Source organism: Acomys russatus, chromosome 11 (assembly GCF_903995435.1).
Source record: "Acomys russatus chromosome 11, mAcoRus1.1, whole genome shotgun sequence".
NCBI classification, from domain to species: domain Eukaryota; kingdom Metazoa; phylum Chordata; class Mammalia; order Rodentia; family Muridae; genus Acomys; species Acomys russatus.
In genome coordinates, this window is record NC_067147.1 from 46,412,120 (window position 1) to 46,484,208 (window position 72,089).

The 72,089-nt window shown below is 45.3% G+C and overlaps 1 protein-coding gene and 1 pseudogene across 1 annotated transcript; both read right to left on the minus strand.

The window, feature by feature from the left end:
- Positions 1-16,340: 16,340 nt before the first annotated feature.
- Cdk1 (cyclin dependent kinase 1) lies at positions 16,341-31,354 on the minus strand. Its single transcript, XM_051153190.1, has 8 exons — positions 31,233-31,354; positions 27,938-28,000; positions 23,418-23,574; positions 22,324-22,447; positions 21,118-21,288; positions 19,049-19,212; positions 18,817-18,958; positions 16,341-16,703 (listed from the first exon to the last, which is right to left on the minus strand). Exons 2-8 carry the CDS (start codon positions 27,972-27,974, stop codon positions 16,605-16,607), a joined length of 894 nt encoding a protein of 297 aa, XP_051009147.1. The 5' UTR covers positions 27,975-28,000; positions 31,233-31,354; the 3' UTR covers positions 16,341-16,604.
- A 33,726-nt stretch (positions 31,355-65,080) lies between these two features.
- On the minus strand, positions 65,081-65,290 carry LOC127195049 (40S ribosomal protein S28-like; annotated as a pseudogene).
- Between the last annotated feature and the right edge of the window lie 6,799 nt (positions 65,291-72,089).

Sequence of the window (72,089 nt, forward strand, 5' to 3'; positions counted from 1 at the left end):
ACCTCTCTGACACCTCATAGAACCATCTGCCCAGGGGTGGCACCACCCACGGTGCCGCAGACATGGCCACAGGCAGTCTGACGGAAGCAGTCCCTCAGCTGAGCTTCCATCTGCCCAGGTGTATCAAGTCGACAACCAACATCAGTGATCCCCCTGAGGGCTGGCTTTCTCAAGTGGCTACTTGCCTTCTGCATAAATAGAAACATTAGTTTTTGGGTGTTGTAGGGGCTATTCGTTCTCCAGAATGGCTACAGAGACAAGAGTGTCCCTTCTGGATCTCCCACAGTCAGGGCACAGCTGCCTGTGTGTCATGCATGTGCGGAAGCCATGTTCACATACACAACAAGAGAAGCTGAGAGTTAGAACTAAATTGCTTCTCCGCCCTTAGATTTGAACCTGTGAAGGGAGATTTGGTTGACTGTGTTTGTTTGGAGTCGCTGAACGTTGAAGACTTACACTGGTAAATTTTGGGCGTCCGGGGCTCCTGAACCCTCCATATTTAATACCATCATTTGGAAAGTGAGCTAACTTCACAAGTACTTTCTCTCGCCCTGGAGATTACACATATTGGCCCAAATGGGCTTTTAGTTTCCATTTTAATTTACACAGTATAAATACTAGGTTGGACTCCTTTAGAGTAAGAGGTTTCTCTGTGCAGATGTTTCTTAAAAGCCGTTTTCAATTCATAACGTTGGTTTAAAAAAAATTTTTATTAGCCTGGCTGGCTGCCAGAATGGGGAAAAAAAAAATAGTGTTGCATTTCGCTCAGAACTGTAAAGCTTCCTGTCCCTGTTCGTTCCCCGCCCCCAAGCCAGCTACAAGACTGTCAGAACTAAAGGGGACATAGCGCCACCTTGTGGTCAAGAACCAGGTGCAGCGAGGACGAGTCTCGGCAGGACTGGATTGACCCAGTTGCTTCTTCCCACAGGATTTGATTTCCTTATTTGCCTGTTATTTACCGTTTGCCTCAATTCACTCTAGATCTCAGGTTGTTCGGCTCTATGGAACATACTGAACCTTGCCCCAGTCGGTGAAGATAGCCTTCTGCATTCTGCCAAGGACGGAGGGCCATAACTCATGATTTTGGGTTTTTATTGAATTCCTCATAAGAAACAGTGTTGTGTACATAACTCAGTAATTAGTCTAGGAAATTTTTCAAATCTTTCCCCTTAAAAAGGAGAAGGAAAACAGGAATGCCAAACGGGCCTTCTTCCACTTAGCGTAGGCTTGACGGAGTTAACCACTGGCTTGCTAACTTGATTTGCTTAGCATTTAAGGGGAAATGTGTATCTAATAATCGAGTATCTCCTCTCCGGAGGGATCAAACCCGCTTGCATCGTTCTTGACTTTAAAAGAAAAATTCAACGGACTAGGAGGCAGCAATGTGTGCTGTACAACAGAGAAGAGAAGTGGACCCCATTAGTAGGACAGGATGGCAGATGATACACTCTGGTTCTGAGTGTGTTCTGAGTGTGATGCACGTGTGCATCAAGGTGTAGCTGGCTACGCAAGTGCAATCACACCAGCAGTGGGCTCGTCTTTCAGACATGAGCCCAGAAAACAATATGCACATAATCTATACTTCTGACATATAATTGATCGTTATTTTCTCACTTGTTTTTTCCTTTACTGAGCATAAATTAAAACCTTAGATGGGGGAGGGGCTGGAGAGATGGCTCAGGGGTTCAGAGCACTTACTGCTCCTGAAGAGAAGCAGGGTTTCATACGGAGTGCCCACGTGGCAGCTCACAACCATCTGATGCCCTTTGGCCTCTTCGGGAACCAAGCATTCGCATACATGCGTGCAGGCAAAACTCTCGTACACATATGGAAATAAATCCATTTTAACTTCAAATATTAGGAAACTTCTCTGTAGCTTTTACAGGATCACATGTCTCCTTGTTTGTTTTGGCTTTTCAAGACGTAATTTTCCAGTGTCACCCTGGCTACCCCGAAACTCACTCTGTAAACCCAGTGGGCCTCAAACGTAGGGATCCACCTGTCTTACCTCCCAAGTGCTGGGATTAAAGGCATGCACCACTACGCCTGGCTGGCTGCTTGTTTTTAATTAAAAATAATAATAATAATAATAATAATAATAATAATAATAATAAAAAATCTCTATTTCACATGGAAAAGATAAGTGACAGCTAGATGTAGAAGAGTGTATGAACACGGGCAGCTTCAGGAAAGGCCTACACAACTGCCCCTTTAAAAAAAAAATCCCTCTTCTAGATTAAGAACAATATTCATTTATGTATGTGCTGTATATTGGGGGGGCAGGGGCTGTGAGGGGGGTGGAGATCAGAAGTCAAAAGCGATTTTCTTCTATTACTCCCCACCTGTGTTTTTCACTGGTGGTCGTGGTGGCTGGGTTTTTTTGGTTGGTTGGCTTGGGTTTTGATTTGAAGGCAGATTCTCACTGAACCTGGAATTCACCAAGCGGCCCTACTGGTGGCCAGTGAGCCCCAGGGCTCCTCCCATCCCCACTTCCCAGGGCTGGGACTAGAGGTGTGCGGCACCACGCCTGTCTTTTGTATTTAGGCGCTTGGGGTCCAAACTCAGATCCTCGTTCTTATGTGGCAAGCATTTTATCCACTAGCCCATCGCTCCAGCTTCCAGATGCCTTCAACCTGGCTATCCCACTTGGTGGTGGGGTTAGAGTGCAGGAGCTTCACATGGGTGCAGAGAGTCATATGTACACTGTCACTGAATACAACAGAGTTTGCAACAGCAAAAGGCAGAGGGCACCCCAAGGAGCCAACAGACTGATGGCTAAATAAACCAGAGAGTGTTAAAGAACACCATAAGGCCAAAATAAATAAATAAATAAATAAAAAGATGTGTGGGTTTATCTGAATACTTGCCAAGATATGTTGTCAAGAAGCAGGGTTTCAAATGTTGCGTTATAGTTAAAAGATGGCAATACGCTGAATACATACATCTGCCCATGCACACAGTCAACCATTAGAAAGGTGTTTAATGGTGGATCCGTAAATGTGTGGAGACAAAGGTATATATCTAAACACTCCAAGTACACCGTCCTCAGCTGTAACTCTCTCAGAAGGCTAGACCGACCCTGATGCTCCAAGGGACTACACTGGGCAGGAGCAGGGGGGAGGAAATCTGAGCTCTCTACTTACTGTGTCTATCCCCGCTCTAGAGTCAGTGAGACCTGGGAGAATGGAGCCAATTAATGAAGTTGACCGAAGTCTCATGCAATAGCCAACTTGACTCGGAGCTTCAGACGATTTATATTCTCAGGGTTAAGACATTCAGATGAATAAAGTTCTCATGAGTTCAGGCTGTGTATAATCACAAGAACAAGCTGCACGTGGCAAAAGCATCTTTTCCCCCATAGAGGCACATAAAGGATACCTAATAACAGAACATAATAATAGGTAATCTGAAGCAAATTCACTCATACCCGATACACCTGGGAGGAGCACAGCATACTCCAAGAACCCTGTTTTGAAAAAAAAATGAGGTCACAAGATTATTATCTTACTTTCTTGGAGTGTCCTCACAAGCACTAAGAATTCCCCTTACACACCTTCACTCCTAGGCCGCATCCCGGCAGTGTCCTTCTAAGCACACGCCTTCTTAAACACATGAAGTTTTGTTTCCAAATCTTAATAGATAAAAATTACATTCTGGTTAATGACATATTTGCATTAGATTTAAGATAAAAAAAAAAAATGATCAAGATCTTGGTCCCAGTGCTGAAAATGAATCCCTTGAGGCCCACCCGTGGGTGCTTGCTTTCACCTCCCCAGGGCCCAAGAGCATCCAGAACCATCTGTTGTAGGTTGTGATAATTCTTGTCATCATCTTAAAACAAGGAAAGCCTGAATGGCTGAGTGGATCTCAAGCAGGAGGCTGAAATTCCACAGCAGGGGGATCTGGCTATTCCCTTTATGAAGTTTTGCCTTAGTCCTGCCTGTGGTGGTTTGAATGAAAATTGCTCCCACAGGCCCATAGGAAGTGACACTGTTAGGAGGTGTGGCTTTGTTGGAGGAAGGGTGTCACTGTGGGGTTAGGCTTAGACGTCTCATATGCTCAAGCTATGCCTAGCGTGGTAGACAGTCTTTCCTTGATGCCTGAGGATTAAGATGTAGAACTCTCAGCTCCTTCTCCAGCACCCTGTCAGCCTACCATGACAGTAACAGTTTAAACCAGATACTGTAAGCCAGTCCCAATGAAATGTATAATATATGTGATGTATATTATATATAATATATAAATGTATAGTATAGTGTGTGTGTGTGTGTGTGTGTGTGTGTGTGTGTGTATAATATGTAAAATGAATTGCAGTGGTCAAAATGTATCTTCACAGCAACAGAAACCCTAACTACACCTACTCTCTGGAATGTTTCATCTTACATATTCCTCTGGCTTCAGGGTCTAGAAATTTCAGTGCCTTCAATTTTGGCTTTCCAGCTTCTTGGGGTATCAGGAAAACTCACACCATACTTCAAGCGGATATAAGATAGGATCTAAGAATAAACTTTTTTCATTCCAACCTCTACTCTAATTCTGTTTTATTTAACTTTGTATCTCTAGTGTCTACTCGGCACTACACACCAATTAGTTGCATGGATGGGTGGACAGACAAACAGGCGGGTAGAAGCACAGGTAAAGGGAGAGATGGGTGAGTGGAGACTAAATGTTTTACTTTCACTTTACATTGCTGTCATAAAAACCTCAAGAAAAGTCAATATGAGGAGGAAAGATTTCTTTGGCTTATATTCCCAATCCATCACTGAGGGAAGTCAGGGCAGAAACAAAAGCAGGAATTGAGGCAGAGATCATGGAAGAGCAATGCTTACCAAGACCACTGTCCAGGTGGCACCACCAGTGAGCTGAGCCCTCCCATATCAACCATCAACTAAGACAATTCCACACAGACACGTCCTAGCGGCCAATTGGGAGGCAATTCCTCAATTGGTGTTCTTTGGAGGTCATTCTAGTTCATGTCCAGTTGACAAAAACTAACCGGCACAGGAAAACTGGTGGATGGGTGAGCAGGTGGGTGGATGGTGTGGCATATTGGTGGATAGATAGATGAATGGATAGGTGGCAATTGGGTAAATAACCAATGAATAAGGGATGCCCCAATTTATTATAGTTTAAATAATAAAACAAAAACTGTTTTTGGAAGACCTGAGGGGGCCACTTAGTATGAATGCATAGTTCGATCTGAGTCTAAGGACACTGCATCCGTCACAGACCAGGGCTCCACACAATGGAAAGCTATAAACAGCAGCCAGAATCACATGAGGGTTCTGCAATTGAAGCTTCACAGGACACAGCTGTCTTCATCACTCAGGCTTAAGCTGCTCGGAAATGGAAACTCAGTCATGCCCTATCTATTACTTTATCCAAAAGATGCCAGGCTCCCTGCATGGGCACAGAGCATCTGTTGGCCTGTTTGAAGCGGGTCGCCAGGATCCTTTCTGCCAAGGAATTTCTGCAGTCATTCCAGATATTTGGGTGAGCCAGTTCAGCAGAATTATTCATTTGTAAAACCCACAGAGTTTCCCCTGATCAAGTGGGAAGGCCTGTACACACTGGGCTCCGAGAACACTGGGAGACACTCAGTCACAGGCCAGGAGCATTCATGGGTCTGGTTCCAAAAAAGCCACCTTCTGTGGCCCCTACAGAGGAACCTTGCAGGTTACCTGGGAACCTCTAAGGCTGTGGTTCTCAACCTTAATGCTGAGACCCTTTAATACAGTTCCTCATGTTGTGGCGATCCCCAACCATAACATTATTTTCGTTGTTACTTCATAACTGTAATGTTGCTACTGTTACCGAACATAAATATCTGATATGCAATACCCCCCCAAGGGGGCTGCAACCCACAAGTTGAGAAACTGCTGCTCCAGGGAAACAATGAACCCCTGTGCCAGGTGCCATGTAACTGTTAGGTTTGCCGTCTTAGGGAAAATGACAGCATAGCCAGCTGTCCCGAGGAAGACAGCAAACCAGTTCTTGATTTGGGTAAACTGGCGCTTGGAAAGTCATCTCCCCCTGAACCAAAAGGCACCCGAACTCCTCTCCCCCTCCAGCATGCAGCCAGCCCTCATCTCCAGTCTTCCTGTGGACAAGTATGCCTACCTGTTGTGTTCTTTCAACATAGGACTGAAGATGAGACACCTAGATAGGTCTAGCCATGATGCTGCGGCTGTTTTCTACTTTCTGACTGACTCCCTGATGTTATCTGTGTTTGGATTGTTTGTTTAAAAACAGAGCTCACTGTGTTGCTCGGGGCTGGCTGAAAATTCATGATCCTCTTGGCTTGCTAGTGATATAGGCCTGTACTACCTCACCCAGCATGCAGCTGCCTTCTGGATCGGAGGCTGGACCAATTGTGGAAGGCACAGGCATCACCAGTCTTGGTCCCTGAATGACCATCTGCACACAGTCACTAAACCATCTTTTTATGCCTACAGAAAAAAACAAACAAGAACAAGTGGAAAAAAATCGCTCCCCTTGTATGAGGCATTACCCACCACTTCTTCCAGCTATGCCAGGCACACTTGGCAGTTGTCTGCTGACCTGCCTCAAATGTTGCCATTGTAAAGCATGTACAACTCTTCCCAGCCATCAAGCCCAAATTGACCTCAGTGGCTTTGGAAAGCTGCCACAGAAAGCCTGTCACAGGGTTCTAGTCAGTATTGCTCAGTAAGGATGCAGGGCAGGGACTGTCCTCTGAACTCTCCATGACACTGTGGGCAATCGTCAGATATGTGTACTCTGTGGTGCCAATATTCTCTGTAAAATGTAAACATATCCCAGCAAAAGAAAGATTAAGTCTGTATGTAAAAGGAAACAGTGGATGGGAACGTGCAGCTTTTGTCATTTGGACTGTCTCTCACAGCCCTTACTGCGTGGTACTAGTTTAAGCCCCAGTTGCCCAGTTTTCCAGGGTGGAACCTTCTTAGTTGTGAAGTGACTGGTTTCAAGGAGCTATGAAAACCTCTTGGGTAGCTTACACCCAGGCAACACCTTTGCTGAGCTGTCTCCAGGTCCTGTCTGGGTTCCAAGTGTGGACTGCGTGTTATCTAACAATGCCGCTCTTAATGTCTGTTGCCAGAGTAACCTGAAGAAAGCAGTGGGGTGGAATAAGATGTTTTATTTATCTTGTTTCCTGCTAAAGCTAGCAGAATGCCCCCGAGGGATGTGCTGGGTCATCAACAATGATATTTAAGGATGAATGAATGACTGGATATATAAAAACATTTTTAACCCACTGAAAAACCACAATTAAGATGTAATTCTTAGCCAGGTGCGGTGACTTCCATCAGCAGTCCCAGCATTCATAGCGCTGAAGCAAAAAAGATCACAAATTCAAGCCTAGCCTGGGTTATAGAATGAAAATCTCAAGGGGGAAAAAAAAATCCACACTGTGATCCCCTTCCCCAAAGTCTCTATCACAGTATTACAGCTTCCCTCAAAGGTAGCCCCCCCCCCCCCCGCCCTTAGGAGAGTAAATGGGACTTTTGCAGGCTGTGGTACTATGTGCAAGTGCAAGAAACTGCTATTGCTAAGCAGTGCATTATCATTCAAGTACCCTGAAGAGCATCTGTCTCCACTCCTAAAACTAGGACAGAGAGCCAGGCTGGAGACTTCAGCCTATAACCTCCATGTCTGGATTATACTTTTAAGTTCTGACTTCAGCAAGAGATCCTGTCTCAAAAACTTCAAATACAAAGGCTGGCGAGCTGGCTCAGAAGTTAAGAGCACAGACTGCTCTTGCAGAAGTCCTGAGTTCAAGTCCCAGCATTCTCAACTGACTGTAATTCCAGCTCCAGGAAACCTATACCCCCTTCTGGCTTTCAGAACATTATGTTCACATGCCCATACAGAGATACCTACACAACTAAAAATAAATTGTTTTAGCCAGGCGGTGGTGGTGCATGCCTTTAATCCCAGCACTCGGGAGGCAGAGGCAAGTGGATCGCTGAGTTCGAGGCCAACCTGGCCTTCAAAGTGCGTCCAGGACAGCCAAGGCTACACAGAGAAACTCTGTCTCAAAAATAAATAAATAAATGCAATCTTTTTAAAAATCTAAATACAATTTAAAATATTTATATTTACATAGAAAAATAAAAATTGAAGGGCTGGAGAGATGGCTCAATAGTTAAGAGCACTGGCTGCTCTTTGAGAGGACCCAGGGTTCAATCCCCAGCACCCACATTGTGGCTCACAACTGTTCATCTCCTATTTCAGAGGATCTAACATCCTCACACAGACATTCATACAGGCTAAACACCTATATAAGTTATTTTAAAAACTTAATTGGTGAGGTTAACTTCCATCAATATGCACCATTGCCGCCTCCAATGAACTCAGAACTACAGGCACCTTGGCCACCTAGCAAACTATTGCTTTTCTAATGTACAGTTTAAAGTGTGTCATTTTGTATTTTACTGGGACAGTTACATTTGTTATATACTAGTCAATAAACCTGGTACAAATATCAATGACTGTGCTCTGTAGTAGAACTCAATTTTCTTTATTCTTTTCTCCACGTTTCTATTAATAAACACATAGAAGATTCTTTCTCATTTTCAAATAGTTAAACAGGCAAAGTTGTGTTTATATCCAAGTATAACCTAATTTTGGGCTGAAAAGACTTGTAAATCTTTAAAATTGCTGAAGAAGCAAGAGTAAACACAATTATGAGGTTTGTGTTTCAAACTCAAGTCATAAGAAATCTAATCTAAATCTAAATCTAATACCGCCTCTTAAAATTCTTGATCAAACATCTCTTAAACTATAGTTTTTTTAAAAAATTGTCTGGAGGCTGGAGAGATGGCTCCAGACAATTAAAAGTGCTTGCTGCTCTTACACTGGACCAGAATTCTACTCTCTGCACCATCAGTGGCTCACAACTACAGGTCACATCATGGATCTGGTGCCCTCTTTTGGCCTCCCCAGTCACTGGACTTCCGGAACCAAGTTGAAGGCTCCACAGTGACATCCAGGGCCTGTTCTGGCTACAGTGTGTGGCGTGGACATTCACACACACCTATAGTTTACTTACATAATAGGCAACTTCCATATAAAATAGGGATTTATAGCAACACGTATGCAAATAAGCTTGAGTTAATAGAAAGAGTGGAAGGCCTCAGCCTTCCATGAGATGTGAGAACTCAGGGCATGAAGAACAAGAATCAAGACTGAGCATTTCACCGTATTACCTCAAACTGAGTGGCCTGTGGCCGCGATAACCATTCTCAAGCCAAGTGCCCCTCCAGCACTTGCTCTGCAGATGCCCACTATGGGTCACTATGGCGGCTGCTACTCGGGTGGACAAATGACCAGGCTTTTGTCTCCAGTAAAGTGCCAGGCTGGCCCCAGCTGGTCTTCTGCAGCCTGCTGTCTTCATCCTGTGGCTGCTATACGCTGAGTACCTGCAGGGTCTCTCATCTAGTTCGGCACCGCTCATGACTGCCAGTTGGCCACACTCCCATGGCTGGTTATGTTTCAGCAACTTTCCTCTCCCATGTGAACTGAAACATGGTCCACAGCAGGGCTCACTTCATCTACGTTTCAAGTACAGTATGGAAAGGAGAACCTCGTAGTCACCCCCCATGGAAGACTAGCACCCACATTCGCAATAGACAGTCTCATCCTTCCTGTGAGTCCAGGATACTGATGTGTGGCTCCTCATCTACTCTGCTGCCAGGCATTTCTTTGCTAATGCAGCACACTGACTATCTATATTGCAGGAAATTGTCAATTCAGGGAGTCTAGCCTTGCTACTTAGCTCATGACTGGCAGCCCCTGTCTCTAGCAATGCTCTGGGAAGTCTGGTTAAAAACCAACAACACCTCTTAGACCAAGGTGGTGGCTCACATCTGAGAGTCCAGTACTTGGTAGGTAGGATTGCCAGGAGTTTGAGGTCAGCCAGAACTCTACATATTGAAGCCTGTCACAGCAAAACTCAAAAACAGGAAGGAAAAAAATTTTTTTCTCTCTAAAGTCACATATTAATTTACAGTATTACAGTCTTGACCAATTTTAGGTATTGTCAGAATACAGAACAATATAAATACAAGCATGTGCTGCCATATCCGACTCAGAATGCAACTTAAACTTGAATCCTACAGATTAGGATTCAATCAGAAAAAGCAAGATCATTCTCGGTGTTGAAACAGAAGGTCTTTAGTCCAAGACATTGGTTATGCGACGGTTGAAATAAATAACTAAGGCAGATGGCAGACAACAAGGCAGGGGTAGACAGGGGTGAATGACTTGAGGAGAAAAGACAGAAAGCCAGGGGCTAGAGACAGCCACAGTTAGCCAGAGGCTCTGGGAGGGAGCCAGGTAGGCTTGCCCCACGGGTGCTAGAGGCATCACCTGTGACTGAAGAGTGAGGCAGGTCATCTCTCCCACTGCCCCTCCGCCCATCACCACAGGGTCAGCGCAGAAGCCAGCCAGAGGACTCAAGAACCCGGGACATACATCTGGCAGGGTGAGGGCTCTAAAATGCAAAACAGCAGATGCAAAACAACAGGGAAGGAAGGGGCTGGTACAAGAATTGATCTGCAAAGGAAGAAAAAGCCTAGACCAGAGAGCAGAGACAAAGCAGGGGAAATGAGCATGCATCCCTAGAGGTCTGCAAGGATTGTCACCGAGGAGTGCTGAGGAACACCCAGGAGGGAAGCAACGCACAGAGCAGAACAAAATAAAGGTTTCAAGCGCAATAGCATCCTACTTAGAGATGACAGATTAATAAGCAGACCACAATGAGAGAGCGTGGTGAGATGGCGTGGTGAGAAAAGGCACCTGCCTAAGGGACCTATCTTTGACCCCAGGACCCACAAGGCAGAAGAGCCAACTTCTGCAAGTTAATCCTATGACCTCCAACACATAGAACATAGTGCTCATGTCTAGATTGTATAATACACCGTATTTCTACTTTACAGAGGAATTTAAAGAATGGGCAACAAGGGCCTGGCAACTCTAAAGTTGGGGGCACTCCACATGATCAGCCCTGGTCTCCAGCATCTCTGGACATGTAGGGGGCACCCTCGTGTGTCATTCTGACCAACCTGTGGGTTTCCTAAATCGAAGTTGAATCCCATACCTCGTCTATTTTTCCTCTGGCTTCAAGCAGGCCCTGGCCTTATGTATCTCACACTAGCGAGAGATGCATGCTCAGAACATGGCAGCACCCCTTCACGAGCCCCTGGGCCCCTCCCTAACTCTAATCTTTTCCATCCTTAAACCTTTACTTATTTATCAGGGGGAGGGGGAGCACACACAAAAGCACATATGTGTACGGGCCCGAGGGAGTCAGTGCTCTTCTCCTATCACATGGGTCCCCAGGATCCAGTTGGGGGTTATAAGGCATGGCGGCAAGGGCCTTTTATCACTTCCCCTTTTATCACTTTTCCCATTTAGTTGGCTAAAGGACATAGGTGCCCGATGGCTTCATGGGTGCCAGAGCGCTCACCTAAGTGCTCCACATTTACAAGGCCTGAGCTTGGCTCAGTCTGCGGCTCCCATCTGGAATGTCATGATTTTACAGGGAGCTCCACGTAGTTTATCCAGGGATCTGAGTCAAGGGGCAGATTCTTGGAGCTACTTCCTTATAAACAGGCATGTCAGACCCCGCATTCTTGAAATATTTTCTAACATTCCTTGGAGGAAAATAAGCCTCAGAATTCTGCTTTAGTCATAACAGACAAGAGTCCAAATTCTAAAAGCCTGCTAGATTTCTCTCACTTTTTAATCTGTATTCCCTGTGAGCTAATGAAAAGTTCACTAAAGAACCATTTGTTTAGCTCAAAACCGTCCTCCTGGCCAAGCACGGTATCTGGCTCCTAACGGGTAATCAGTACATGAACATATTTAAAAAAAAAAAAAAACCCTGTGATAGTTCCAGATGCTGCTAGGAACAATGCACACGGAAATCAGACCAAACCCCTCCTGAAAGTACACATAATTTGCTAGTCCTGGTGGCACTCACCTTTAGGAGGCTGGCAGAAGATGAGCTTAAGCAAGATGAGCCTGGGTGACTTATGAGGATCCTGCCTTAAAAAAAGAAGTAAAACAAAGGCTGGGCTGCAGCTTGGCATAGGCTGTCTAGAATGCGCAAGGCCCAGAGCGGGCTCCAGGGGAGCAGAGCAAACGTCTAACTGGGTAGGCTTCTCCACAGAAACAGGCATAACATGGGAGACATCTCTTGGCGTTGCTTCAATGTCTTTCATTGTCTCAAGATTATCACCAGAATTTTAGGAGCACTATACGAGCTGCCTGGCCTTGTGACACTAAGGGTTTCTTGGGGACATTTAAATGTTCCTAATTTTCAGGATTGCTTCAGACATTATAAAACATCCTGCTTTCTCATGACAAGAAACTTTTCAAACAAGTGGAGTCATCACCACAGGGATTTGTAGGGGCTGATACAGGGATTCCAGCACTCCATGCGGTGCACACACTCAGGATGTGGGAAGGACTGCAGGCATCTTCTCACCTGCCAAAGAGCCACAGGGCAAGAGAGATTTCTAGTTCACACACTTGCTACCTACCCGCAAAATGAATTTCTAAAACCTGTTTCAAAGCCTGTGCATAGAAAAGACATTGCTGATAAACACATTTGCATAATTAGATGCATGCAAATATAACCACTTTGTGTCACTAGGTCATCTAAAGTTTAGTGTTCTTAAACACAGTGCTTGGCACTAAACAAAATAGCAGTTGGTGACTAAGCACAGACAGCAAATACAAAGGACTGATTATTGGCACTAGAAATACACAGGATCTTTTAAATCCATTTGATCCGAATGGAAAGTGAAATATCTTAACAGTATTAAAAGCCCAGACAAAACATTGCCAAGAAATGGGAGGGCCTTATTTACCTCCATCCAAGACCAAGGTAGCTGGGTAATTAGTTTTCTTTAAACAACAGCTTGCTTTGCTGACATCTCATTTTTTAGAAGCAGCTGTTAGCCAAATATAGTCCTGTTTATTCACTCCCTAGAAGGCTGTTTAAAGAGCTTCTTCTGGTAAAAATGTTGCATCGTTTAATTGGAAACAACATGAAAAGTAGGACTTGATGTTTGTGTTCAAATAAACATCTGCTTAAGTCCAGTTTTCTGTTTGTGACTAATCCTTTTATTTCATGCCATTAGACACACTAAATTGAGTCTTCCTTGTTTTGGATCATGCTGGACTCCAAATCTCTTGAGTTCCTTTGTTCCAGCAGCAGGGCACCCACCATGTGCAATACTGCTTTAGTACAGCTAGTGTCTGGCTCATAGTTGGAAGAAAGTCGGTTTGTCCCTGGTTATTATGAAGATAGAAATATACCTAGCGCACCACATGATAACTCATAATCACAGCATTCGGGAGGCTGAGGCCAAGATTACATTGAGGTCAGCCTGGCTAGTAGGGAGATCCTTTCCAGAAAAACCCTACAGCATGAGATATCACCCAGTGAAAGGGGGCAAAAGATGAGCTTCCAAGGAGTGCACTAGGTACAACAGCCACCATTCTTGGCCTCCAGCTTACCCTGTGGCCTTTCCAGTCTAATGCCTGGGAACCAAAAGCCCATTTTACACATCCTCACTTCAGAGACTGGGGTCCTTAGAATCAGGTGGGTCCCAAACTGTAATCTTGGCTGGTTGAGAAATTAAATTGATCTTCCTGCCTCAGACTCTCAGGGGTTTAGTCCCACACCCTCTACTTCCATTGCTGACTATATACAATTCCTCTACAACTAAATCATATCAATTTTGCAGTGTTCTAAACCAGGAGCCAGAAAGCCCAAGTTCCATTCTCCACTGCTATGTTAAGTCTTTGGCCCTCTCATGGAAGAAAACAAAACTAAATTACATCCAACAATCTTTCAATCCTAAAATGTTACAACTTTGATAAGGGAGAAATTACTGCTCAAAGCAGGCAAAGGTACACCAAAGATAGGGAGAGGGTGGCGGGCCTGGTCTGAGCTTGTTGGCGGTATGGGTAAGAGCTCCAGACACTGCTTGTCTCAGTCCACTCCTGAGTTGCAGACTGATGTTGGTTTTAAATGTCTCATTCTATGTTCTGAGAAATTTGACTTTTTATGTTGAGTAATTTTCCATTAGTATACTGGGTCTCAACCTTCCGAATGCTAGGACCCTTTAACATAGTTCCTCACATTATGGTGACTACTAAGCATAAAATTATTTTTGTTGCTACTTTATAACTACTTTTGCTGTTATGAATCATATCTAATATGCATGATAACTGATCTGCAACCCCTGTGAAAGGGTCATTCAACACCCAAGGGGGTCACAACCCACCTGTTCAAAACCTCACATTAGTGCTTGCTTGAGAAGTTTGTCCAAAACACTTCTGAAACTACTAAGACCCGAGCAAGATTTCAATCCTCAAAGCAGCCAACTCTTCAGCCAGAAAAAATTTGTCCTTCCTGCTCATGGAGACAACTGCCACCCCACGACAGGCTGAGAGCAACGGCTGTGCCACTGGGCAGGGAACCTCTATTACACAGATCATGATACAGCAATAGTTCTATGGTTTACATCCACAGCATTTTTTGTTTTTTATTTGAGACAAGGTTTCTTCATGTAGTCCTGGCTGTCTTGGACGCAATATGTAGATAGACCAGGCTGACCTTGAACTCAGAGTGCCAGGATTAAAGGCACGCACCACTAGCGCCCAGCCATCCACAGCATTCTTATAGTGTATAAACTGTGTGGAAATAGCATGCCATTCAATCACTACTACATTCCTTCCAAATACAAAGCAGTGATAGTTGTTGGTTAACAAACCAGTACCAGCTTTTGTTACCCAGGTTACTTCCTAACAGAACAGGAACAAGGCTGAGGTCATTTAAAGGGGACCACCTCCAAAAGACTATTCCACAGACTTCTCTGCACCAAGTGCTACAAACGGCAAAATACGTAAGTCTATAATAGAAGCAACACTCTATAAACTAAATTTAAAGAAATCAAAGTGTAATCAACAGAAAACGTATAAAGGCCAGCTTGGTCTACAAAGCAAGTCTAGGACAGCCTAGGCTATGCAGAGAAACCCTGTCTCAAAAAAAATGGGGGGGGGGGGATATATAACCACAAGTGTGCTTCAAATTGGGAGCTTATATATCATTTAAGTCATGTTGCACTGATCACTGTATTAGTCAGGACTATAAATTAAATGTCAGCAACTCAAGTCAAATTAAGTATTAAAAACCCAGTGGGGGAGGGGATCAATTTCCCAACTCATGCCCCTAAGGAAGATATCAAGGTTTAAGGTTCCTGCAAGAACCAGGACCTATCACCAAACCCCCAAGGCTCTCCAGCCACGGGCCCAGTTTACATCAGCATAGGTTTCTGCAACTATCGGTATCCGCTAGCCACTCTGCAGACCTGCCTAGGTTAGTCCTGTGAGTAGAGACTGAGGACAGCAGACTTAAAAACCCCCATGATGGGTGGTCTCCAGTACTGGAGCTCCTAAACACATAAGGATGTTGTTGAAAACTGTTTTAGTGAACTTGTTCCCTCGAACTGAGACAGAAGCCTCTACAACTGGAGCATCAGGACTCGAATTCTGGAGGAACTTCCTGACACCAATCAAGCACAGGAAGCTGAGGCTGAGCTATTATTAAACTGAGCCGGCTAAAGGAACAAAACAAGTTTATTCCATCTATTGGAGCTCAGTCTTTTCATGATCCTGCAACTATTAAACTAAAACATTTGAGCCTTTTATTCTAAAAAGAACAGTTGTTTCAGACATTCTTTTGACTGCTAGCAGATAAATCAGGCTGCGCCTAAGAATTACACTAAGCTGCACAGCTACACAATTGAATTCCCAAAGTGATTTCAGCTAAATATTTGGACAAGGACATTTTTAGACACTACTAATAGACGACACTGTTAAAGAAAGTTTATGCAGTTTTCAAATTAGACCTGGAAGCCAAGGCAAACCCTCTAACCTACCTCTGACAATGCAAGGCACAGGACTCCAACTGGACAAACAAGCTTCCACAACAAACCTAAAAATAGGTAGTCTTCAAAACTGTCCTTCCGCGCTGGACAGGCCTTGTCTCTAGTTGTAAAGCCTAGCCGACTTTGGTGCACTTACAGGTTGGGTTTATAAGTTACTAAAAACCCAAGATCTCTTCAGCATTCTTATCCAGAATGCTTAACCACTCTCCGTAGTCAGGTTGTAGTTTTCACACGGCAAGAAAGTGACCAGCAAATATAAGTATCCAGTATGAAGGTACTTCAAAGCATCACGAAGCCCAGACTCAGCTCCCTCGAGAGATCGAATGGTCCCAGATGAAGGAATAGCTGCCGTGAGCTCTGGGGTGATTCAAGTCTCCCCAGTTCCCCGCAGCAACACTTCTACTTGCGTTAATGTAACAAACAGCCACCACAGTGACAGCTACAATTATACAGAATTATATTTAAATTCATATGGAATAATATTTACATGTTAATTAAGTTATATGTATGAAATTAGGAAAAGTCCAGATGATGGGTCACAAACAAAGAAAAGAAAAATATACAAGACAGGAAGAGAGTCAACAATAAATGCCACTATCTTGCCCTGCCACAGCAGGCAGGGACTTCCACAGAGAGCTACATCTTCTTAATCTGATTGTCCAAGTCATCAAAGTATGGGTGCTTCAGGGCCATTTTACCAGAAATTCGTTTGGCAGGATCATAGACTAGCATTTTCTAGAGAGAAAAAGAAGAAATAATCTTAGAAAATGAGTTGTTTAAAAATCCCATAAGCCTTAGCTTTCCCCAGCTGTGAGCCACGTTACTAATTTCAGTGAGTGTATGAAGGGAACGTCACCAGCTCACTATGAAGCCTGCCAAGATACTTAAATTACAGACATCTTGGTAACCTGTTATAAATTATAAGGTAAGCACTCAGACAAACATAAATCTACAGATTACCCAGCTAATCATATCTACCTTGAAAAGTAAATGTCCATCTGTTATTCACAACATTCCTGCAAAGGTAGCAATCGACTATGATGTCTCATGACAGTCTCCAGACAACCCTTCCCCAAGCTAACAAAGGAAAAACACAATGTGTTTTTATAAACACAGCTACAAGTGATGGATTAATTACAGTAAACTAACTTATATACTCCAGAGAAAGAAGAATTTGATTTTTAAATCTGATCATACACATTATCTTCAGAGAAAGCTGAGGCAATAAATAGACTTAAAGCCCAACCCGACCGACAGGGCCGTTTTACAGTGATTCGGAAACCCTGACACTCCTGCCTCTGCCTCCCAAGCATGCTGAGCACGCATCTGCTGGAGCTATAAGCTGGGCCCTGCAGGGCCTTTTGCTGACTGGCTACCGTCTACACTCACACATTCATTCAGGACTATAGGAAGGCCTTGAGGATGTGTCAGCTGATCCTCACAGCAAAAGGGAGATGTGCTGCACTCTTCAGATCAAGTCACCGAGTCTCTCATGGACATTGAGAAGCTTGCCCAAATCCAAAAAGGTAGGGAGAAAAATAAACTGAAACCTGAAGCCAAGTCTAATCAATAATCCACAGTGGTCCCCACCCATGGGAAAGTTTGCTTCTGGGGTGTTCTGCAGGAGGATACAGACATTGCTGACTGCAGCACAGCAGTCTACTGCTGGAGTGCTGAGGACATTGACACTACCACAGTGCTGGGCAGGGGACAGAGACACAGCAAGATTAGCTGGCTCAGGGTGTCAGCTCACCTGAGGAAATTGATTTTTGTTAAGTAAAGTGAAATTATTTATGTTCAAAGGCTTGAGAGTTAAGGATGCAGCCCAGTAGTCCATGGCCAACTGCTGCCATGAAAGTCCTACCTCCCACCCATGACACCACAAAAACAAACAAAAACTATTAACTTTAGACACTACCAGGATAGAGAAAGGTTAGCCAACAATACCAATATGAAAAATATTGAAGAACAAATCTGAGCTCCATTTGGTGGCACTACTTGCAGATTGTAAAGGAGCTAAAAGACCAACTGGAACATGTATTTGATTCCTTCTACAAATTGAAATTTTAAACACTGTTCTACAACTTTATTTCATAAAGTGAAAGGCCTTTATTTATTAGCCTTAACAGTAACTTTGTTCTTTTGCCTTGTAGGGTGCACCAGTCTAGCTGAAGAAAATCAGAATTATATTAGTCTTTGTTAACCTTTCTTATAGAGAAATAGAGAAATTAGAAATGTTCTAATAGAAAATAATCCAGACCTGAGAAATGGAGTTTACGCTGTAAAAAGCCTTAATGACTCAAATATTCAAGCAGTCAACACAGTGCAGACTGATAAACCAAAAGGAGTTAGCCGGGCGTAGTGGCGCACGCCTTTAATCCCAGCACTCGGGAGGCAGAGGCAGGTGGATCGCTGTGAGTTCGAGGCCAGCCTGGTCTACAAAGTGAGTCCAGGATGGCCAAGGCTACACAGAGAGACCCTGTCTCGAAAAACCAAAAAAAAAAAAAAAAACCAAAAGGAGTTTAGGTAGCACACAAGATAAAAAGGAGCCAGAGCCATTATAACCCAGCCTCACACACTCAAGTAAAAAGGTCTGTGAGACCTGTCCTCTCCTACAGTACAACCTACCAATATGAGAAAAAGTAAAGAGAAAGTCTGACACTGAAGTTCCTCAAGAGCACAGCACTTCCATCACAACAGCACCTGCCGCACCAGGCACACCAGGCATCTAACTCAACTGCTGACTCCTCCTGCTACAGTCCAGGACTGAGCAAGCACCCAGTCACTCCTGTGCCACCATGAGCATGCAAGTGCACCGCACTCAAGCCCTGAAGCACAGCTCACTTACTGAGAGCAAATCCAAGCCATTTTCATCCAGGTTCTTGACGTGGGATGCGAGGCTCCCTGGCTTCCACTTAGGAAATGTGTTCTTGTAGTCCTGCAGGGACTCTACTTCTGGCCACACTTCGTTGTTAGGGGTGCCCAGAGCTCTAAAAGAAAAGCAAAACTCCTATCACACACATGGTGCCTTTATTATTTAACCTCAAACACTTAGAAGCTTAGGCATAAAATGCCATTACCTGAAAATCCTGAAAAGCTGGTCAATCTCTGAATCACCATGGAAAAGCGGCTTCTTAGTCGCAAGCTCTGCAAATATGGTCCCTATGCTCCAGATGTCAACCGGTGTGGAGTAACGAGCCGAGCCCAGCAACACTTCTGGGGATCGGTACCACAGCGTCACTACCTGGGACAAGACAACACACAGAGTAATGTGCTACACACTGCCTCGCTGGCTTGTCTTCTAGAAAGCTGTGCAGGCGTCACCAAAGAATTTAAGTCAATTAACTACAAGGCAATACTAACCGGAAGCTGAGTATTCAACTTCTAAGTTCTGCTTGATCACCTTGCTTTTCACATCATTAAAGTAGAAGAATCAAAGTAGCCACAGCCTGGCTGTGTTCAAGGTCAGCCTGGTCTACAAACTGAGTTCCAGAGCAGCCAGAGCTACAGTGAGACCCTGCCTCAAACAAAACAAAACAACTTTTTAAAAAAATCTTAAATAAGAAAAAGCAGGGCTGGAGAAATGGCTCAGCGGTTAAGAGCACTGCCTGCTCTTCCAGAGGTCATGAGTTCAATTCCCAGCAACCACATGGTGGCTCACAACCATCTATAATTTGATCTGATACTCTCTTCTGGCCTGCAGGTGTACATGCAGGTAGAGCACTGTACACATAATAAATAAATCTTTTTAAATACGAAAAGCACTAAAAAGCAATAGACGGCTTATGAGCGGTACTGTACAAAGTGCCTGTTTTGCTTATATAAGATGAAAGCTAAAGTTAGCATGAATATGACACCTAAGGCTCCCCCAAAGCCCAGCTGAATTAGTGATTTAGAACTAATCAACCATAGTAACATATTTATCGAAACAGTGAATCTATGACCTCTATGGACAAAATGAGTCAAGAGCAGTTATAGCCATCAAAGAAAAGTCCTATCATAAACTGTGAAAAACTAAAGAGGAACAAACAAGAAGGACCGAGAAGGCAGCTCGGTGGGTGGAGGGCGTGCCTTCCAAGCACTGTGCAGGGTGCCAGCACCTGTACTGCCTTCCCCGGGCACAGCAGTGCACACTTGTACTGTCCACACTGAGGAAGCAAGCAGCTACCCAGAGAATGAGGCCAGCCAAGGCTACAGGAGACCGACCCTGCCTCAAAAACTAAAGGAAACGAGGAGGGAAAGGGACAAGGGTCTAGTGACCTGACACTATGGATACCCCAGATGTCAATGTTGTACTCTATACAAGTCAGTGCCCTTCAGAAACAGCAGAGGAGCTGCTGAGGCAGACCTACAATCCCAGCTACTGGAGGCAGGGGTAGGACTTACAAGTCCAAAGCCTATCTGCTGCAGTGACCTCAAGGCCAGCCAGGGCAACTTAGTGAGACTTCCTCAAACTGTAAGGTAAGAACAGTTCATGGCAGAGTATGTGTGAGGCCCTAGGTTCAATCCCCTCTGAAGAGGAAAATGAAAGCAACCAAATAAAATGCCAACCATCAGCATAGCACTGACAATGCTCGATGACAGGGCTGTACAGTGATGGGTCACTGACCAACATGGACAAGGACCAGGGCTCAATCCCTAGCACTCCCTCCCTCAGCGTAGTTACTGGCTCCCAAATCCATAATAATGTATACCTCAGACAGCCAAACCTGCCTCTTACTTAAGTGATCTGAACAACCACAGCACACTCCACTCAGGAGGAACCACAGCTCTGGGAAAGATAGAGAAAAGTACAGTAATCTTCTTGCTTCTTCAAGGTCCCTCCAGGAATCCCCCGACAAAGCATGTCAAAAGGGCACAGACCATGTAAACAAGAGTGAATTCAGAGGTAAGGAGCAATAAACTGAGAGTACCAGAACAGAATTGTGTGTGTGTGTTTAGACAAGGTTTCCCTGTGTAGCCTTGGCTGTTCTGGAAATTCTCTCTGTAGACCAGGCTGGCCTCAAGATCCACCTGCTCTGCCTCCCAAGTGCCTCTCAAGCTGGGATTAAAGGCCTGGCTGCAGGAACTTTTTGCAACCAAGTATTTCTTTGATGGCTAAAGACTCCGGGCAGCAATCTGGTGATCACACACTCAGGACACAGCTTACCTCATGTGTATACACTCTTATTGGTATTCCAAATGCTCTTGCAAGGCCAAAATCAGCCAGTTTGATTGTTCCTTTGTCATCAATCAATAGATTCTGAGGTTTCAAGTCTCTGTGAAGAACTCTTCGGGAGTGACAAAACACAATCCCCTGGAGAATTTGGTACAGGTAACTCTAGAAAATTAAGTAAGTCAGAAACTTAATCATCGCACAGGACTCCTAAGTGATCACTGTTTCTGAAGAAATAAGAAATTACAACGCAGACGAATAACTTAGCTACCACAGGCTTTTGGGCTCTTTAAACTAGCATAAATGTGTGGGCAGGAAACCTGTTTACACATAGCACATATGTAGCAAAGGGTGCATCTATAGCCATGCGGGTATTTACATTTTTCTTCTCTATGTTTAAGTCACAAGTTAGCTTTCTACACGTTTCTTCAACACATTCATATCAACTGCTTCTACCTTGAATGAAACTCTCTTTTTCATTTCTGTCACTTTACATATATATGCATTTCCTCTTTGGAGACATCAATCTAATAGACTTAAAAGTTTAAAATTGGAAAACATGTAAACCAATTTAAACTGGGGTTTTGTAATAGTCCAATCATAACCTAACTCTCTGTGTGTAGTGTGTGTGCACACTCTCTATGTGCATGTACCCACGTAGGTACCAGGGCCAGAGGTGGAAGTCAGTGTCCCCTCTACTACTTTCACCTTTGTCTTTGAGACAGTATTTCTCACAAAACCTGAAGTTTATCATTTTGACCTAACGGGCTGGCCGTAAGTAAGTCCCTGGAACACAAACAGAGCCACACCACCCAGACTCTGTGGCCCAGGCTGCCTTTGAACTCACCCTCCAGCCTATCTCCCAAGTGTGGGGATTATAGGCATGTGCCACCAAGCCCACCTCCTTATGTCATTTTAGAGATGGATTCTTGGGACTGGGATAAAATATGTGTTTATATATAAGATCTCGGTAGATAGGATCATGTGGCCTCTAATAAAACCAGTAATTACTTTATTTCATTCTTACTAAGACTTCCTACAACTGTCTGGAAATAAGACAGATAAATGATGATCTCATCTGTGTAAAAGGAAAAGTAAAACCCTCTTTGTATTTCTGTTTTCTTACAGGTTTTCCAAGATTCAGGCACAAAACACAGGGATAGAACCTACATTCAGGGGCATAAGTATGTAAATCTTTACCTTAACGAGTGAAGAATCCATGAACTGACCAGGAGGGATAGAATCCAAGTACTTCTTGAGATCCATGGACAGGAACTCAAAAATGAGATACAACCTGGAGTCCTGCATGAGCACATCTTGAAGACTAAGGAGAAAAATAGCGCATGAGTCCAGCAAGTCCCTCTGTCCTCCCCCTTCCTCGTAAGGCACAGCTGCTCCTGAGAGCTCCAGGGTTATCAGAGACACTTCTAACAACCGCTCGCACTCTTAGTAGAACTTGAGGAATTCCAGGACAGTATTTACGTCTTCCTGTGCAAAATGAGCTACCCTTGCAAAGTTGGCTGCTTGTCCCTCAGCTTGTCTGTCACTGAAGTAAATTAACTATGGAACAGTCAAGCCTGACTTGAACAGCAGCTCCCTAGTCCCAGCCCCAGCACAACAGTTAGAAGACAGGAGAGAGGCAGAAGCTGGGCGGTTAAGGCAGAGGATCTCGGAATTCAAATGCTGCCTGGGCTAGAGTGAGCACAAGGACAATCTGGTTACTTCTGAGTGTTCCTGTCTCTAAATAAACTTAGAGAGTGCCGAACGCTGAGCACAGTGGTTTAAGCGCAGCACTTGAGAGGCTAAGTAAGAGGACAGAAGTAAATTCCAGGCTAGCCTGGGTGAGCTGGAGTAAAATCCTGTCTCAAAAATTCAAAGCCCCCAAATCAAAAGGCCAGGGGATACAGCTCAGTTTTAGAGCCTGGGGGTCAGTCCCAGTGCTAACAGCAAGTCTAATGAACGAGGAGACAACTTCTAAAAACCCAGCCAAACTAGTCAATCAACATAAAGCATCTCACCCGCAACCTAGCTACTTGTCTGAGGAGAAGGGGCCTCTGGGGACCCGGGTTCTGAAAGTAAGAGCTGATAAAACTCCTCATGAAGGGTTCCCACGGCCACGCCTTGCTCCCCCAGCCTACACTAATTCTCAGTGCCACGAGAATTCTTCAAACAGGCTATGCTCTTGATCTCCTCCTAGGACTCTATCCACTTGACCGGAAACTACATAAAAAGTCTACATTAAAATTGGTCTGAGGCAGCACGGGGAGAATTGTTTCAATGCAGACATAGCACACCTGACTATATTTGGATGGCGAAGTTCTTTTAATAGAGAGATTTCCCGAATTGCAGTACTCGGCACTCCTTCCTCCTCACTTTCAAGTCTGATTTTCTTCATGGCCACTATCTGGCCAGTAATTCTGTGTCTGCCCTTATACACCACACCATAAGTACCTAAAATGAAGCAAAGAGGTTTTTTTTAGTTGAACTCATACGATAGGAGGTCACCTGACACATACTTCCAATAAGGAACTGAAAGTAACTACCACCAACATACACATGGCTTAGAAATAAAATGCATGGGGTCACCCTAAGTCTCCCACAGACAAGCTTCCTTCATGACCCAGCACATGGACATTAGGGTGCATATCTCCTACAAGCTGAAATTCATCTGACAAATATCCTGCATGCAGTTAAAACACATAAAACACTATATAAACTAACGCTTGGAAAACAGTACCAAGAACATGCACTGGGAAACTTTGAGAAAACTGTTTTCCTTGATTCTTTTACACAGATCTCATCCAGTAGAGTGGAGTAGAGAGAGAAACACCAGGCATTTTTACTAAGCCCAATAAAGTTGCTTTTTCCCACTAGAATAGGAAGCCTCCTACCCACTGGGAATGTTGAAAACACTAACATCAACAGTAATGCCAGTAGGAAAAGACACAGAGGGGTGTGGCAGACAGAGCTAGACGGCCAATTACCTAGCTCACACCTATGTTGCATGCTCTTCTCCAAATATTAGAGGTGCCTTGTAAACCAGTTAAAAGAGGTACTGAACTCCCGAGCTGTATGTAAGCTTTGTTGAATAGCTTTTCGTGGCACCAGTATGACTTCAGTAATAACTAGAACACCAGGCTGGGTAACAAACACCTGTAATCACAGCTACTTGTAAGACTAAGGCAGGAAAATTGCACATTGAAGTCATGCCTGAGCAACTCAGTGAGACCCTGTCTCAAAAGACAAAGATCCCACTTGGTAGTGCATGCCTGTAATCCTATCACTTGGGAAGCTGAGACCAGGTTAGTTAGACCCAGTCTAGAAAACCCAGAGCATTAGAGGAATTTCTTCCAAATGTCTACTCCACAGCTTTTACTGGCTCTAAGACTCCATCCCAGAGATGAATTGCTTAGAATATTAAGCACTTTGCTGTCCACATAAGCTTTGTCCCAACATTGTTTAAACTCTAGGACAGGGTTTTCCTAAACCCAATAGTCATTTTAATGATGATGATGATGATAATATTATTATTGTTGTTGTTGTTGTTGTTTATTTCTTTTCCCCCAAGACAGGGTTTTTCTCTGTGTAGTCATGGCTGTCCTAGACTCACTTTGTAGACCAGGTTGGCATCGAATTCACAGCGATCCGCCTGCCTCTGCCTCCCCAGTGCTGGGATTAAAGGCGTGCACTCCCATACCCGGCCATTTTAATGATATTATTATTTTGACCGAATGTAAGGTGACTGAATAACCAAGTAATCCCAGATAAAGAACTGACTACATTCTGTCTGCAAAACCACAGGAAATCTATATTCACATGCTCCTTAATGGTGGATATCATGCTTGTAGGAAGCTAAGCCATTAGCAAGAAGACACTGTCCGGGCACTGACAATTAGTAAGGTGTGTAACACATTCAAATAAATAATGATCAATTCAGAATTCCTACTAGCACTTTGTTTCCTCCCAGCAAACTACCACATTTCTTAACTAACTCATGATTAGTTAGCAGCCAGCACTTAGTAACCACTGATTCTTAGATAACACAGAACAGCTTGTTTTGAGTATCTCAACTCCTGGCTCTTCTCAATTAACTTCTGCAATATAGGGCTAACCAAAACACATCCACTTTACTCATTAATTACCGAACACTGTTCATGAGATAAACAGTAGATGCCTTGAAATTAAATGTTTTAGATTCAGGAGTATTTTAAGTCATTAAATGATTGGGGAGGGGAAGAAATCACACAAGACAAGGCTGGAGAGATGGCTCAGGGTTTAGAATTCACACTGCCCTTGTAGCGGAGCAGTACCCACAGCAGGCAGCTAACAACCACCTGAAACTCCAATTCCAGAGGAGGCTACACCTCTGGCCTCCACAGGCTCTGCACAGCTGCACAAAGGCATGCACACATATACTTATAAAAACCCTCACACAAGTAAAAGCAAGCATAAGATCCCTGTTATCCCAGGGATAAAGGCTTGATAGCACTGAGTGGTGAAAGCCATAAAACCTCATTAGAATCAATGCTTCTGGAGTGCTTACTAAATGCCAAAGAAGGCTCCACCAATTGTGTGATCACAAGACTGTCTTGCTGGGTATGGTGACCAACAAAACACAGGTGACTAAGTAGAAAAACACTAGCATGGTAAAGATGTATCTTACAACTTATCCACACGTTTGACCAGGTACTTGGCATCTGCACAAGAAAATGTGGATAATATCGCCTAGATTTCAAATTATTTCAAATGTTCAGGATACCATCTACACAGAATCCACAGCAGCCAGGCACAATGTAGCAGACAAGCCTCGAAGCCAGAGAAGAGTTCAGAAAAGCAGGTCAAGGTGCTGAGGGCCTAAGCAGCTCCTGAGATGCCAGGCCCAGCCTTCATGGAGTGTAAACCTGGCACAACTAAAAGGAATACTAAGGCTGATACAAAGGAAATGAACAAATTCCCTTAATTAGACGAGCAGTTTGCAACCTGTGGGTTGCAACCCCTTTGGTGGCAGGGAGGGCGAGGCACACATATTTGTTTACTTTATGGTTCATAACAGTAACAAAAATTAGCTATGAAGTAGTAATGAAAATAATTTTCTGGTTGTGGGAGGGGGGCCACCACGACATGAACTGTATGAAAGGGCGGCAGCATGAGGAAGGTTGAGAACCATTGACCTAGAACAAGATGAAAAGAGAAGGCAGCATGGGATGGCTTCAGAAAGCCTTATGTAGTCAGGTATGGTGGTGCACGCCTTTAATCCCAGCACTCAAGGAGGCAGAGGCAGATGGATTTCTGTGAGTTCAAGGCCAGCCTGATCTACAAAGGGAGTCTAGGTCAGCCAGTGCTACACAAGAGAAACCCTGTCTCAAAAAACCTAAAAAAGGAAGAAAAAAAACCTTATCTAACGGCATCAAAGAAATCCAACTGGAGAGGTGGTAGCAGATGAAGCTGGCAAGGGAGAGTGGCTACCACACAAGGACATGGTTGTGGAGATGACAGTCGCATTAAAAAAGAAAAAGGTGGTGGTGGCACAAGTCTCTAATCCCAGCACTTGGGAGGCACATGCAGGTGCTCTGTGTGTTCAAGGATAGCTTGGATCACAGATCCAGATCAAGTTCCAGGACAACAAGGGCAACACAGAGAAACCCTGTCTTGAAAAACAAACAAGATAACAAACAAAAACAACACAACAAAAAGAAGAGGAAACTCAAGATGCCCAACTGGACACTACCTGGGCCATTCCTGGCTTACAAAACTCCCTGCCTTGGTTTTAATACCCTGTGTAAGTGCGGGGTCTCTGAACAGAGATGAAAATGGTTAACAGTCCTCACTAGAACCAAGTTCTCACTAGAACCAAATTCCACTGTTTGCTCCTGAAGAGCTAAGAATAAAGTCTTACTACTAGGTAGAAATATGGAAATTCTGTTGCGGGGGGAGAAAAGACTGTACAGGTAAGGGCCATTTTCACTCCTCGCACCACATGGGCCTAATAAGCATTGTTCAAAATACTAGAGAAAGGAACAGAACACAACATGATAGCTACTAGGTTTAAATTATTCTTGCACATGATAAGCACACAGGGGAAAAAAAAAAAAAAAATCACCCAGCTTAGTTTGTCACTCAGTTTACCTTAAAATTTAGAATCTAGTATTTAGAATTCATTGAAAAAGACTAACAGTGTACTATGAAATGAGCATAATTCTACCTCTGTAATCTACCTCCCCAACACACACACAAGCTGTTCTGCTTCTGGAACAAGCATCTGGGCTGCTCAGTACTGCAAGTGAGCTCAGCATGGGGAATACAGCTCAGTGGGTGGTGCATGAGGCCCTAGGGGTCATCGGCAAAGGCTCAGAAAAGTTTAAATTCTCTTGAACAAGAAACATCTTGTGTTTCAGGTTAGAAGTAAAACATGCCTTGCGTTTGCTGTTGCTGTGACCCAGACAAAAGCAGCCTAAAGAACCGTTTCTTTGGATTCAGAATCTGGGCTAGAGTCCAGCAGCAGCAGGAGTGTGAGGCAGCTGAGAGTGGGGTTTACTGCGGCTTGGCTCCCTCTCTCCATTTACAGGGTCCAGATCTCAGGCAGGGAATGGGGTCCACATGGGGCGAGGGTTCCGCCCACTTCAATTAATATAGTCGAAAGAACCCCCCTTAGGAGTGCTCAGAGGGTCCCAGATTCTGTCAAGGTGACCACTAGCACCAACTAATTCATGGGCATCAGTACAAACGCATCAATGGCTACACTTAATAAATGTCCCTGGGCTCTATGTTAGCATTGTTAAATTCTTTCCAAAAACTTTATACTGAAACCACTCACCTTCTCCAATTTTCTCTATTTTGATATAGTCTTCCATAGTTACTCAACAGGTTATGACAGACCCTAAAATGAGGGGAAACATCGGTGTGATTAAGTACTACTAATTCAAAGCAGTTCTAAGTACCCGTAAGACATCACATTCAAAGTGTCTTCCACAGGGCCTCCTGTGTAGCCCCTAATTATCAGATATTACATCAGTAGCCCATATATATCAGGTATTACACCAGATAACAGTACCAGGATTGAGCTGCTCTTCCAGGGAGACTTTCTGAGCCTTCTCAGCTCCCAAGATACTGCATCTGCCTTAGTCTCTTCAGTCACAAATCAGGTGTCCTAATGAGGAAGGCCTGTCATCCTAGCCATTGACAAGGCCAATACACAGCTGGCTAAAGCAACTTAGTGACACTCTCAAAATAAAAGGGGCAAAAGGCCCTGGGTTTGATTCTTAGGACTGAAAGTTAAAAACAAACAAACAAGCAAACAAACAACAACAAAAACCAGCATGATTTTAATGCCAGTACATGCTAAGTCTACCCAACCATTTCAACACAGAGTGCTACTGTACTAAATTTGTACCATTTTCTTTCTTCTGACAATAAGAATCTCTGAGAAGGAAATCTGAGAAGAAAACCTAGCACAAGGAAAACTGAGGAGCAGGTTCACGGCCAACCTGTAGCCCATTGCTGCAACACTATCTCAAAAGGAAACAAAGCGCAACTGCAAAGTAAGTCCACCAGGAATAGCATCTGTTTATCATAAAAGCATTTGTTTTAAAAAGCATTCAATTCACTTGAAGAGCAGGAGCATTTAGCCGAGTGAATTGAAATGTTTTTGAAAGCAGCACCAGACAGACAATTGCGCTCAAGACACTCAAAGGGAAATGCCAATTAAGCACCTTAGACTCTAGACTGTAAGGTGCCGTACTGGCTAGTTTTGTGTCACGTTGTCACAAGCTAAAATCATCAGAGAGGAGGGAACCTCAATTTTAAAAATGCCTCCATAAGATGGGGGCTGTAGGCAAATCTGTAGTGCATTTTCTTAATTAGTGACTGATGAGGGAGGGCCCAGCCCGTTGTGGGTGGACTCATCCCTGGTCCTGGGTTCTATAAGAAAGCAGGAGGAGCAAGCCATGAGACCATCCCTCAGCGGCCTCTGCATCAGCTCCTGCCTCCAGGTTCCCGTCCTGACTTCCTGTAATGATGAACTGTGATGTGGAAGCATAAGCCAAATAAACTCTTCCCCACAAGTTCCTTTGCTTTGGTCATGGTTGCATCACAGCAGTAATAGCCCTAAGACAATGCATTTGCACAAAATTCTAGTCACACACGCAAAGTGTGTCATGGAACAAAGAAGAAAAAAAATGCCTCGCTTCAACAAAGAATAGTAGGAAAAAAAGCTAAGCGCCTTTTCCTTGAAAGCCCTCTGCCACAGATAAGATCCTTATGAACATCACTGAATAGGCCACCCTTCATGAGGTCTGTTCTTCATAGATTCTTTTCCAAAACAAAATCAACTCTGTAGGGCGCGATGGCACTGCCTGGAATCCTAGCTCTTAGTACTACACAGGAGAAGGTGCTCAACAAATAAAAAATTACTAGGAAGAGCAATAATAATAATAATAATCCTTTCCAAATGAGTCCTGCGAGGCATCTCACTAGACCCTGGGCCTCAGGGACTACTCCTAAGTTTGACTCTCAGCTATGTACATTTTCATAAAATTACAATACACATCAAGGAAAATCTTTTTCCTGGCCAGGTGTGGTGGTACACGCCTTTAATCCCAGCACTCAGGAGGCAGAGGCAGGAGAATCAATGTGAGTTTGAGGCCAGCCTGGTCTACAGAGCAAGTCAAGACTACACAGAGAATCCTGTCTCGAGAAGAAAGAAAGAAGAATAAAGAAAAGGAAAATCCTTTTTCTTCAATAAAGACATACGTGTAATGGAAAGTTTGGATGTCTTTAAAAAACTCAGTTATGTAAACATTTGGCCTGATTCAGACTGTCCACAACAGCAAACTAAGAGTTTAATTCTGAGGACTCTAGAGCGGGGATAAATGCCAGAGATAGACAGGGGCTCCAAGTGAGAAGGCTGCTGCTACACCCCCCTCCCCCCTGCTGTTGATGCAGTTGGAGATATCCTGAAACAAAGATAGGACTTGCCCTCAAGGTACGCTACATTCCTAAACAGCAAGTAGCTAAGTGGCCTACATCCTCTTTCGAGTCTAACCTTCTTTCTCTCCTACCTAGGGTTGGGAGTTTGGAAGGGAGGTAAAGGTTTATGGAACCCCAAATATAAGAGTTAAAATAGCACCTACAGACACCCAATAGAACTATGTATATTACATTGAACGTGTAGCCCCCCTCTGCACAGTCAGATAGCTCAGAGTTAACACGTCTTCAAAGCTGGGCTCCAGTCTCCTGGGGCTGGTGTTACAAGCTGCCCAGTGCACCTCTCCAATCCAGACCTTCAAGTTTTGGGGGGGATGGTGTGTGCACACCCGAAACCTTCAGTATTAGGTATGTCTTTAAGACAATGAAGAATCTTAAATGTCAGTGGTTCTCCCTCTCCGCATTTCTTAGCCTGGGTACCGTCTGTGGCCGTCTACAAACCACACCACAGACAACTAAAATAAACAAATAAATAAACAAACGATCCTACATTGTTTCTTGGCTCGGAGCCTTGGTTAGTAATGATTTTAAACGACCACGGGTCAGTTTCTCCGGAAATACCAATGGGCGGCCTCGGAAGGCAGCTGGCCCGGTGCCGCCGAGCTCCGCACAAGGCAGACAAACAGGACTTAGGATATAATTTGGCACCTCGCCCACACCCGGGGCACCAGTGAGGCCCTGCGTGTCTGCAGGAACCTGGGGCTCGCGTGGGGCCCTCCCTGCACGTCCGCAGGGGACCCCGGGCTCAAGGGAGGTGCTACCTCTCCATAGGGGACCCCGAACTCAAGTGAGGCGCTGCTGCCCCCCCATAAGGGGCACCGGGCTCGAGGGAGGCGATGCTTCTCCACAGAGAACCCCAACCCGTCCACAGGGGACCCCGGGCTCTGGGTGGCCATGTCCGTCCACAAGGAGGGTCCCGGAGTCAAGGGAAACCCTACCGGTCCACAGGGAACCCCAGACTCGGGTGAGGCCCAACTCGTCCACAGCGGACCATGGTCTCACGTGGATGCCCTACCGGTCCACAGACCCTGGGCACGCACCGATGCCCTGCCGATCCACAGGGGAACCCCAGGCTCACGTGGAGGGCCCGAAGGCCCTGCCCGCACCCGGCTCGCCTCACGCCATACCTCTCTGTTCCCGCGGCGGCGACACCGCAGTTCCGGACTGCGCGGACGCAGCAACTCCGGGAGCTCAGAGGCCGAGTGCCAGCAGTTTCAAACTCACCGCGGTAAAGAGCCTGGCTTCCACCAATCAGGTTACCCGTAGACGTTCAAAGGAGCCAATCATAGCCGAGCTACGATGGGGCGGGGCTGCGTGGAAGCCCGGAGCGCGAAAGGGAGCGGAAACCGCGGCTGGAGGAAATGAAGGAGGGCGGGCTCCAACTGACTCTGAGCGCTGCTTTCCTCCCAGTGTTGTCCTATTGTTTCTAGACAGTCTCATCTAATTTTTTTTTCTTTCTCCCTCTCTCTCCAGTTCATTCCTCTTTTGTAATTTCCCTCCAGGGCCAACACAATTCAAATGAATTGAATTAAAAAAGCTAGGCACAAAAATGATATTACCATTATATAAAGAGTTTCTTACTTTTATTTATTTTATTTTATTTGGTTTTTTTGTTTTTGTTTTGTTTTTTGTTCTTGAAGACATGGTCTCTCTGTGTAGCCTTGGCTGTCCTGGGCTCCCTTTGTAGACGAGAATGGCCTCGAACTCACAGCGATCCGCCTGCCTCTGCCTCCACGCCCGGCTATTTTTGGTTTGTTTGTTTGTTTTTGTTTTGTTTTGGTTTGGTTTTGGTTTTCATTTATTTTATTTATTTTCGGATTTTGAGGCAGGGTTTCTCTGTGTAGTCTTCGCTATCCTGTATCTCGATCTGTAGACCAGGCTGGCCTGCAACTTTAGCTGAGGCTAACGGCGTGCACCACCACTATTGGGCTACTGTTAACATTTAAAATTCCTTTATAATTATGCTTTTCAAAAACATATATTAAGCCGAGGATTGTGGCACATGCCTCTAATCCCAGCACACACAGCCGCAGGTGTATGCTTATGTGTGTATGTGCATGTGTGTGTATGTATGTTTGTGTATACACAGAATTAAGTTTCACTATGAAATTTCCGAACAATACTGGTCTTTGTTAATTCTTCTCATCCTTCCTCCCACTATCCCTAGTCCCCCCTCCCCAACAACTTGTCACTGCCCCCCTCCCATAGCTCAAAGACACCCTCAAAAGTGAAAAGAAAAAAGTGACTGCCTGTCTCTGATTTTGTACCTATGTACCAATGCTTTGGAAAAAAAAAAAAAAGTAAAGCAGTGTGACAGAGCTGAGGACAATGAGAGACAATCTGGGATGGACAGTGTCTTTCTAGACGTCATAGGAAGAAGACTGTAGATCACAACACCTTCTATAAGAAGACCTTTACTAGGATGAAGAATAAACTGGTTTATCGCATGTAGGTTCTATTGAAAAAAATGTTCATACAAAATATTTTGATTGTGTTTTTCCTTTTCCTGAATTCTTTCCATCCTCCCCATCTCCCTACTCTCTCTCTCTCTCTCTCTCTCTCTCTCTCTCTCTCTGTGTGTGTGTGTGTGTGTGTGTGTGTGTGTGTGTCTGTGTGTGTGTGTCTGTGTATGTATCTCACTCTCCCAAAACAACAAAACAAGAAACAAACAACCCCTCCCCGAAAAAATCAAACAAGCAAAAGACTAATAAAAAATGACAAAACGAAGCAAAATAAAGCAAAAGTCCATAGAAACATTGTGTTTGTTTGGTGCTAGCCAGCTACTCCTGGGCATAGGGCAAACCCTGAAGTATAGTTGATAAGCCCAGTAACACTTTCTCCATTGGAAAGAATGGATTTTCTCCTAGCTGCTGCTGATGGTATCTTTGTAGCTTCTTGGTTTGGAGTGGAAGCCCACATCTGCTTCCCTGTCACGGTGGTGGACTTCCATCTGCTGTGACCCTATGAAGGCCTTGTGTGTGCCGCCCCAATCTGTGAGTTCGTGTGTGTATCGGTCCCGTTGTATCCCAAAGACATAGTTTCCTTAGAGTCACCCATCACCTCTGACTCTTAGGATCTCGCTGCCTGCTCTTCCACAGAGACCCTTGAGCTTCCAGACTAGGGCCTTGATGAAAACATCCCATTTAGGACTGAGGGTATCAACCACATCTCTCACTATGGGAACAATGTGCAGTTGTGAGTCTCTGTGTTATTTCCCATCTTCTCATCTACTGCAAGAAGCCTCTCTGATGTGGGTTGTCCTGGGCATTAATCTATGGGGAGAGTAGTATGCCATTAGCAGCCATGTTATTGCTATGTTCCTTTATCAGAATAATAGTATTTGGTTTTCCCCTGGGTCCATGATCTATCTAGTCTCAGGCTTGTGGCCACTTAGCATCATCTTTATGAGTTAGTTCCATCTCGTGGGATGGACCTTAAATCTAATCACAGTGTAGTTGCACCCGTAACATTTGTGCCACTATTGCACCAGCGTATCTTCCAGGCAGGCCACCGTTGTAGGGCACAGGGTTTGTGGCTGGGTAGCATCACATGCGTTTAAACACCTAATACTGGTAGCTGGGGGGTCGGGGGAGGGATGGCTCAGTGGTTAAAAGCATTTATTGCTCTCGCAAGTGAGCCAGGTTTGATTCCCAGAACCAATACAGAGACTTACCACTCCAGTTCCCAGAGATTCAATGTCCATTCCTGACCCTCTGGGGAACCAGGAATCACATGGCACACCCTTATGTACTTACAGGCAGAGCACCAATACATCTAAAATAAAAACAAACAAGAGAAACTCTGTCTTGGTGTTGGTGGGGCAGGGAGTAAACCAAGTGTTTTTTAAAATAAAATATATTTTTTATTTCAATAAATAAACACTATAAAAGTGTCTTAAGGTTTCTATTTGTGTGGTGAAACACATGTCCAAAAGCAAGTTGGAGATGAAAGGCTTTATTTGGCTTACACTTCTACATGCTAGTTCATCATGGAAGGAAGTCAGGACAGGAACTCAAAACAGGACAGGAACCTGGAGGCAGGAGCTGACACAGAAGCCATGGAGGGGTGCTGCTTACTGGCTTGTCTTCCATGGCTTGCTCAAACAGTTTTCTTATAGAACTGAGGACCTCCAGACCAGGGATAGGACCACCAATCATGGGCTGGGCCCTCCCCAATCAATAATTAAGAAAATACTCTACGACTGGATATTATGGAGGCGTTTTCTTTTTTTTTTTTTAATATTTATCTATTATTGTTGTTATGTATTGAGTGCTGGGCATGGAGCTGGAAGAAAGAGCTCCCCTGAAATGTTGAGTTCTCTGAGTACTGCCTCGTCCAACAATCAGTAAACAAATTATTCGCACCAAGAGGGACTCTTTTGCTACTTAATAAAAGTCATTAAAATTGCTTTAAAAACTTATGCAAGAGAAGAAATCTGGTTTTTATGCAAACCTAACAAATGAAATGATGGAAAATTCAAGTTTCAATATATTGTCATTACAAGTGAGGCCACTGGACTATCATGGCTGCCTTGAGACTGAGACTTTGGTTTTTTGTTTTTGTTTTTTTTTTTTCCTTATAACAACAGTATGAAGTTGTTTTTCCTAAAAACTTCAAATAATTCAAAACTCTGACATGGAAGTCATGGCAATTTGTCATGTGTAATCTCTGTGTCTCTGTTCTTGTTTCAGCCCTCAAAAAGAAAGAGATCCATCACTCTTGACGTTTTGATTGATAACTCACGATACAAGCTCATGGGTGTCCACTCTGCCGAATCTCTCAGAACTGGGACTCATGTAAGAAGGACAGAGTCAGACATGGACCATAAGACTAATGACTATTAAGGACACCAGGGGAAGATAAGACACTTCTATTTAAGAGCAGAAGAAATGCTGATGGTACAGTATGAGGAGGCTCCCCTTAGAGGGAGAAGAGTCCTCCTGCCAGTCACAGCTTCTGAAGCACCTGAGGGCCAAACAAAACAACATAATATCTGCTAAAGAAAGAGTTAGGGGGCGGGGAATCCAGTTAGGTCGGGGCAATAGTTGTAACTTAAATGGCCCTTCGGAGTCTAGCTCACATCACCACCCATCATTGAAGGAAGTCAGGACAGGAACCCAAACAGGGCAGGAACCTGGAGGCAGGAGCTGATGCAGAAGCCATGGAAGGAAGGGTGCCGCTCACTGGCTTGCTCCTCATGGCTTGCTCAGCCTGCTTTCTTAAAGGACCCAGGACCACAACCCAGGGACAACACCATCCACAGTAGGTTGGGCCCTCCCCAACCAATCACTAATTAAGAAAATGCCCTACAGCTGGATCTCTTGGAGGTGTGTTTTCAGTTGGGGTTCCCTTGTTTCAGATGATGTTAGCTTGTGCCAAGTTGACATAAAACTAGGCAGGACAGGTGAATTGGAATGGAACTCTACTGCAAGCTGAGATATATATCTGTGTGTTATAAACAATGCGATGTGGATTATGTGGCCCTCTGTTATCAGGAATTCACTCTGGACTCCTCTCAGGTCTGGTCCTCGTGATATCTGTTCAAAGAATTCAGATGAGATGTTTAGTGGTGAGAAAAGAGGGTTTGCTGAAGATGAAGAAGGACACCATCAAGGGATGAAGGTCAGGAATGGCCAAAGGGACCATGGTGGAGGAAGACACCCTCCCAGGGTGAAAGAGGAGAGAGGAAAGAGTCTACTGCACCTGTCTACGTTTTTCAACTGGGCTTGTGTTTTGTAAACTCCCTAGAACAGATGGCCTCCCTGAGAGGCATTCTTGCTGATTGACAGGCCCATTGGGATTAACTGATAAGGAAGGGAGCAATGCTATTTCTTTGTTTTTCATCAGAATGCCTCTGGCTAGATCAAGGTCTTCTGATCCTTTGATCCTTGGGCTTGGGGTAGTTTAGAAAATCTCTCTCTCTCTCTCTCTCTCTCTCTCTCTCTCTCTCTCTCTCTCTCTCTCTCTCTCTCTCTGGTTTTTCGAAACAGAGTTTCTCTGTGTAGCCTTGGCTGTCCTGGGCTTTTTTTTTTTTTTTAAGACCAGACTGGCCTTGAACTCACAGCAATCCACCTGCCTCTGCCTCCCAAGTGCTGGGATTAAAGGTGTGCGCCACCACACCCGGCTTAGAATCTTTTGTCTCCACTTGGGACCAAAGGGACACCCAGAGCCTCTTTTGATCGTTAGTTAATCAAGGTTCTGTTTCCTGGTTTCTTAAGCTACTGAGTGAGAGGAGTGGAGGTCAATCCCCAGTGACCTTCAGACCTGTTCTTATGTGCCTAGCTACGTACAATGCCCAGAGTTCCTAAATCAGGGGCTTAACCCCTGAATAGTATTCGTAGGACTAGAAGGAATGGTGTCCTGAAGGGACAGTATTAAGAGATTGGGTTATTTTAGAAGGTGATTAAGATACAAATGAGATTGATGCTCTTGGCACATGCCTGTAACCCCAGCACTCAGAGGGGCAGAGGCAAGTGGATCTTCTGTGAGTTCAAGGCCAGCCTAGTCTACAAAGTGAGCCCAAGACAGCCAAGGCTACACAGAGAAACCCTGTCTCAAAAACAAACAAACAATAAAAGAGTCTCAGTTCTCATGATTTTCTTTCTGTTGTGGAACTCACTGTATAGATCAGGCTGGCCTTGAACTCAGAGACCTGCCTGCCTGCCTCTGCTTCCCGAGTGCTGGGACTAAAGACATGCAACACCACACCCAGAACTTGGCTATGTGCAAAGTCTTTTCTATCTTTATCATATTTTATCTTTATCGTATTTTAAATTCTTATCCATCTGGGCTGGAGAGATGGCTCAGTAGTTAAGAGCACTGTCTGTTTTTCCAGAAGTCCTGAATTCGATTCCAAACAACCACATAGTGGCTAATAACCATCTGTACTGGGATCTGTTGCCCTCTTCTGGCATGCAAGTATATAGGGATAGAGCACTCATATATATAAAATAAATAAACAAATCTTTTTTAAAAATTCCTTTTTTTGGGTTTTTTTTTCTTCTCAAGACAGGGTTTCTCTGTGTAGCCTTGGCTGTCCTAGACTCACTTTGTAGACCAGGCTGGCCTCGAACTCACAGTGATCCGCCTGCCTCTGCCTCCCAAGTGCTGGGATTAAAGGCGTGCGCCACCACTCCCAGCTAAAAAATAATTCTTACCCATCTGACAATGTCTTTAATCTTTGTTTCTTCATGTGACAGTTTTGTAATGTTTCCTGTGTAGAGATAAAGATAAGTTTGTTTGTTTGTTTGTTTGGAGACAGAGTTTCTCTGTGTAGCCCTGGCTATCCAGGACTCACTTTGTAGACCAGGCTGGCCTCAAACTCACAGAGATCCGCCTGCCTCAGCCTTCTGAGCACTGGAATTAAAGGTGTGCGCCACCACGCCTGGCTGGTAAAAGATAATTTACCTATTTTTACATAATTGATCTATTTTAATGATTGATTATTACAGAAAAAGTTATTTTGAATCCCACATATATTATATAAACTTTTGGAATTTCTACTTTAAGAAAAAAACTAAGTTTCTTTCATTTATATATGTTTCTGCTATAGTCCTTTCTGTCTGACAAACTCAGGAATAAAGGTGTGGGAGTTAAATCCAACTGTCAACTTGAGGAGGCCTGAAGTCACCTGAGAGACTCACTTTTAAACATGTCTGTGGGAGATCTTCTTGAATAGGTTCATTGAGGTGGGAAGACAGGCCCACTGTGGGTGACACCATTCCCTAGCCTGGGTCCTGAACAGTACCATGGTGGCTTGAATAAGAATAGTTCTATAGGCTCATATATTGAATGCTCAGTCACCAGGGAGTGAAAGGAGGTGGGGCCTTGTTGGAGAAAGTTCTCTTTCTTTTCCTTTTGTTGTGTAACTCACTATGTGGATCAGGTTGGCCTTGAACTCACAGACCTGCCTGCCTCTGCTTCCTGAGTGCTAAGATTAAAAGCATGGCCCACCACCAACACCCCTGTTTAGTCTTTGTTTCTTGACTGTTGATGCCATGCGACCAGTTGCCTCAAGCTCCTGCTGTAGCAGGTACCCCACCATGATGGACTGTACCCTCAAACTGTGATCCAAGGTAAGCCCTTTCTCCCTTAAACTGCTTTTGTCAAGGTAACAGGAAAAATAACTAAGATATGGGCTGGAGAGATGGCTCAGAGGTTAAGAGCACTGACTGCTCCTCTAGAGGTCACAAGTTCAATTCCCAGCAACTGCAAGATGCCTCATAGCCATCTATAACATGATCTGATGCCCTCTTCTGGCCTGCAGGTGTGTTTGCAGGCAGAGCACTGTATAAAAATAATAAATAAATCTTTAAAAAAAAAAAATAACTAAGATAGAAGGTAAACTCTAATTTGCACCATTCTAAGCTTTCCAGATTGGCCCCAAATTATCAGGTTTTTATACTATGATATCTTAATGGCTGCTTTTCTCAATACAAGAGAAGTTCGGGCTAGTCAAGGCGATGCGGTTTAGATCTGTAGAATCTCCCGGAGGTTTTGGGGTTAAAGGCTCAGTCCTCACAGTGGTGCTATAGGGAGACAGAGGGGCTCTCTAAGAGGCTGGGCGTAGTAAGGAGACTGGAGCAGAGGGACTCAGTCTCCTCCTTGCCCTCTTTCTCACACACTGTACTGGCCAGGAGAAGAGCACCTTCACTGCTCCACACAGTGCAGCATGACGTGTTGCCTTTCCGGGCCCCAAAACAACAGGCACACCCCTTTAATCTTCGCACTCAGGAGGCAGAGGCAGGTGAATCTGAGTTCGAGGCCAGCCTGGTCTACAGAATAAGTTCCAGGACAACCAGAGCTACACAGAGGAAACCCTATCTAGGGGGTAAAAAACACAAACAAAAGAGGGATGGGGGTGGGGTTGGAGCAAGCAGGCACTTCAGACCCTGGCAGCAGGAAGGACCTTTGTATCAGCCATGTGGAGTGCACTCCAGCTTATACCGGGCGTGCTACCAAAGTGCTCACACACAGCACTCAGACCCTGGCAGCAGGAAGGACCTTTGTATCAGCCATGTGGAGTGCACTCCAGTTTATACCGGGGCGTGCTACCAAAGTGCTCACACACAGCACTCCGCAACATCTGGAGTTCGTGTCAGTTGCACTCTTCAACATCTGGAGTTCGTGTCAGTTGCACTCTTCAAATACTGAGTGTCTTCTGTTTGCCTGACATTATTGGAGCACTGAAGACACAGCGGGAAGACACACAGCCCTGCGAGATTGTGCCTCCGTTCATTGGCTTCTCACCCCTAGAGCTATGAGGATACAGAGCGAAGAGACTGCACATCCGGGTGGGACAAAGAGAAAGCTGTCATCTGCCATTCCGGCTTCGTTTGAGGATTTTGGAAAGCCTGCCTTAGGCACTGAGCTCGAGGATGACTAACTACGCTGCTGAGGGGACCGTGCAAAGCAGCATCCCAGACCTCTTTAGCCAAAAAGATACAGGGGAAGAAACAGTGAACCAGACAGCAAGAGTTTAGTAAGATAGGACAAACCCCCTATTTGACCACTTCCCCTTGGTGGGGAGACCTGGTGGCACTCAGAGGAAAGGTAAGCCGGCTACCTAAATGAGACCTGATAGGCTGTGATCATATGGTGGGGGAGGAGGTCCCCTTCTGTCACAGGCCTAGGGGAGGGGAATAGGGTGAAAGAGGGAGGGAGGGGAGAATGGGAAGATACAAGTGAGGGGATAACAATTGAGATGTAATCTGAATAAATTATTTAAATAAAAAAATAAATATAATAAAAGACAAACCCAGAAACTATGCTTGCTTATTTCTACAGGCTGGGCCCAATCCTTTTAAACCCTGGCTCCTTCCTTTGCCTCTCCAACATCCAGTTGCCCTTGGTGATCACACAAGGAAATAGTCCAGGTAACACTTACAGAAGTCTGAGCTTCGCACACAGCATGCGCTTCACATGTTTCTCTTACTTAACCCCATTGATTGTCACCAATCTCAAAAACGTTTAGAAAGGGCTGCGGTTGTCCTGAGTTGGTATTTGCCGAGCTTGCATGAAGCTGCCATAGAGTGTGGTGCGTGCGTGGCTGGAATCAGAGCACCTAGGGATGTGGAGGCAGAAGGGTCAGAGTTCAAGGCCTTCCTCAACTACACAGCAAGTGTGAAGCCAGCCTGGTCTCCAGGAGAGCCTGTGCCCAGAACAAATTAAAATAGGCAAATAAACAACTGGAACAACATTGGCAAACATTACTCTGAGGCCAAAGGAGCAAGTTAAAGAACCTTGGCAGGGGTTGGGGGGTAGGAGTGGGGGGGGGTAGAAGGAGAGTGGGGGGTGGGGATAAGCTTCCCTAGAGATGCCTTGCTTGCCATGATTTTGGAAGAACAGGTGATCTTGTCAACTGTCTTTGTGACAGTTGAAAGTACTGGGCATGGGGACTGGTTCAACTCTCTGTCCAGGGGAGCAACACTCACAGGGACTCAGTGTCCTAAAGGAGCCTGGTTTGTTTGGGACTTGCCAAGAAAGGAAATTAAAAAAAAAAAGAATGCATTTAGGTGAGAGAAGCATGGGAGAATGGGGAAATAGAAGGATTCAGAGGGTCCTAGAAAGCTACAAGAACATTATGATGGGCGGATCTGGGCCCAGGGGTCCTGCTCAAACTATGGCACCAGCCAAGGATAAAATGTGCAGTAAACTTTGAACCCCTACTCAGATCTAGCCGATGGACAAGACAGTCTCCACAGTTGAGTGGAGAGCGGGGACTGACTCTCGCACGAACTCTGGTGCCCCATATTTGACCATGTTCCCTGGATAGAGAGGCCTGGTGGCATTCAGAGGAAGGATAGCAGGCTACCAAGAAGAGACTTGATACCCTATGAGCATATACAGGGGGAGGAAGTCCCCCTCAGTCATAAACATAGGGGAGGGGAGTAGGGGGAAAGTGGGAGGGAGGGAGGAATGGTAGGATACAAGGGATGGGATAACAATTGAGATGTAATATGAATAAATTAATAAAATATTTAAAAATGCATTTGAAAGAGTTTTTTGAAATATATGAGCATAACTTTGGCACATAAAGCTGGAAGAAGAAACTGTGTAGTGGAAAAGGCAGATTCTGTGCTCAAGGTCAAGGGAAGGTTACAGGTGCCTAGAGGGACATCCAGCAAGGTCAAGTGGCTCTAGAGAAGATGGGGCTAAGAACAGAAAAGGGGGTTTGATTCTATTCTGAAGAGTTTAGGAAGCCACTCCCTGGGGGAAGGCTGGGACAGACTTACTGGCCACCCATATGCCCCCAAACACACACACACACACACACACACACACACACACACACACACACACACACAGAGAGAGAGAGAGAGAGAGAGAGAGAGACAGACAGACAGACAGACAGACAGACAGACAGACATAGAGACAGAGACAAAGACAGAGAGGAGCTTCTTTTTTATTGAAGGAGGGGAGTTGGAGGATTGAGTTTTTTCTCTTTATAGCTTAACTTGGCAGAGAGCTCAGTAAGCATTCACACAGAAAGAAAAGGGAGCAACAATGCCATTGAAAAGGCAATCCCCACAGCCAGGTGTGATGACTCAATGGCTGTAACTCTAATAAGGCTGACCCTGGAGGGTTGTTATGAATTGAAGGTCCGCCTGGTTACAAAGTGTGTTCTGTGTTGGTCTGGGCTATCCAGAGAGACCTTGTCTCAAACAACACAAAAACCAACCCACCAACAAGCCCCCCACATACTAGCAACAAAAATAGGAAGGCTAAGACCAGTTCAATAAAAACTGAAATTGGTGAATTTCTTGTATGCAGACATACATATATGTGGTGGTGGTGGTGGTGGTGGTGGTGGTGGTGGTGGTGGTGTGTGTGTGTGTGTGTGTGTGTGTGTGTGTGTGTGTGTGTGTGTGTGTGTGTGTGTGTGTGTTTAACCTGGAGGCAACACTGGAAGGGTGTTATATCTATATAACCACTAGAGGGCGATAGAGGCAAACTTGTAAACCCTGCTTGTTTCCTCCACGAAACATGCAACTATTGTGTGTGGTTTAAAATTGTTACAAACTTAGTTCAGTTATTTAACAGTTAAGATGACTATATGTAGCAGGGTTTTTTTTTTTCCTAGATAATCAATACATTCTTATTGTAGACTCTTTAGATAGCTTGAAGCTGTGGATTGACAAGTCTAGAAAGGAGAAAGCACTAAGGCTTTTGTTTCGTTTGTTTATTTAACAACACACATCCTTTCACTATGGCCTTGAATCAAACTCCTCTTATAATGAAGACTAATCTGAAAGTTGGTAAAGGTTAAGTCTGTCGTGCAGTGTTTCCTTGGGTTTCCAAGCTGGGATAGCATCTGTTGAAATGCTCTATTGCCTGGCATGCGTCTCTATATTTTTGTATGTATGTTCGCATGCACATCTTCTGATGCCACGATCTATCACTTTAGATATCATGGTCCATATTTGGTTTTATCCTTTTAATCTAGTTTCCCCTCTACTGGAAACAACTCTATGGGAACGTAAGTCACATACTTGAAAAAGTCCATTAGAGCCGTTTTCAGTTACGTTGCACAGGACGGTCCCCCAAGCCCAAGTACTAACTATCGTCAGGAGCTCACCTGTGCCCTCTGGGAAAAGATCATCCCACCTGGACATGCTTACTGTTTACTATATCCCCTCGTGGGGGGTGGGGGGGACCATCACCAGAGTATCGAGCCACTTCCCAAGGCCTGCTGTATTCAAGTCTGCCTTAACGGCCCATGGCCTTGGGGAGGAGGTAGAGTATATAAACCAGACTAGGGGAGGGGCCTCTGGCTTTGCCATTACAAACCCTCTGCCACGGTGAAAGATTTTCCGGTGTGGCCTTTCAGAAAGAGGCACCCACACTCCTGTTAAGAAGCCCCTCACCTAGTAACCCTAGGCTTTGTAGGAGTGAACTTTGGTAGAACCGTACCTGGATTTGTCTGTGGGACCTTCAGGGAGGGAGGGTAGACTTTATTAATGTCTCCTCTGGGAAGAGATACTAGCAACACCTAAGTAACAATAATAAAAGATAGAGCAGACACTGCACAAGGAAATGGCTTGTAATGTTGGTCTTGACTGTCAACTGGATAGGGCTGACAGGGACCTCGATGAGGATCAGTAAAGCACCTTGCTATGTGTGACTGTGAAGACCTTTCCAGAAAGATTCAGCCAACTGGAGAAGGCCAGTCCTGAATGCGGCATGGGGACCAGATGAAAAAATGAAACTAAACAAGAAAGCCAGTGAATGCGGGTTCTCTCTCTCTCTTTCTCTCTCTCTCTCTCTCTCTCTCTCTCTCTCTCTCTCTCTCTCTCTCTCTCTCTCACACACACACACACACACACACACCATGTAAACTACTTCCTGCCACAATGGATGGAAATATCTAAGGGAAACCAAAAGAACTTTCTCCCTCTGTTGCTGTTAATTTAAAGGGAGGCTCTACTAAATGTTTATTATTAGCCCTATAATTATGATGGTGGTATTTTCTAACCCGATATCAAACAATAAAAATACCTAGGGTGAGCCAGGTGTGGTGGCATATGCCTTTAATCCCAGCACTCAGGAGGCAGAGGCAGACAGATTGCTGTGAGTTCGAGGCCAGCCTGGTCCACAAAGCTAGTCCAGGACAGCCAGGGCTACACAAAGAAACCCTGTCTTGAACACCCCCCCCCAAAAAACCTACCTGGGGCAGGGCAGATATTAATCCCCTTAACTACCTCCCATCTCTCCCTGCACCCATCCCATGGCATCTGCTTCTAATAATTTCTATCGCGCTACCTCCCACCCATAATCCCACATACTTGCTAATGCTCTTCATCTGGGCTCAATCCTCCATCTGTGGCGGCCATGTGCTTCTTTCTCCACCTAACCGCTAGTGGTGGCCTCCTTCCTTCTCCTCATCCTCTGCTGTCTCCCCTTCTCCTTCCCAAGATCATTCACTTCCCAAGCCCTCAAACCTTTCCCATGCCTACCTTCTTCCTACCCTGCCCAGGTATCGGCTTTTTATCGGTCAAACAGGAATACGTTTTTTTAAGGCAAGGTTACAAACATCATTTTGCGGAACGTGAGAACGTGCCCGTCAAGGCAGCAAGCAGACCTTGGGAGTCAGTAATTAGCATAAAAATACATCAGACCAACCAACCCCCACCACCCTCCTCTGTTATTTATAGTATATATTTGCCACAATAATTCTAACACACGTCCCAGCAAGTTAATCATTGTCTGTCCTTTCCTTAATTGCAACGGCAACCTTATAATGAGTATTGATTTGTACCAGCAGTTGAAGCAGTGGGATTGAGAGGCAGCTGCTCACGTCATGTGTGTCTGCAATCAGGGAGGATGGAAATGCTGGCGCTCGGCTTGCTTCCCCATTTTTATCTAGTCCAGGACCTCCGTGGGACGGTGCCACCCACCTACATTACAGCCAGTCCTCTCTCCTCAGTTTAGCCTCTCCGGAAACCCCCTTCTAGAAGAGGACAGAGGTATCTCTCTTGGGTGACACTCAGCCACGACAAGCTGACAGCTAATATTGTAGCCATCACAAACACATTGCGAATCCTAGACCCTACACCTGTCCTTCCATGCAGTGACCTGTACACCCAGCGAGAGCATTATCATGGGATGGCAGATGTTAGCCCCAGTGGAGCCTTGGAACTCACCTCATAAAAAGAGGAGCGTGCTGAAGCTGTTCTCTGTAATTCTCTGTCTTCAAAAACCTGTGTACCCATCTTGTTTCATATGTAAGCTACTGAGAACAGGCAGCAGACTTGACCAGTAATTGGGAACATGTACAAATATACACCTGAGTGCATGGCTAGGTAGACCCGGGCAGTAAATCACTTTAAATGTCTCAAAGTGATAACCGTTGCGTATTATAAACTTCGTAAGTGTGCCACATGTTATGTGAAGTCCTTTAAATGGCTTGTCTTTCTTGAAGTAGCAATGCCATGTATGTATGGAAGGTGAGCCAATGTCTACAGAGGTGCTATTATTTGCCAAGTGTCAGCCAGCTGAGCAGGGGGCAGAACGGACATTTGGGCTGGGTGGTAATGGTGGCACAGGCCTTAAGTCCCTGTGCTTGGGAGGCAGAGGCAGGTGGATCTCTGAGTTCAAGGCCAGCCTAGTCCCAAAGCAAGTTCCAGGACAGCCAGGACTGTTACACAGAGCACCTCTGTGTAACCCACCCCCCCCAAAAGAATAGATATTTGAATGCAGAAGTTTCTGAGTTCAAAGCCCGCCCTCTCCACCAACATCCAGCATTCAACATTATGTCTGCGAAACAAACACACACACACCACTCTACTAAGATGAAACATTATTTGAAATATTATCAACACCAACTTCTAAACAGGGTGTATATATTTCGTCTTCTTGCACTTCGTGTCTGAATAATGACTTCGTCCTCAGTGGTATCTCTCTGAAAGCCAGCAGAATTGAACAGTTTTCCTTAGATCTGCATGTGACAGAAGGAAGTCGAGCCATTGGTTAGCGGCACAGTATCTAGAGCAGCTGATCACTGTCCTTGGGCACTGCTGTGATTAGCTTCAGAGGAGGTGGATGGGAAAACGTGCTGCGCTCGTTCTCACCTACCTGTGTGTTCAGCTTTTGGACGATTGCTAGAACCTTCTACTCAAGATTTATGCTTATGTCTGTGCTCTAATGTAACAAGGCAGTGTGCACTTTGATGACACACACACACACACACAGAGAGAGAGAGAGAGAGAGAGAGAGAGAGAGAGAGAGAGAGAGAGAGAGAGAGAGAGAGAGAGAGAGAGAGAGTGTGCAATCCTGGCTTCCAGACATGGCTCATCCTTGCCGTGTTTACACGCATAGGTCATTATTAATTTATGGTAATAACATAACAACCACCCAATGAAACCATAGCCCACCTCTAAATGCATGACCTGAACAACTACTGACACCTGTGCCCTCCTCTGTAGCATCTCATCCAGCCACTGTCCCCCACCCCAGGCCTCTGCTGAGGTCTGGAATCATCTTCCCTTAGGTTGTATTTTGACTTAGTTTATTTATATAGTCTTTTAAACAGTGGTGTGTGTGTGTGTGTGTGTGTGTGTGTGTGTGTGTCTGTGTGTGTATCTGTGTCTGTGTCTGTGTGTGATGATGCCCACACACGTGCAGGTGCCTGCAGAGGCCACAAAAGGGTGTCAGACCCCCAGGAGCTGAGTTCTACATAGGAGTGAATGAACCTCCTAGTGTGGGTGCTGGGAACAGAACTCGGTCCTCTGGGAGAGTAGTGTGTGTTCTTAACCACTGAGGTATCTCTCCTGCCACACCCCTTCCCATTTTCAAAGTACAGTCTTAATATGCTGCCCAAGTTGGCTTTAAACTCCTAAACTCTTCGTCTTGAGAGTGGGATTGTGCGGCACATGGGACTTTTCAGTCTTCCCCGGCCTTGTGATAGAGGCCGCCAACACCACCACTAGGGGGCAGCAGTGAGCGGGTTCCGATGCCAGATAGTCTTGGAAGCAGATGCTCCACGGGCATTTTGGTTATTTGGTTATTAAACTTTTGCTTGTTTGTTTTTCGAGAAAGGTTTCTCTGTGTAAACACTCCGGCTGTCTTGGAACTTGCTCTGTAGGCCACGCTGACCTCAAACTCATAGAGATCAGCCTGCTTCTGCTTCCCAAGCGCTGTCATTAAAGGTGTGTGCTCCCACCTCCTCACCTAAACCACATTTCCCCCCCTCAAGAAATTTGTCGGTGGGCTGGTGTTTCCCTCCCTCCACTAGGAGTCCTGTCTAGAGGGTGTTTTGTTCGGTCTCCAGGATCCCTGCTACTAGGAGTTCCAGCTAGAGTCACCCCATATCCTCCCAGAAGCCTACCCTGTCCTAGGTCTACAGTTTGTCACAGGGATGCCTCTGTCCATGGTTTCTCTTCTGTCTGCGCGCCCTCTGTATCCCCCCTCAACTCTCTCCAGGTCTGATCTCCATCCTCAGTTCTCTCTGAGCTCCCTCTCCTACCCAGTTCCCTCTCTTCAACCACTTCTGCTGCCTAGTCTGTTTCCCCTTCTGAGTGAAATTTAAGCATCCTCCTTGTTGCTTACCGTCTTTGGTCTATGAATTGCAGTGTGTTTATCCTGTACTATACGGCTAAAAATCTGTTTATAAGTGAATACAGACAGAGCCCGTTCCCTGCTGCCCCCTAGTGGTCGTGTGAGCGATCTCTATCACAGAGCAGGGGAAGACTGGACAGCCACCTGTGCACAATCCTGCCTCCTCAAGACAAGAGTTTAGGAGTCTAAAGCCAACTTGGGTGGCACACTCCGCTCCCGAGTGTGTGTGGGCCATGTCACCTGGCATATGCAACACAGTTGCTAACAGCAAAGAGACCTTGCTGCCTCAAGCAAAGTATAAGGATGAGGACTTTGAAGCTACAGAAGTGTGTGTGTGTGTGGGGGGGGTGTTGGGGGGGGTTTACACACACACCACCATGCACCTGTTGAGGTCAAAGGCTAACATCTGGGAGTCAGTTCTGTCATTCCACCACGGGTCCCTGAGTCCCAGGGATTGGACTTAGGTTTGCCCGCAAGTGGCTTTGCCCACAAGTGGCTTTGCACACAAGTGGCTTTGCCCACTGAGCACCCCACTGGCTCTCGTCTGATCAGCTCTTGAGTCTGTTACCTCATTTACTGTTAGACTGACGGTCCTCTCTCCAGTCTCATCAGCTAGGCTGGCCTGTCACCATGGCACTTCTTTGCTTAGACATATTCAGTGTCTTTGCGTGTCTGTGCTTTTAGCACACACTTCTACTTCCCTCACTATAGTTCTGACCTCCCCACCCCCACCCCCACCCCCCGCCCCGGCCCGGCCCCATCTCATTCTTCACTTTGTTTAGTTTACTCTGTGCTCCAAGAAGCTCAAGCAACTTACCACAGGGCAAACGCATCACCGTGCGTTCCCTCTGCGGTGAGTGTGCAGCACCTTCATTCACTCTCAGGTGTATGAGAAAGGCCACCAACTGTGAAAGGCCTCATTTTAGGGGGCAAAACAAGAACATATAAATCCAGTAATTTCAAGAGAACCGACCAGCAGCATGGTTACCCTCAAGTGGCAACTACGCCGCAAGGAAGAAACAGTCTAGGGATTTGCTCTGGTGAGCGTTTCCTTGGGAGAGACTCCGGACGACGTCAGGAAGGGTCTGTGCTGCAAACAAAGACTGAAGTCACAGAGGAAAGAAGATAGTTTATATAAAACACAGGATTAACTCGATCCTGTGCTTGGCATAGCTCTCCGTGCTACGCACCTGTGTTTGCCTACAGGGTTGGGTCAGGATCAATGCAAACTAATAAAGCACCGGGTTGTGTCTCTCATGAGTTATTTGAGTGGTGTTATTTTTAAAAAATAAGATAAAAGCGAAATAAAATCCAGTGAAAACCAAGAATGTAGATGTGGGGAAAACACTGTTCCTTAAGGGGCCAATAATCTAGGCTGTTGGCTCTGCCTGCCCTTACAATTATAAGACAATGGAGGATGAGGTGGGCAGTGGGTTTAAGAGTTGACTAGATACAGCCAGGTTCCGAGGATCAGACCATGGAGCCAACACCTGTGTGGTGGTTTGAATAGGTTTGGTCCCATAGATTTGTGTGTTTGAATTTTTTTTTTGTCATAGTAAGTGGCACTATTAGGGAGTGTGGCCTTATTGAAGGGGCTGTGGCCTTGTTAGAGGAAGTGTCATTTGTTAACTCTGGTTTTGGTCTTGTTTGAGTCTCATTTTTCCTTGCTCAGTTGCCGCTCTCCTGTTTTGGAACCGGAACGGTATGGGGATATTTCCCCCTTAACTTCCATGTTGGAAGCATTGGCTTGCTTTGCTTTTTATAGGGGCTCATCGTAGGAACATTGCCTTGGTTTTCAGGAGAGACATTGGGTTTTTGAACAGCGCTGCAACTGGTGGATGACAGGAACTGTTAAAAGTTTGACTGAGTGCATTTTATAGTGTAAGATGGCCATGAGCCAATGGGGACAAAGGGTAGAAGAATGCTATGGTTTGAAGGTAAGCTGTCCCTCAGGAACATGTGCTTGAATACTCGTTCTCCAGGTTGTGGTATTGTTTTGAACGTTTTTGGAACCTTTGAGCCTTCCCGAGGGAATTAGATCACAGGATGATCCTTCCATGGCTTGGGGGTCTATAATCCAGCCCTACTTCATGTCCTCTGTCTACACTGTGCTATGACACATGCAAGTTCCGCTCATACTGCTGTGGCCCAGCCTCTCCCATCACGGTAGACTATACCTTCAAGTTGTGGACCCATGTGGTGTTTTGCATGAGAATGTCCCTATAGGCTCTTGTGTTTGGATGCTTGGACCCATATGAGTGGAACTGTTTGGGAAAGGTTAGGAGGTGTGGCCTTGTTGGAGAAGATGTGTTCCCTGGAGATGAGCTTTGAGTTTCGAAAGCCCATACCAGGCCTAGCATAATCATACTTTTGTCTACTTTGTTGGCTTCTCTTTCTTATCACCCTTCCAACCCCCCAACACTAAGTAGGAGAGAAAGTTAGAGGGGAAAGGAGGCATTGATCTTGTTAGAACACTTCTTGTTGATTAGGGCTGTTGCGCTCCTTGAGGCAAGTCCAATTTCTTCTACTTAACAAACAGCAACCCACAGCAGCCAGCAGGCGGCAACAGGAGAAGCCAGCAGCCACCTTTCTTGGGGGCCCTGGCATTTATATACCCTCTGTAGAGTCCCCAGAATTCCAAACATAAACTACTTTCAGCTGGCAAAATCACACCCCTGCCAGAGTATGAGACAAATCATAGTCAGCTGCTGTGGACACTCTGAAGTTGCCCTACATCCCACACCTGGGATTAGACAAAAAACATTCACATGTCATGTTTGTGTTTTTCAAAAAAGCCAACATTCTCCCTATACTTTCCTAGTCCTTCTCTGCCTGCTGCCTGGGGGTTAGGACGTGAAGCTCTCAGCCATTGCTCCAGGCCATACCTGTCTGCTTTTTACCACGATGATTATGATCCTCTGAAAGTGTAAGCAAGGCCCCACTTGAATGCTTAAAACAAAAACAAAAACAAAAAAAAATATGTTACCTTGCTCATGGTGTCTGTTCATAGCAATAGTACGCTTACTAAGACAGCTAGGTGGGTGTGTCTCCGCGTCCACTGTGGAGAAAGAAAAATAAAATAAGACTACGTTTATTTACTACTGTGTGTTTATCCCTGAGAATTGTTGCCTGGAAAAAGTATAGAAGACAATGAATTGGGAGAGGGAAAGAAGGAGAGGAGGGGAGAGAGGGAGAGAGAGAGAGAGAGAGACAGACAGACAGACAGACAGACAGACTTCATTACATTGTTGCTAATAGAACAGTGGAAAATGCCCTGGTAAGTGATTAACTAATAACACACAATTACACAAAACACAGTGAGATGGTTATTTTTGGTATCCTTGGGTGTCAGCTTGAAGACATCTGAAAGTAACTAAGCCCAAGCAGCTGGACGATACACCTGTGAGAGATTTTTCTTAATTAAATCATTTGAAATGAGAAGATCCGCATTTCATCTGGCTCCTTTGAAGAGGGAAGATCTACCTTTAATCTGGGCCACACCTTCTGCTGGCAGCCCATGTAAGGACCTGGAAGAAGGAAGCTTTTGTGTTTTGTTTTTTGTATTGCTTTTTGTTTGTTTGTTTGTTTGTTTGCCTGTGTGCCCTCATCCTTGCTGGGAAATTCATTGCTTCACTGGCATTAGAGCCGACTTCTTTGGGATTCTGGTGTATAGTGAAGACGTGCGGCCAATCTTTTGGCTACCTATGGGTTCCTTTTTCTGCTATCCTTCTCCATCCTTATTCCATCCTTCCAATCCCCCAACGCTAGGTAGGAGAAAAGGAGGCAAGAGGGGAAAAGGGACATTGATTTTGGTAGGCCAGTTCCTGCTGGTTAGGAGTGTCAGGTCCCTTGGGCAAGTTTAGTCTTCCCTGTCAAGATATCCAATTTCTTGTCATCTCTGTCTGCGCAGCCACTTGACAAATGGCAATAAGAGCAATGCCTTTAATCCCAGCACTTGGGAGGCAGAGGCAGGCGGATCGCTGTGAGTTTGAGGCCAGCCTGGTCTACAAAGCGAGTCCAGGACAGCCAAGGTTAACACGGAGAAACCCTGTCTCGAAAAACAAAACAAACCAAACAAACAAACAAGAGCAACCAGCAAAGGCAGCAGCAGGAGAAGGAGCAGCCACTGCCGCCACAGCCCCTCTCAGGGCTCTAGCATTTATATACCATCTCAAGTGTCCCCAGAATTCCAAACATAATACACTTGTAGAAACTATCTGCAGTTGGAAAAGTCTCGCAGCTACTAGAGCATGAGGCGAACCATAGTCAGCTGCTGTGGACAATCTGAAGCAGCCCCATATCCCACACCTGGGATTAAAGCAAAAACATACTCCTTTAACATTTCTGTGTATTTATTTATTTTATTTTTATTTTTATTTTTATTTTTTATTTTTTTGGTTTTTCAAGACAAGGTTTCTCTATGTAGCCTTGGCTGTCCTGGGCTCACTGTGTAGACCAGGCTGGCCTCAAACTCACAGAACCCCACCTGCCTCTGCCTCCCGAGTGCTGTGATTAAAGGCATACACCACCACACTTGGCAACATTTCTCTGTTTTTAGAGAAACCAAAATTCTCACTACAAAGACCAGCTGAGACATGCAGGATCATGGACTGAACAATTACTGGATTCTTGGACTTTCTATTGGCAGACAGCCATTGGTAGACTAGCTGGACTACAGCCTATAAGCCACTCTAATAAATCTTTTTGAAATAAATATATATTAAATATATTACATAATATATAACACATATATATCATATATACTTATAATATATTTTTATATATGGGACTTATTTATTTATCTATAATTCCTCTAGAGAACCCTGACTAATACACACGGGGAGTTGTTAGCTGTTCTCATGTCAGTGCACAGTAACAGCTTCAGGAAAATACAATGCCAAGTAATATGCAAACCGGGATCTCCACACGTCCATGGAAAAACATGTGAAGCCATCCACCAAAATACTAACTTGAGCACACAGGAGAACTCACTCCCACTTTTGTGTTCTAATGTGGCTAAGTTCTGAGCAAATATGTTATGTGTCAAATTCATAAAAGGCAGACTGGAGAGATGCCTCAGAGGTTAAGAGCACCAACTGCTCTTCCGAAAGTCCTGAGTTGAAGTCCCTGCAGCCACATGGTGGCTCATAACCATCTATATTAAGATTTGGTGCCCTCTCCTGGCATACTGGCTCACATGCAGACATAATACTGTATAATAAATACATAATAAATAAATAAATAAATAAATAAACCTCCTTTTAAACTTTCATAAAAGGCAGAAGATGTTCTCACTTTACCCCTCTCTGTTCATTAAGTGGGATGCTATCATGTTTGCTATGGCCACTGCCCTCCCACGTCCTGATGGCTGCTGCCGTGCCATAGCAGAGGTGCTCGTGTTTATTGAACATTTGGCCTGTGCCAGATGCTGTTGCAAAGGCTGTGCATTCACTAGCAGATCCACTAGCCTGACTCCAAGTTGCTTAGCAACCTGTGACATCATCACCTGCTGCTAGGTGTGTGCCTATAAAAGGACCAACGCCACCTCCTCTCTTTCTCTCTCTCTCTTGCTTCCTCAGCTTCCTCCTTATTGTCTATCTTTCTGAGAGACATTCCTACCTATCGCTGACTTTCTCTATTCTCATGACCCACCCAGGCCCTAACTCCTCACCACCATTCTTCCCCCAAATAAATCTCTCTATATCATATTGGTTCTGTGGCACCTCATTCTTAGTGATAACAAAGGCTCCAGGGGAATCCCATAATTTAATCCTAAGGACAATGTAATGAGGTCAGAGTTACCGGGCCTCTCCTCTGCCAGGAAGAACCAGGAGGCTGCCTTAAGGTAAGAGCGTATCCCAGGCCACACAGATCTAATCGGGTGTATCTTGATCCGGACGGCAGGCCTCTGCAGCTCCTGACTTCCATCCCGGGTGCGATCGTGTTTCATATGCATCTGCAGTCATCTCTTCTCTCACTTTTTCACTCTCCTGGCTTCCCTGGAGCTCTTTGGTGTAGGCTTTCCCACAAGCTTAGTGCCCGGAGTCTCAATCCACAATTATTTGTTTGTTGGATGAGTTAATTTATTTTAAACTGGAGTTGTTAGCCTTTCGCAGCCCCTTGTATATTGGCTACTGTGAAAGTTCCCAACCAGACCAGCCAGTCACCTTCCACTTGGCTTAGCAGGAATAACTAGACAGACATATTCTCTTGTACTCCCCTCTTTTCTCCTCCCCTTCCCCTCCCTCATCTCCCCTCCCCTCCCCTCTCCTCCCCGCCCTTCCCCTCCCCTCCTCTTCTCTCCTCTCCTCCTTTTAACTTCCCTCCTCTTCTCTCCCCTCTCCTCTCCTTCCTTTTCACTCTTTTTCTCTTCTATAGTTTCCTTAAGACAAGGTTTCCTTTCGCTGAGCCTAACCCCAAACTCACTATACAGCCAAAGACAACCTTGCTCTCTGATTGCCCTGTCTCTCTCTCCCGCATGCTAGGAATACAAGAATATACATGAGGGCTAGCTTATGCAGTTCTGGGGACTCAGATTCAGAGCTCCATGCACGCCAGGCAAGCATTCTGCCCACTGAGCAAATCGCCCAGCCCCCAGTACGTCTTTCTCAATTCCCTGTCTTTGGCAGCCATCAGTCCTAGTAAAAGAGTAAGTTTTCTTCTTTCATTCCATCTGCTGAGGAGACTTTACAACAGGCACATCAAATGCCCTGTGTACAGCTGGCTGTGTCCTAGGAACTAGCTGAAGAGATACAATCTGAGTCCTGGAGGGTAACGAGTCCGTAGGCTAAAAGCGGGAGGCAGGATGGATGTATCCCATCATTATACAATTAGCAGTGCAATAGAGCAGTGCTCAGGTCCCCAGGCATCTCACAGAGAGAGAACTCTAACAACAGTTCCGGAAGTCTTCCCAGAGGGTGTGGCACTGATTGGTTGAAATTTAAAGGACAAATGAGGGCAGGGAGATGGCACAAGATTAACAAGCTGAATTTGGCCCCTGGAGCCCATGTAAAAAGTCAGATAGCTTGGCTCCGCAGCTGTAATCGCAGGACACTTTCAACAAGCAGGAGAGTCAGTTGGAAGCTTGCGTATGCAGCAGTGTGGTGGCAGAAACAAGAGAGAGCCTGTCTCAAAGCAAACAGGAAGAAGAGAGCCAACTCTGAAAAAGTCACTCTGTCTTTCCCGGTGTCCTCTATGCTCTGTACTCACCATATCGTGTGTACACTTTCTCTTTCTCTCTCCCCCATCTCTTTCTCCCTCCCTCCCTCCCTCCCTCCCTCCCTCCCTCCCTCCCTCCCTCCCTTCCCTCCCTTCTCTCTCTCTCTCTCTCTCTCTCTCTCTCTCTCTCTCTCTCTCTCTCTCTCACACACACACACACACACACACACACACACAGACAGAGACAGACAGAGAGACACACACAGAGAGAGACAGAGACAGAGACAGACAGATAGACAGAATAAATAAATCTTTTAAACCATAAAATAAGAAATAGGAATATGGAAGCTAAAGATACCGGCTGATCACAAGGGGAAGAGTGTGTGCAGGCCACACTTTCTACATCAGAAACTTGAAAAAAAAACTTATTTCATTACTTTGAGAAAAGAATTCTCTGGTAAGAGTCATAGACATTTTGATGTGGATGAGTCAATTAAAAATAACGCAGAAAATGAGGCAGTAGAAATCATATGCAAAGAGAAGTGAGTAGATGTGCATGTGCACAAGGGCAAGCCTATGGGAGTGAGTGTGCAAGATCAGAGACAATGGAAGCAGTTATCTGTCGTGGAGAATTAAATCTGCTACAGGTCAGGCTTGCTTTCTGACAGGCTGAGCAGTAATTGCAGTAATTGCAGACATGGCCCTTTTCTCCTGGTGGCCTCATGGAGGAATTTCCATCACATGTTGAGGAACTGGCTGTAAGCAGAGTTGGAGCTGTGCCCTCAAGAATCACTGTCCAGGGGCTGGCTGAAAAACTCAACAAGCTTCAGAGGATGTTTTCTTTAAATGGAGAAAACACTAGAACTTTCATAATTATTTCCAGACCAAGTAAATATATATTTATGCACATATATAATTATATACGAATGGCATGTTTCTCTTTTTCCGATTCTAAAATCTTTGTCTACACACAAGGGGAGTTTGCAAGCCGGAACTCATCTTTCAGAGCCCTGAGAGGCCAGAACCACAGTAGCATCATAGGACATGCTGACAGTGCTGCCTGTGTCATGATGTCCTGAGAGGCAGCTTCTAGTCAAATAAACACCTTTAAGAATAAGAACAAAATCTGCTTTAACTTTACCTTGCACATTGGGAGCCACAACCAAAGATGGTTTTGTATATGGCCTGTGTGTGTAACAGGTGTGTGTGTGTGTGTGTGTGTGTGTGTGTGTGTGTGTGTGTGTGCTCGTGCATACATGTGTGGAGGCCAGAGATTGACATCAGGTGTCTTCCACTATTACTCTCCACCTTGTTATGTGAGACAGAGTCCTCTCTCACTAGACGTGGAGCTTGCTGTTTGAGCCAGGCCAAACTGGCTGGCCATGAGAGCCCCTTGGATCTACCTGTCTCTGCCTCCCCATCAGTGGAGTTCCAGGCATGCACCTAAAATTTCTTGTTGGAGAAGTGCTGGGGAAGTGAACTCAGGGCCTAATAATAGACGGCAGATTATATATATCTCTGTGTGTGTGTATATATACACAATATACATACATATTGACCCTCACACTCCTGCTCCTCTTCTATCTCCCATGTGGTGGGATAACAAGTACATACCATCACATACAGCTTATGCATGCACACAGGGCCTCATACATGCTAGACAAGCAGGCATTCAACTGGCTACATCTTTAGCCCCATAATCCAAATTTCTTTACCTTGACCACTTTTCTCATGAGAGGAGAGGGAATAATTGGAAAGTAATTACATGCTGGGCGATATTTAAAGAAAGGCTTAAACAACCTTGGTTATGTTACTCAAGCCTACTTAGAGGAGCAGACAAAACTAATGAAGTTTTCTTCCCCCAAAAGTTGTACTTTATGTTCAAAGGACATTTTGCGTTACCACTACGTAACTAAAGTGAGCCACTGCCCCACTGTGTCCCTACCTGTCTCAGTCCTGTTTTGAGTATGAATGATTTGGGGGAAGGGTGTCAGAGTTTGTATGTTCTCTATACCAGTAGTTTTCAACCTTCTTAATTCTGCCACCTTTTACTATTTCATGTTGTGGTGACCCACCCCACTACCCCCACCATAAAGTTACTTTGTTGCAAATTTATAACTGTAATTCCCCCCACCATAAAGTTATTTTGTTGCAAATTTATAACTGTAATCTTGCTACTGTTACAAATCATAATGTAAAGGTTGCGAACCACCTCGCTATACCTTTAGAGATTGGTTTTGGGCCCCTGTTCTTTAAACAGTCTCTAGCCTTGGGCGGTTGCAGGCAGGAAGCTGATGGAGCTTTGTGTTTACTACAACAATACGTTCTTGGCACAGGTTAAGTGCAAAACACTAAGCCCAGGATCTCTCATCATTCAAGGTCATGGTGAAGTTCATTACAGGTTTGCTTTATAATGAGTAGGTTTGCTTTCACTGGTTAACTGATGAAACATACCGGCGGTTCAGGATGGGTATAATTTGTATTTGATGTTCAGCCTGGCTGAAAGATAATACATTTCCCATCCCTAAACTGTGTGTGTTTTCTGGCCTCGCCCCTCAAGGGGCTAGAGGTGTGGGCTTGAAGAGTCCACAAAACATCACCTATATCCTGTTAACAGGGTGGGATAAGGTGATAGGATGGCCAGGAGTTATGGCACCATGTCCTGACGGTTAATGGGACATGTGCATCTGATCTATTTCTTTGGCTTTGCTTTACTCTGTCACTGTTCTCACCCCCAACACACACACACACACACACACACACACACACACACACAGACAGACAGACACACACACACACACACACACACACACACACACCTTAAATTTCCCTTCATCTTTTTCTGTCTGGATAATCAAAGATACAGGCTGGGCTGCCTGTGCAAAAGAAAGTCACTAGGAAGAATATGTCAGACATGAGCGGCATGTTGCTATCAGGACAGGCCACTCACCTGGGCTTCCTGCCCTCAGTACTACTGCTGTTAGGAGCTGGATAATTTTTAACATTTTATTTCAAGTTTTTATGCATGTGTATGCTCTATTATGGGAATATATTCTCCCTTATTCCTCGTATGCACAGTTTTTCCTTCTGGTCCCAGCCTCCTCTTCTGTGTCCCCCTAGCCAGCTTTAGTTTCATTACACTGTGATGATTACTGTTAAATGCCAAATAGAAAATAGGCCCGCAGGCATGCCTGCGAGGGATTATTTTGGTTACATTAACTGATGTGGGAAAATCTACCTTAAACTGTGCACAGACCATCCTGAGAGCAGGAATCCTGGGCTGTAGAAATGGAGACCGTGACCTTCACCGCAGCGCGTGGTCATCCCTCCTGGCTATGGACGTGAGCAGCTGTTTCAAGTGCCTGCTGCCTTGCTTCCCACCATGATGGACTATTGTTCCTTGAACTGTGAGGTAAAAATAAACCCTTTCGCCTTTAAGTTGCTTCCCTGCCCGAGTGTTTTAGCAAAGGAATAAGAAAAAGAAATGAGGGTGCTATAAGTTGTTTATATATGACTTTATGTATCTCTATAAAGTCTAGGAACCACAGATGAGGGAAATCATGTGATATCTATCCTCCTGACGCTTAGTTGAGCCTTGTAATATGATTATATATGCTTTTTCCCAGGTGTGTGATGCTGGACAGTTCTCATGGATCTGTTCTGAGCATTGCCTGCTGTAGCTCACTAGATTCCAGTAAGACCCTATAGCTTATGATAAAATCTGGAATGTCTCTTGAAGCTGGCCCTGGTGGATGGTGCATTCCTGTCATTTCACTCCTTGGGAGGTGCAAGCAGGAGATCGTGACTTTCAGGCTAGCCTGGGCTACAAAGTAAGAGTCTGTCTTAAAGGAAAGGAGAGGAGAGGAGAGGAGGGGAGGGGAGGGGAGGAGAGGGGAGAGGAGGGGAGGGGAGAGGAGAGGAGAGGAGGGGAGGGGAGGGGAGGAGAGGGGAGAGGAGGGGAGGGGAGAGGAGAGGAGAGGAGAGGAGAGGAGAGGAGAGGAAAGGAAAGGAAAGGAAAGGAAAGGAAAGGAAAGGAAAGGAAAGGAAAGGAAAAGAGAACCAGGCATGGTGCCGTGTGCCAGTGGTTCCAGTACTTTGGAGAAAGCAGGAACTCAAGACCAGCTCTGCTTGTAAAATGGGGCTGAGCCACACAGTGAGCTGTTGTTATCGCCAAATGTGTCCAGAGGGACACAGCCTCTGGTTAGAACTGTATTTCTTCATCCGTGTCCCACGAGAATCTGAGAAACTTATGGAATGCCACATTCTCTCTTCATATTGTGGACCTTGATTGCAGAGAAGAAAGGATTTCTCCTGCTGGACTGGGCACCCCACCATGGCGAAACCATACTTTAGGCAGCCTCCAACCAGAGGCTCTTCATTTTTTGTTGTTGTTTTTGATTTTTTTTTTTTTTAATCACCTTAACACGTTTCTGCGGCTATCTGGCAAGTTCCTCCTCAAATAGCTTCTCTGTATGGCTGACACCTTTTCCTTTGTTCACTTCCTCCTGGGTTCTGCGTCTGTAGGAAGCAAGGGCCTTTGTCCTCTGGTCTCTGTTATACTGGGTGACACCGCTCCTGCTCTCACCCAAATGACACTGCAGTCTTCTGGAGTTCGCTTTATGGTGTCGCCATCCCCAGTCATGTGTTGCTTTCCTGCCGGTCACTTCCTTCTGTCCTGTCACACTCAGGATTCATTAAACCCAAGAAGAAGGCTGGTCCTTAGCTATGATCATCATCCACAGTCATTGTCCATTGGAGAAGTAGACCTCACTTCTCCTTTCGTTGGAAAGGACAATGAGAAAAACCACAAGCAAAACCACAGAGGGCTTCCTGACATGGTGGTCCACACCAGGCAGCCTGGGCTACATGATAACTGAAAAGAAAAAAACCCACAAAAACTCAAATGCTGAGGAAGCATTGGAGTCAAGTGTGATGGCTCAGGCCTATAATCCCAGAGCTCAGAAGGTAGGAGGATGAAGAGTTCAAGGCTAGTCTAGGCCAGCTAAATGTATAGAAAATTCAAGGTCTGCCGGGCGTAGTGGCGCAGGCTTCTAATCCCAGCACTCGGGAGGCAGAGGCAGGTGGATTGATGTGAGTTCGAGGCCAGCCTGGTCTACAAAGCAAGTTCAGGATAACCAAGGCTTCACAGAGAAACCCTGTCTCGGAGAAAAGAAAGAAAGAAAGTTCAAGGTTGCCTGGGTTGTATGTCTAAAAGAAGAAGGAGGAGGAAAAGAATTAGGAGTAGGAGAAGGAGGAGGAAGGGGAGGAAGAGGAGGAGGAGGAAGAAGGGGGAGGAGGAAGAGGAGGAGGAGGAGAAGAAGAAGAAGAAGAAGAAGAAGAAGAAGAAGAAGAAGAAGAAGAAGAAGAAGAAGAAGAAGAAGAAGAAGAAGAAGAAGAAGAAGAAGAAGAAGAAGGAGAAGAAGAAAGTGTTTTTAAAAGTAAACTTCAAATGTCACTTGTGGAAACCAACAATAGAATGTTCCTCAATAATTCCTTGCCAGGCATGGTGGCAAACGTCTTTAATCCCAGCACTTGGGAGGCAGAGGCAGGAGGATCTCTGTGAGTTTGAGGCCAGCCTCGTCTACAAAGTGAGTCTAGGACAGCCAAGGCTACACAGAGAAACCCTATCTCGAAAAAACAAAATAATAATAATAATAATAATAATAATAATAATAATAATAATAATAATAATAATAATAATAATTTCTTAAGCAATCATCTCTATCTGTATAAATCCAGGGTAATAAAATTAGCAGTGGAAAAGAAAACAAAAGAATCAATAGACTATAGAAGACATAAAGAAATACGAGCTGTCTTTACAGGGACCAAGTGTCCCTTTAGTATTTAGTGCATGGCAGGCCTGGAACTTTGATATGATAGTGCAGCCCTGGCGTTCATGGCCATTAGATTTAACACTTTTCTTGAGGGAAAGCCTTGGAGGTCTGACCCATGCTGTGTGAGTGTCTTGGAATCATAAAGAAAGGAGGGGGTTCTCGTCCCAGTGACACTGTACCTAGTGACACTGTACCTAGTCACACTGTACCTCTACCTGTACAAGGAAATGTTGCAATGAATACTGACTTTGTTAGAACTTTAGTTGCTGTTTGCAGGGACGCATATCTATGCCAACTATCTCATGTGCACCTGTAGCTATATTATCGATATCTATGTCAGCTCTCCCACGTGTATCTGGAATGTGTCCATAAGCTGGGGCTGGCGGGTGGTGCACGCCTGTCATCCCAGCCTGCCCCCACTCCTGTCCTCTCTCTGCTTCCAGAGCAGGACCAGCTGGCCCCATGCTCCTACTGCACTACCCTCCACACTGTAATGCACTATATTCCCTTTGAACTATGAACTGGAATCATCAACCCTTGTTGCTGTTAGTTTAAGGTATAGCCTAATAAATGTTTATTATTAGGCATGTAATTATTATGGTGATACTATCTAACCCACTTTTACAATCAATAAAGACACAGACACCTGATGTATTCTAGAAGAGCCCATTTTCACCTGAGGCAAGGCAGATATTACCTCCTAAGCTATTTTCATTTACATCCCAGCCTCCATCCCATGTCATCTGTTTGTAACCGTTTCTATTTGGGCTACCTGCCATCCACAATCCCAAAGTACTTGCTAAGGTTGCTCATCTGGGCCATTTCTTTCATGTGGGACTTTAAAGCTCCTCCTCTGGGCCCACATGGCTCTTTCGTATCCCATGGTGATGCTCCTCCTTCTTCCTCCTGTCAGTCTGCCTCTGTCTCCCAAGGTTCTCTGTGCTCAGAACCTTCTGGGTTGCCTTGCCTAGCTGCAGGCCTTTTATTCAGCCAATCAGGGAGGCAAGGTTCAGGGCAGCAACTAGATCTTTCCAGCCAGTAACTAGCTGGCTAGATACATAGCATCACCTCCAACACTCTCTTAAGTTGCTTTTGTCAAGGTATTTTGTCTCAGCAACCTATTGTAAAGTAACTAGGAGAGTTACCAACACTAATTAGTTTTACTTTGTGTCAATTTTCTGTGTATTTTTGAGCATTAGTGTTACCTGTGCTGTTGCTATTACTACCCCTTTATGTATGCTTTTGACATTTCAGAACACAGCCCATAAGAACTGAAGAAAGAGTTACAAAAAACCTGGAGATAATGTGGACTTAACCCCACTGCTCTTTTTACCTTTTCTATTACTGTATCATGCTTATTATTCTGGGCTAACAAAATGATTCAACACGTATAAGTGCTTGCAGCCAAGCCTGATGACCTGAGTTCAAGTCCCATGATGGAAAGAAAGAACTGACTCTTACAAGTTATCTTTTGACCTCCATTTTCCTTGGCCTGTTTGCATGCAAGTACACACACACACACACACACACACACACACACACACACACACACACACACACACATGCATACTTGTGTGTGCATACACAAATAAATAAACATGAAAAATGTTTTTAAGGCTTATAATTCTGTTTTACAAACTATGTTGTGGTCAGGCTTGTTTTATTTTGTTTTTCTGGTCAACAATTAGTTATCACAAATATGTTGAGCCAGGCAGTGTTTGTCACTCCACAGATGATGCCAGACTAACCACTATTTCCTTTCACTCTAAGGAACATAAGGAATAAAGAAATAAAAACAGACATCCAAATTATCATATTTACATGACTTAATCATATTGTACATGGAATTGCTAAACTAACTCAATAAATAAAATGTCGTGCCCTTTTTCTGCCTGACCTTGATAAAAACAAAACAAAACGACAAAACAAAACAAAACAAAACAAAACAAAAAAAGCTATCGTCTTCACTGGGTATCTAGGAGTTTCTACCGAGTTGAGACCACAATTGAGGGCAGGGCTGAAAACCACCAGAGAGAAAACATTTGGTTGAACTTTGTGCTTTGAGAGCTGGTTTCCCACATAAACTTACACTTTAAAAGACATATTCACATATGATCAAAGTCCCATGGTTCAGGGGTAGAAAACTATCTCTCATCTACTTAAGAAATACTTTCCTAGCTCTTGCTTGCTTTACAGACAGCCACGGGCTCACTAGCCATCTTCCTGCATTTATGAAAGAATCTCAGCACTGAAGCTCTCTTGGCAGTAACTCTTGTTCCTTAGTCTATGGGAGAGTCATAAACTCTGCGTGAGAAGACAGTGTTCCCTCTTGCTGATGGCCAGGTAGGAGATTCCTGCAGCTTCACTAGAGTCTAATCATAGAGGGAAACTGCCTCAAATTGAAAACACAGGAAGCTGGTTAAGGGACAGAGATGAAAATTAACTGAGCCCCCTCTGAGCACCCAAAGGAAGAGCCTTCCAGAGCCCTGTTTGGTTGGTGGGGCTCTTCGGCACTCCTCGTTTATTCAAAGACAATGTGACTATGGTCATTACGGAGTGTGTCCTGAAACATTTTTATGGGATTCAGAAATCTAATATATTGAGGCGGATATTTCTATGTCGATTTGACACAAGCTAAGGTCATCTAAGAGGAGGGAATCTGAATTAAGAAGATGACTCCATAAGATCTGCCTGTATGGCATTTTCTTACTTAATGATGAATAAGGGGGTTCCCAGCCCTTTGTGGGTGGCTCTATCCCTAGGCTGGTGGTTCTGGGTGCAATAAGAAGCAGGCTGAGCAAGCCACGGGAAGCAAGTCAGTAAACAGCACTCCCTCCATGGCCTCTGCATCAGCTCCTGCCTCCAGGTTCCTGCCTTGTTTGAGTTCCTGTCCTAATTTCCTTCAATGATGAACAACAATATGGCAGTGTAAGCTAACTAAACTCTGTGTTCCTCAAGTTGCTTTTGCTCATGGTATTTCATTGAGCAGTAGAAACCCTAAGATACATCTATATATAATCTATATCTATATCTATCTATCTATCTATCTATCTATCTATCTATCTATCTATAGATAGGTAGGGAGAGAGAGAGAGAGAGAGAGAGAGAGAGAGAGAGAGAGAGGTATTTTTTTTCCAAATTGGTTAGAGGCTATTTGTAGCCTTAGTGTGATACTCATGTTTTAATGATGGGATATGACCTTACATTCTTTTTGTCCTTCCAAGGGTTGTATGACATACAATTTCCGCACTGTGTGCACTCCTGAACTGCAAGCACAGTTGTCCTCAGTGCGAATGCTTGGGTTCCTTTTCACATTGCACAGTTTTGGAGCCTTTTCATTTTTGATGTCCACTGCCTTACTGGTCTGAGTCACCTTCAAATAATCTTAACACTTCAAGCATGTCTTTTGCTTGTCCAAATTCCCAGTACATAGTACATTGTCTCACTTGATAGAGGTTTGCTGAGCAAATGAAAGGCATGGTTATGAACTTGGCCTGGCTCTCCAGGACAGATTCCCAAGGTTGAAACCCGATAGCCTTGCCTCACTCACAGCTGTGCCCTCTCTGAGTGACACTATACCTTGCATGCACATCAGACTTCTCACTGTACAATAATGGGTTTCATATCTGTCTCTCTAGCGAGGCTGAATATAAGAGGGAAGGCGATAGCGATGTGTTAACCTTTTGTGTATCTGAGTTCACAGCCCCCACCATAATTATACACTAAGAATAGGTTTTGATAAATGATGGAAAGTAGAGAGAAAGTGAGAAGGGAGGGGGAAAAAGATGCTGTGAGAGACAGCGAGCGAATCTTAGAGCACTCCAGGCTTGTGCTAGAAGCTGTCATTTCATGGTTTCTGTTATATTCCTGTATAGCAAGAACTGCATATTTTAATTTAATCTACCTTTTAAAACTATTTATAATCGCCAGGCAGTGGTGGGACAGACCTTTAATCCCAGCACTTTGGAGGCAGGGGCAGGCAGATCTTTGAGTTCGAGGCCAGCCTGATCTACAGAGTGAGTTCCAGGACAGCCAGGGCTACACAGAGAAATCCTGTCTTGAAAAATAAATATTTATAAATTTTATTTTATTACTATTAATGTGTGAGTGGGCATACATATTTATGTGGGCACACACATTCCATGGCATAAGTATACAGGTCAGAGTAGCACTTTGCGGAGTCCGTTCTTTCCTCCATCTTACCGTAGCCTCTGTGGATCAAACTTAGGTTGTCTGTCTTTCACAGCAAGCACCTGTAGCCACTGAGCTATTTCACTCGCCTGACACCCCACCCCCACACCTTTAAAAATATTTTATTTATACTTTTATTCATGTGTATGTATTTTTGGGAGGGGCATACACATGTGCCTGAAGGCTCCCTCAGAGGTCAGAAGAGGCTGTTAGATCCCTCGAGCTGGAGTTACAGGGAATTATGGCGGCCCCTGTGTGGGTGCTGGGATCTGATCTCTGGTCCTCTGCAAGAGTAGCAAATGCTCTTAACAACCAACACACACACACACACACACACACACACACACCTACATAATATTAAATATATTTAATAATATATATATGTGTGTGTGTGTATTTTTAAAAGACAAGCTCACATTATAAAGCCCAGCCTAGCTTTGAACTTGCTACTGGCATGTGTGTGTGTGTGTGTGTGTGTGTGTGTGTGTGTGTGTGTGTGTGTTTCTTGCTTGAAACAGACTCTTAAATAGCCCAGGCTGGCCTCTAACTCACTATGTAACTGAGAATAACCTTGAATCTCAATACTCCTTCCAAGAATTGGGATTACAGGAGTATGCACCCTATCAGGCTTACTATATTAATGGGAAAGCATTATTTTTTTAATACAAATGTTTTACTTAACAGTTGCAGGTCATCCCATGGGTTAAGTGGTGGATATCCAGGACCCAGCAGCAGAGTCAGCACAACCTCCAAGCCTCTCTTTCTGACTCCAACAGGGTGAGCACATCACCCTCTCGAATGGGGCCTTTGACATTTCAGATGATAGACAGGCTCATGTCATCCACAAATTCCACACGCACCTGTGTGCATGGTCCCTGAGAACTGGTCCTGCCCAGCACTTTGGTTACCCTAGCCAGCTTTATGGGCTGCATGCGGCTCATGTCCATGATGGTGGCGATCTGGCGGAGAGGGGAAAGCATTCTTACTCAACTGAAGACAGGTTAAACACAAACTATTATTCCAAATTTCTTCTTCTTTTTTCCTCCTTCTTCATTTTGCCCAAGGCCTTTGTTCCTTAATATAAAAGAAACCCAGCCAGTGATTAAAAGGTTTATAGAAACCTGCCCAAGACACTAGCTTTCTGGGTGATGGTGACAGAGTGAAAAGGCACAGAAATGGTTAGATATAACTCGGTTTTGTTTAATCCCCTGTTCCTAAGCCATCCAATGTTTTCTGGTGTGTGTCTGTGTGTGTGCAATAGTTGGCATTAGACGGAGAGAGAAGCTGGGGCAGGGGGAAAATGACAGGCAGCGAGAGGGGCTTTCCAGTGGATAGACCTTGGCAGACAGCAAGGCAGTCAGTATGTGGTGGAGTGTCTGAGACAGGGAGGAGCGATGGAGAAGAGAGGCAGGTACAGGACAATTTGTGGAGAAAGCAGAGAAAGAGTGTTTAGGGAGAGCTATTTCTCTCAAAGCATGAAGAGGGTCGACCAGAAAGCTTAACTGTGATGACTTCTTCTTGTGAGTTGACTTGACGTTTAGGGGAAAAAAAGCACAATATTCGAGCATGGAACAGATTCACTACCCAAAATTCAGAAGCTACTGTAGTTGCCAAGGGGACAGGTGATGAGTCCGTGCCAACTGGTATATGACCTGGCACAAAGTCACTGCTTGTAAAGCACGGCAAGCAGTGTGTGTAGGTAGGGACACAACACATAAGGACAAAGGGAAGAAGGGAGGGAGACACAGAGAGAGAAACTGCAGCTAGAACTCAGTGCAGTATAAAATGTAAAGCACACCATGCACGGTGTCTCACACCTGGAATCCCAGTACTTGGGAAGTCGAGGCCATAGGATGGCCTTAAGTTCAAAGCCAGGCTAAGGTACATAGTGAGTTCAAGGCCAGCCCTGTGAGACAGTCTCAAACATAAGTAGTAAAAAGAGGCCTAGGGATAGAGTCCACAAAAAGGATCACAGACAAAGCATGCTGTGAGCAAGAAGACACACGGAAGGCCAGATCCCAGGAGTTGAGTAAGGAAAGGGCATATCTCTGTGTAGTCTGAAATATCCCTTATGCATGTGGCCAACCAGCCAACCATGATTGGGGTGCCCAGCATCATTAGCGGAGGAAGGGCAGAGGTATGGTGTTGTGGTTAAACTACCAGGAGGGCCTAATAATTGTTTATTATTTGACCTATACTTATTATTACGACAGTATAACCTGCTAGCAATCAATGAAGACACATACACCTGTTATATTTCAAAATAGCCTTAGTTAATCTGGGGCAGGGCAGATATCAGTCCTCCAAAACTACTTCCCATAGTGGGGCAGGTATCCCCAGTCCTATGCCATCTGTGTCTAATAATTTCTATCAAGCTGCCTCCCATCCATAATCTCACGTACTTGCTAATGTTTTTCATCTGGGCCAAGTCTCTATCCACACTGGCTATGTGCTTCTCTTTCATTTAACCCATGGTGGCCTTCTCCTCTCCCTTCTTTTCCAGGTCTCTCCTTCTCCCAAGATATTCTCTCTCTCTCTCTCTCTCTCTCTCTCTCTCTCTCTCTCTCTCTCTCTCTCTCTCTCTCTCTCTCTCAAGCCCGGAACCTTAGCCACACCTATCTCGTCGATGGCTTTTTACTAATTAGCATCATAATACATCAGACCATCCTCAACAGCGTGGTCCATGGTCAAACAGGGGCAGAATGGCCCTGCCAGCGTCCACTACTGATCTTTTATGATATTTGGCCATGATGGCAGGAACAGAACTGGTCAACATTAGAGAGTGTCACAGGCTGGATGCAAAGGTTTGTGGTTTAGCTTCGTGCCCCCCCCCCCTTTTTTTTTTTTCCGGAGGAGGCATGCACGGTCTCTCACTCTGCAGGCCTTGGACTTTTCGGTTCAGCCTCCGGAGCTCTGAGACAATCAGCCTGAGCCACCATGCATGCTTCAATTATAATGTTTCAAGCAATACCAAGACTCCTGGCTGCTTGCTTTTACAGGTGCAATACAGCCTGCCTCTAGAGGAGGGAAAGAGTCTTGCACATCCCCAAACACAGCATTTCTCAGAAACAGGTACCTGGTAAACAGACTAGAAAAAAGTTCTGCAGGAAAACACCCCTTTCTGGAGTCTCCCAGGGGCTGCTTCTTGGATTATCTTCCTGTCCCCTCTTTGTCCCCTTCCATTTCTCTATTGTCTTTCTGATTGCTGCAGGCACTGCTAGTGTGCTGATGTGTAAAATACCTGTGTTCTTGCTGGGCTTTTCCAAATGCTACGTTCGCCTGTATGCCCAGCTTCCCACATCCAGTAGCTGAGGGTTTAAAGCACCCATTCCAGCTCAGCTGGAGAGACAAGACAGTGTCCTTGCCCTCATGGACCCTAACGTGCGAGGCATGACGTGGTGCTGTAATGATAGCCGTGGTCATGGAAAGTTGAAAACACATTCCTTCCCCACATATAGCACACAGAACCTAACGTTAAATCCACCATATCATGGCTTGCTAAAATCTGAAAACAATATTTCTGAGACTAGGTTTCCAGACTGTGCTGTCTGTCTCCCATGGATTCTGCCAGGTACAAATGAAATAACATAGGCTTGATCGGTGGTTCTCGCCCTATGGGTCTAGACCCCTTTTGGGGGAGGGGTGGTGAAAGACCCTTCCATAGGGGGTGCACATCAGATATTTACATAACGAATCGTAACAGTAGCAAAATTGCAGTTATTGAGTACCAACGCAAAATATTTTATGGTTGGGGGGTCACCACAACATGAGGAACTGTATTAAAGGGTCGCAGCATTAGGAAGGTTGAGACCCGTTGGTCTAGAGGCTCAACAGAGACGGTGGACACACAGCTAAGGAAGGTCCCACAAATACTGTCTTTGTTTTGGAGGGGATCAGAGTCTCAGCAAAGTCTCCTGCAGAGTTTTCTGGTTGGGGTGTAATTACGGCGCTTTTTCGCTAGTTGGCAAAAGTATTGTTTTCCCCACTTCATCAAATGCAACAAACTTGAGAATTTTGTTTTAGTTTAGTCTCACCTGAATTGTTACTCTTCTTTTAAAAAAAACTAAACAACAACAACAACAGAAACAAACAAACCAACCGGTGTTTTACCCCTATGTAACTGCTTAACAGGGAGACTTCGGATCCCTATCACTTTCACTTACCAGAAAAAAAAAAAAAAAGAAAGAAAGAAAGAAAGCAACGGTAACAATAAACAATGAAAGCAATGTTTCCATTCTACTTAGACTCCAGGTGCTTGGCTCCCTGGATAAAAAGGATTCTAGCCACTGATTGAGAGAAAATTTTTATCTTTACAGCCAGAACTGAATCAGGAAGTGGAGAGGCACATTTCTGCCTGGGTCCCTCACGATGATTGGTGTGAACGCTGGGAGGGGTACTCCCTTCGAGAGACACCCGGCTAGTATAGGTGCTTTCCTGCTCCGACGCCTACCCACCAGGATACGTTCTACTGGGGTTCCCTATGGCCAGGACAGCCAGCTGTCCCTTGTTGTCTGACCTCCTAGAAAGGAGGACACTCCGAGATCCCGCTCTCGGCGTCCTGGCCAAGTAGGGCTCAGTCCCTACCTCCCACTCCGGGGCAGGGGCTCCTCTGAGTATCTAACCCGAGTCGTCGGAGCGCTGAGTGGTCCTCAGATTCTGAGGGGTGTGTCTGTAGTTACCGTTGTCCCGAGGATTTTTACATTCTAAAGTGAACAGTATAAGCGAAAGCTACATCGCTGACCGGTGGCCTGTTAAATTCAGACAAGCACCAGTCCATCACTAGGGAAGACATTGCTAGCATGGTGGGAATGCTGTTGAGATCCAGTCCGCCCGAGTTGGGCGGGGTGTTCACTGGCCCTTGCTCTGCCCTCAAACATTCCTCCAACGCCCCGAGCTCTCTCAAAGCTAGTGGGTCGTTGGTGTCCAGGGGACCCTGCGGCGGACTCCGCACTGGGCATGCCCGGGCGGCAGCAGGCTGGACGGGTCGCCGCGCCTCCACCTGGCTGGCCCGCCCCTCGCGAGCAAACCGCGCAGCACCTGGTGGCGCCCGGCTGGGGGAGGAGACGGCGCGAGGCGGCGCTGCGCGTTCCTGAGCCGTGGCTCAACTTTTTGCCCCCTTGCCTACCCGGGGGTGACGTTCCTGGATTGGAGGGTGAGGAAACGCGGACCCGGGCGCCTAGCCGAGTTCCTGGAAGGAGGAGCGCGGGGGTCTCCATAGCATGGCCTGCTCTGGCACCTCATCTCCAGTGGGCACGGGTAGCCCCGATCCTGAGCAGGTGAGCGCCCCCACCTGTGGCTGCCTCCCCACCGAACCTCCGCGGCGATGATGGGCTGGGGTTGGGATCCCGGGAGACCAGGAGACACTAGGACGATGAGGAAGCCCCGTGTTCCTGCGGGGGGAGGCGGGGGAGCCCGGGAGGGAAACCCTGTCTCTGCTCATCGCCGGGTCTTGCAGCTCCCAGACGGTGGACCGGGGTTTGGCTCTCGCCAGGAGTGCGAGCTCCTAGCGGGCGCAGCAGCCCTAGCGTCCCCAGAGAGCAGGGAGGCGAGGACCTGGGGCTTTGGTTCCGAACATTTGCGCAGAAAAAGCTATGCGGGGCTCGGGGCTACGGGCGGGCTAGCTGCGGATGGCGTCTTTGGGTTTCGTGTTCACCGCCAGGCCGAACTTGTCTGAGGACACGACTCGCGTTTACTGCACCTTTAACAGGGAAGTCACCTGGCTGGGAAAGTTAACCTTCAGTTAGGTTTCCTTTCTTTTTCCTCTTTGAAGGTGAGTGGAGAGACTTAGTAGGGAGCGGAGGGGCAAAGCAGCATGCTTTCGAAATTGGGGCATAAAAATGCAGAGCCCTCAGGTACCATAGCAGTGCCAAGGGGTGGCTCGAGGTGGGTTCTCCCCGCCCACCATCACTGGTATCTGAGAGCAACTTGCACCAAGAAAAAAAACCCAGCTGCTTGAGGAACACAACGGTAGCTTCTCTTTTTCCTGTCGCCCCACGGCCGGGTCCTGTAAGGCCTGAGGCTGTCAGCCATGTAGGCACTGAATAGGGTAATGCGTGTTCGTGGAACGCACACTGAAGGGGACACAAGAAACCTCAACTATCCTGGGAGGGGAGGAAAGTGAGGGCTGGGCGCGCGGGGGGGGGGGCGTGTCAGGAGGAGGCAATACCTCTTTCCGCTTACCTTTTGAAACTAAAAGAATACCCGTGTGCGTTCATGATCTACTTTAGGAAAACGACACATACTACATTAAAAATACACCTGGAGCAGTCTCGAAACCTTGGTTTACCTAGCTTCGCATCTGTTAGCCCATTCCTGTCTTTTCCCAGGAATCTAGAACGCTTAAAAAGACGCTCCACTCTTCACAAAGTAAGCGTGTGTGTGTGTGTGTGTGTGTGTGTGTGTGTGTGTGTGTGTGTGTGTGTGTATGTGTATGCTCTTGCAATCTGATTCTGAGTTTTGATTTTGTCTGTTGGGAGAGTAACTGTGGGCCTGTCTGAATTTGGAAGTTCTTGTTCTCTTAGAAACAGTGCCTTACCTCCCTGGGGAGGTTTCTCACTGCAGGAGAGTGGCCAGTCCAGGTAGGCAGGGGTGTGAGGGAGGCAGGCTCAGGAGGAAGGCAGACTGCTGCCCCAGCACTTCAAGCCTCAGTAGAATCTGCTGACCTGGCCTCAACCCACTATGTCTCTAAGGAGGCACATGCTCTCTCTATGCTGGGAGGGAATGCAAAGTTAAACTGCCTCTAAAGCAACGCAATCCCGACACCGTTCAATCAGCTGAAAGAAGCTCCGTGACTGGAACTGGAGTTGACTGTTAACTCCCAATGTTTCTCCTGGATCTTTTTGTTAAGACATAAATAAACGCATTTACTACTCAAGCTAGGCTCCACGCACGCACGCACGCACGCACGAACAAGGGAAGAGACAAGTCCTCTGTTTGGAATCCAGGGAGACGGTGAATTCTGAGTCTGTTTGCACTTCTGTGGGCTGGCTAGGTCAGCATTGTGGTTTTTCTTTGTTCAGTACCTAGTTGTATTTCCTTTCCCAGTAATTAGTGAGCTCATAGAGCCAATGAATCCTGGTAATTGAAAAGAATATGATTGTTCTATTTCTACATGATTCCTCCCCCCACCCCCATATAGATCACCTCCAACTGGTTAATTATTGAAGACAATCCACTGAAAAAATTGTGTATGTGCGCACGCGCGCGCGCACACACACACACACACACTCACACACACACACACAAACACACACGAGTGCTGGTCAGAGGACAACCTCAGGGTCCTCTGTTTGCTGCTGTGTTTACAGGCTGGTTTTCCTCCAGAGTTCAAGGCCTTTCTCCTGCCTGCACCTCCCATCTCACCACAGGAGAGGTGGGGTAACAGATGTGCACCACCATGTCCGGCTTTACCTATCTATCCTCTTGGGATCTGACCTCAGGTCTTTTTTGCACAGCAAGCATTTTACCCATGAGCCATCTTCCCAGACTTCAAATGATCCATTCTATGCACAAATTGCATGTATCCTTTTTTACAAAGTGTCACTGTAATTGTGGGGGAAAACTGATATGATCTAAACTGGAGATTATAGGACATTGTAGCCTATAAAGGACAGTTTTAGTTCATTTTAATAAACCGGTGGAAATTGATGAAAATGATCTGCCTGGTGCTTTTGCGTGAGAGTAATTCTGAGCTAGCTCGTGATCAAATATGCTTGGATCGTGAGCCTTCCTAAAGGTATCCCAAAC

Excerpts from the sequence above, each read along its gene's own strand:
- Cdk1 (XM_051153190.1), bottom strand. The coding sequence starts at position 27,974 with ATGGAAGACTATATCAAAATAGAGAAAATTGGAGAAG. Across the intron at positions 21,289-22,323 it reads TGGATTCTTCACTCGTTAAG|AGTTACCTGTACCAAATTCT; the intron begins GTAAAGATTTAC and ends TTAATTTTCTAG. Across the intron at positions 18,959-19,048 it reads CAGCTTTTCAGGATTTTCAG|AGCTCTGGGCACCCCTAACA; the intron begins GTAATGGCATTT and ends CTTTTCTTTTAG.